Source organism: Lathyrus oleraceus, chromosome 3 (assembly GCF_024323335.1).
Source record: "Lathyrus oleraceus cultivar Zhongwan6 chromosome 3, CAAS_Psat_ZW6_1.0, whole genome shotgun sequence".
In the NCBI taxonomy this organism is placed as follows: Eukaryota; Viridiplantae; Streptophyta; class Magnoliopsida; order Fabales; family Fabaceae; genus Lathyrus; species Lathyrus oleraceus.
Genome location: NC_066581.1, coordinates 74,916,392 through 74,988,480, shown reverse-complemented (window position 1 = coordinate 74,988,480; position 72,089 = coordinate 74,916,392). Strand labels below are relative to the sequence as shown.

The 72,089-nt window shown below is 36.8% G+C and overlaps 1 protein-coding gene and 1 non-coding gene across 2 annotated transcripts; both read right to left on the bottom strand.

The window, feature by feature from the left end:
- Positions 1–50,899: 50,899 nt before the first annotated feature.
- On the bottom strand, positions 50,900–57,348 carry LOC127132665 (uncharacterized protein C57A7.06). The gene is made up of 11 exons (XM_051061624.1): positions 56,958–57,348; positions 56,673–56,763; positions 56,095–56,591; positions 54,535–54,756; positions 54,124–54,450; positions 53,436–53,792; positions 53,263–53,343; positions 53,062–53,139; positions 52,556–52,942; positions 51,610–51,741; positions 50,900–51,392 (listed from the first exon to the last, which is right to left on the bottom strand). Exons 1-11 carry the CDS (start codon positions 57,246–57,248, stop codon positions 51,246–51,248), a joined length of 2,610 nt encoding a protein of 869 aa, XP_050917581.1. The 5' UTR covers positions 57,249–57,348; the 3' UTR covers positions 50,900–51,245.
- A 2,200-nt stretch (positions 57,349–59,548) lies between these two features.
- LOC127133457 (small nucleolar RNA R71) lies at positions 59,549–59,655 on the bottom strand. Its single transcript, XR_007807429.1, has one exon. It is a non-coding gene; the product is annotated as a small nucleolar RNA R71 (small nucleolar RNA).
- Positions 59,656–72,089: the final 12,434 nt, after the last annotated feature.

The window sequence follows — 72,089 nt, the reverse complement described above, 5'->3', positions numbered from 1 at the left end:
ATCTCAGATCTACCTGATCACAACCTCCTCAAGTCCTGAATCAAGAGTAGGCATGGCAATAAAACCTTTACCCGTGGGTACTGTATACCTTAATTTTGTCCTGGCATTTAAAAAAAATCATTAAATGCATCCGACTTTAATTTACTTTACATCATTTGCATATCATAACATGCATTTCATCACGCATAATGCCGAAAATATAGACCATAATAAATTTTCGGATATACAAACATATCGGTTGAATCGAATCTCAAATGTACGTAAAATTAGCGGGCGAAAAGTTTTGAAATCGAGCATGGAGACGTAAGTAATATTAATATATGGTTCACGTAGCTTAACCTGGCGTGCTCGTTTTATTTTTCCGAAAAAAAAATCGGTTGCATTTTGATTAGACTGAGCCTCTCAATCGAACATTTTTTTATTTCAAAATTTTGTCAAAACATGTATGTTTCTGAGAAGTTTATTTCACGCTGATCATTTTAGTGCATTCCTTTTAATTCTTCTGATACTTTTGCATCCAAATTTTATTCATTTTAATCCCTTTTATTTTTATCTTTTTGTCAAAAGAATAGAAAAATTAAATAGAATTAATCATATTTTCATTTTAATATTATTGTGGTTATTTTAAAAAATGTGAATTCTATGTGTTTTAATTGATTTAAATTAATTTAGATCTTTTAAAACATCTAAAAGGGGAATTATAGGCATTTTGAAATTGGTTAGCAATGTGTGTTTCTTTGATCTGATCATGGCCATCGAACCCAAATGATTAAGGACACGTGTTTGTTATCCATGTATTTCTATTCCCCAATCAAATAAAAGAAAAATAAATAAAATAAAATAAAGAGAGATAAAATTGACAATCTCCATATTTCACGTGACTTGAGCAGGGATCCTTTTTTATCATTTCAAAAATGCAATCTCCTCCAATAGGGAGAATGCACGTGGTCCACCCAAGGAAAATTAGAAAAAATAAATTGCATTTGTGAAAAAACACACGTGCTATTGAGAAAGAAAGCAGGTACCAAATTATTTACTAGACCAGAATTTTATAGCATTTTGAATTAATGAAACATTTCATATCAACGGAATCTTGAATTTAATGGCATTAAACCAAAATCTTGTTATTGTTGTGGGCCGACCAAATTCCGAAATAGCTAAGACTGTATTCATCTCAAATTCACTCAACGTGGCCCAAGGTATAAATAAGTTGACACGAGAAAGCAACATACAATTTCTGACATCTACTTTTGACCCTATTCTCATCTTGAATCTTGAACTGACTCAAGTGTTGGAGTGATAACCATGCAGGTCCATCTCGCGCCGCCGCATCGGAGATCAGCACCACTAGTTCAAGAAGTTTAGTTCACTTCATTCATTTATGGTTTTTGAACAGAACAGTGAGGCCGTCTGTGGGAATCAACTTTTTATTCTTACAATTTTCATGATGTCAAATCCAATCTCAGATCTACCTGATCACAACCTCCTCAAGTCACCAAATCAAGAGTAGGCATGGCAATAAAACTCGTACCCGTGGATACTGTCATACCTCAATTTTTTCTTGGCATTTAAAAAAAATTACATGCATCAGCTTTACTTTACTTTACATCATTTGTATATCATAACATGCATTTTATCATGCATAATGCCTAAAATATCGACTAAAATAAATTTTCAGATATACAAACATATTGGTTGAATCGATTCTCAAATGTACGTAAAATTAGCGTGCGAAATTTTTGAAATCGAGCTTACAGACATCAATAATATTAATCTACGATTCACGTAGTTTAACCTGTCGTGCTCGTTTTATTTTTTCGACTATTTTTTCGAATGCATTTTGATCAGATTAAGCCTCTTCAACCGATTATTTTTTTATTTCAAAATTTTATCAAAATCTATATGTTTCCGAGAAGTTTATTTTGCGCTTATCATTTTAGTGCATTCTTTTTAATTCTCCTGATACTTTTGCATCCGATTTTTATTCATTTTAATCCCTTTTATTTTTATCCTTTTGTCAAAAGATTTAGAAAAATTAAATAGAATTAATCGTATTTTCATTTTAATTTTATTGTGGTTATTTTAAAAAATGTAAGTTCTATTTGTTTTAATTGATTTAAAGTAAATTAGATCTTTTAAGACATCTAGAAGTGGCATTCTAGACATTTTGAAATTGGTTAGCAATGTGTGTTTCTTTGCTCTGACTCTAACTATTAAATCCAAATGATTAAGGGTCCGTGTTTGTTATCCATGTGTATTTCTATTCACCAATCAAATAAAAGAGAAATAATTAAAATAAAATAAAATAAAGAGAGCGAAAATTGATAATCTCCATATTTCACGTGACTGGAGCAGGGATCCTTTTTTATCATTTCAAAAATCCAATCTCGTTCAATGGGGAGAGGACATGTAGCCCACCCAAGGAAAATTAGAAAAACATATTGCATTTGTTAAAAAAACTCGTGTGCTATTGAGAAAGAAAGCTACCACCACATTATTTTTTAGACCAGGATTTTATAACATTTTGAATTAATGAAATATTTCATATCAACAGAATCTTGAACTTAATGGCATTAAGCCATAATCTTGTTACTGTTGTGGGACGACCAAATTCCCAAATAGCTAAGACTCAATTCATCTCAAACTCACTCAATATGGCCCAAGGTATAAATAAGTTCACACGAGAAAGCAACATACACTTTCTGACATCCACTTTTCACTATACTCATCTCTAATCTTGAAATGACTCGGGTTTTGGAGTGATAACCATGCAGGTTCATCCAGTTCCATCACATCGGAGATCAACACCACCAATTCAAGAAGTTTAATTCACCAATTGCATTTATTTTTGGTTTTTGAACGAAACAATGATGGTGTATGTGGGAATCAACTTTCAATTCTTACAATTTTCATGATGTCAATTCCAATCTCAGATCTACCTTATCACATCCTCCCCAAGTCACCGATCAAGAGTAGACATGGAAATAAAACATGTACCCGTGGGTACTGTCATATCTTAATTTTGTCCTGGCATTTTAAAAAAATTATTACATGCATCCGACTTTACTTTATTTTACATCATTTGCATATTATAACATGCATTTCATCATTCATAATGCCTAAAATATAGACCAGAATAAATTTTCAGGTATACAGACATATGAGTTGAATCAATTCTCAAATGTACGTAAAATTAGCGGGCGAAAAGTTTTGAAATCGAGCTTGGAAACGTAAGTAATATTAATATACGATTCACGTAGTTTAACCTGGCATGCTCGTTTTATTTTTTTGACTATTTTTTCGGTCGCATTTTGATTAGACTGAGCCTCTCAACCGAACATTTTTTTATTTCAAAATTTTGTCAAAACATGTATGTTTCTGAGAAGTTTATTTCACGCTGATCATTTTAGTGCATTCATTTTAATTCTCCCGATACTTTTGCATCCGATTTTTATTCATTTTAATCCCTTTTATTTTTATCCTTTTGTCAAAAGAATAGAAAAATTAAATAGAATTAATCATATTTTGATTTTAATATTATTGTGGTTATTTTAAAAAAAAATATGAATTCTATTTGTTTTAATTGATTTTTAAATTAATTTAGATCTTTTAAAACATCTAAAAGGGGAATTCTAGGCATTTTGAAATTGGTTAGCAATGTGTGTTTCTCTGATCTGATCCTGGCCATCGAACCCAAATGATTAAGGACACGTGTTTCTCATCCATGTATTTCTATTCACCAATCAAATAAAAGAGAAATAAATAAAATAAAATAAAATAAAATAAAATAAAGAGAGAGAAAATTAACAATCTCCATATTTCACGTGACTTGAGCAGGGATCCTTTTCTATCATTTCAAAAATGCAATCTCCTCCAATGGGGAGAAGACACATGGTCCACCCAAGGAAAATTAGAAAAAACAAATTGCATTTGTGAAAAAACCCACGTGCTATTGAGAAAGAAAGCTAACACTAAATTATTGACTGGACCAGAATTTTATAGCATTTTGAAGTAATGAAACATTTCATATCAACAGAACCTTGAATTTAATGGCATTAAACCAGAATCTTGTTATTGTTGTAGGCCGACCAAATTCCGAAATAGCTAAGACTTTATTCATCTCAAATTCACTCAACATGGACCATGGTATAAATAAGTTCACACGAGAAAGCAACATACAATTTATGACATCCACTTAAAACCCTATTATCATCTTGAATCTTGAACTCACTCAGGTGTTGGAGTGATAACCATGCAGGTCCATCCAGCGCCGCCGCATTGGAGATCAGCATCACTAGTTCAAGAAGTTTAGTTCACTTCATTCAGTTTTGGATTTTGAACAGAACAATGAGGCCGTCTGTGGGAATCAATTTTTGATTCTTACAATTTTCATGATGTCAAATCCAATCTCAGATGTACCTGATCACAACCTCCTCAAGTCACCGAATCAAGAGTAGGCATGGCAATAAAACCCGTACCCGTGGGTACTGTCATACCTTAATTTTGTCCTGACATTTAAAAAGAATATTACATGCATCCGCTTTACTTTACTTTACATCATATGTATAGCATAACATGCATTTTATCATGCATAATGCCTAAAATGTCGACTAAAATAAATTTTCGGATATACAGAGATATCGGTTGAATCGATTCTCAAATGTACGTAAAATTAGCATGCGAAAAATTTTAAATCGAACTTACAGACGTCAGTAATATTAATCTATGATTCACGTAGTTTAACCTGGCGTGTTCAATTTATTTTTTTGACTATTTTTTCGATCGCATTTTGATCAGATTAAGCCTCTTCAACCGAACGTTTTTTTTTCAAAATTTTATCAAAACTTGTATGTTTCCGAGAAGTTTATTTTGTGCTTATCATTTTAGTGAATTCTTTTTAATTCTCCCGATACTTTTGGATCCGATTTTTATTCATTTTAATCCCTTTCATTTTTATCCTTTTGTCAAAAGATTCGGAAAAATTAAATAGAATTAATCGTATTTTCATTTTAATTTTATTGTGGTTATTTTAAAAAATGTAAATTCTATTTGTTTTAATTGATTTAAATTAATTTAGATCTTTTAAAACATCTAGAGGTGGCATTCTAGACATTTTGAAATTGGTTAGCAATGTGTGTTTCTTTGCTCTGACTCTGACTATCGAATCCAAATGATTAAGGGCATGTGTTTGTTATCCATGTGTATTTTTATTCACCAATTAAATAAAAGAGAAATAATTAAAATAAAATAAAATAAAGAGAGGGAAAATTGATAATCTCCATATTTCACGTGACAAGAGCAAGGATCTTTTTTTATCATTTCAATAATCCAATCTCGTCCAATGGGGAGAAGAAACGTGGCCCACCCAAGGAAAATTAGAAAAAAACATATTGCATTTGTGAAAAAACTCACGTGCTATTGAGAAAGAAAGTTGCCACCACATTATTCACTAGACCAGGATTTTATAGCATTTTGAATTAATGAAATATTTCATATCAACATAATCTTGAAATTAATGGCATTAAGCCATAATCTTGTTACTGTTGTGGGCTGACCAAATTCCCAAATAGCTAAGACTCAATTCATCTCAAATTCACTCAATGTGGCCCAATGTATAAATAAGTTCACACGAGAAAGCCACATACACTTTCTGACATCCATTTTTCACTATACTCATATTTAATCTTGAACTGACTCGGGTTTTGGAGTGATAACCATGCAAGTTCATTCAATGTCATCGCATCGGAGACCGGCACCACCAACTCAAGAAGTTTAATTCATCAATTGCATTTTTTTGGTTTTTGAACGGAACAATGATGGCGTATGTGGGAATCAACTTCCGATTCTTACGATTTTCATTATGTCAATTCCAATCTCAGATCTACCTTATCACAACCTCTTCAAGTCACCGAATCAAGAGTAGACATGGCAATAAAACATGTACCCGTGGGTACTGTCATACCTTAATTTTGTCCTGGCATTTAAAAAAATATTACATGCATCCGACTTTACTTTACTTTACATCATTTGCATATCATAACGTGCATTTCGTCATTCATAATGCCTAAAATATAGATCAGAATAAATTTTCAGATATACAGACATATCGGTTGAATCAATTCTCAAATGTACGTAAAATTAGCGAGCGAAAAGTTTTGAAATCGAGCTTTGAGACGTAAGTAATTTTAATATACGGTTCATGTAGTTTAACCTGGCATGCTCGTTTTATTTTTTCGACTATTTTTTCGGTGGCATTTTGATTAGACTGAGCCTCTTCAACCGAGCATTTTTTTATTTTAAAATTTTGTCAAAACAAGTATGTTTTCGATAAGTTTATTTCACGCTGATAATTTTAGTGCATTCATTTTAATTCTCCTAATACTTCTGCATTCGATTTTTATTCATTTTAATCCCTTTTTTTATCCTTTTGTCAAAAAATCGGAAAAATTAAATAGAATTAATCGTATTTTCATTTTTAATTTTATTGTCATATTTTAAAAAATGTGACATCTGTTTATTTTAATTGATTTAAATTAATTTAGATCTTTTAAAATATCTAGAAGGGGCACTCTGAGCATTTTGAAATTGGTTAACAATGTGTGTTTCTTTGCTCTGATCCTAGGCATCGAATCCAAATGATTAAGGGCTCGTGTTTTGTTATCCATGTGTATTTCTATTCACCGATCAAATAAAAGAGAAATAAATAAAATAAAATAAAATAAAGAGAGGGAAAATTGATAATCTCCATATTTCACGTGACTGGAGGAGAGAGCTTTTTTATCATTTCAAAAATCTAATCTCATCCAATGGGGAGAAGACATGTGGCCCACCCAAGGAAAATTAGAAAAAACAGTTTGTATTTGTGAAAAAACCCACGTGTTATTGAGAAAGAAAGCTGGTACCACATTATTTTTTCTACTTGGTATTCATGAGCGAATGAAATTGGATCGTCTCCAATTTTTTCTCTCATGCGCTCTCTCATGTGCAGTTTTAAATCATTTGATTAATCCAACTCTTAAAATGCAAGAAAGAGAAAAAAAAACTATTTAAAGAAGAGAGAGAAATATATCAATTTTTTTTATTTTTTTATTTTTTCATCTATTAAATAACTTAATTTAAGATAACAAAAGACCACATCACCCCATATAATTTGTTGCTTAAAGCATGTTGTTCTTTTTATTTTAATATTTTTTATCAAATAAATATTTTATAAATAATAATTAAATTATTTAAACCAGCTGCACCAATTAAATATTTTATATATTTGTATTTGATGATAATTAAATTATTTTAAATTATTTGTACAAAATAAATATTTTATACATTTTTATTTTATGATAATTAAATTATTTAAATATTTTTTACCAAATAAATATTTTATACATTTTTATTTGATAAATTATTTTTTAAGAATTGGATCCTTCTCAACTTTTTCACTCATTTCTTCTCTCATGTGCAATTATGAATTGTTGGGTTAATCCAACCGTTGACAACAAGGAAAAACATCATTTAAAGAAGAGATAGAAATATTTATTATTTTTATTTTTATTTTATTAATCTAATATTTAAGAGAGAGAGAAATAATTACAAATGAGAATACTTCACATGTCTGTTGTTATTTTCTTTAATTTTTGTGATAGTTACTCATTGTCTGTTTTATTGCTAGAACAATCAACTCATATTGATTATGGCTAAATGAAAAATATTTCAAGATTAATTAAAAAGATTAAAATAATCATTTTCAATATTAAAAAGATTAAAAATTTCATTAAAAAATCTATTTCCAATACAATAAAAAAATTATTGTGTCTCATTTATGTTAAGTTATTTAAAAACAACTATTTTAATTAATTCTTTAGTCAGAATATTTATTTTGTGTATATTTTTATAATACATTATAATAAATATATTATAATTATTCTCATTTTTTAATTAGAAAATATATAATAATAAGTTCACTAAATAATTATGATTTTTGAAAAATAAAAAAACATTCAACGTAAAAGTTATATACTTCAACAATTTATATAATGACTTATTTTCAAATAAAACAGTTTTAAAAATTTTATGTTTAAAAATTAATAGTTGATATATTAATATTTTATTCATTTTTATGTTGACAATATAAAAATAGACATTAATTTTATTCTTTAATCACAAATATGCATTTCAAATATATTTTTTATAATATATTAAAATAAAAAATAGTTAAAATTGACTAATTAAATCAATTACAAATAGTTTAAATAATTTAATTATTATCAAATAAAAATGTATAAAATATTTATTTGGTAAAGAATATTAAAATAAAAAAATAACGTGTTTTTAATAGTCTTTTTTTATCTTTTGTTTTGTTAAATTAAGTTATTTAGTAGATAAAAAATAAAAGAAAATTAAAACTGATATATTTCTCCTTTTTTTAAATGATATTTTTTTTTCGAATTTTTTACCCAAATACCCCTATTTTTCAAAAAAAAATCCCAAAATAATCCTGATTTCAAAAAAAAAATCCCAAACTACCCACTTTTAAGAGGAGGCGCCAGACCAATTGGCGTCAGCTCTTAAAGTTAAAGACGAGGCGTCAATTGGATTGGCTAGGGCTCATGGTGCAGCCAATCCAATTGGCACCCATGTGTTACTTTTGAGAGGAGACGCCAATTGGTTTGGCGCCTCAATGAAAAGTGCATTTTTTTTGTTATAAATAGAGGTGTTGTGTGAATCAATTTTCCACATTTCATTTCATCATTTTGCAAGCATGTTTGGTGTTCGTCGCCACTATGGAAAGGTGATTTATTCGAGAGACAAACCTCAGATGTTGATGCTCTTCTGGAACATCACTACTTTCGATCAACTGAAGAGTGAGTTGTTTCGTTGGTTAGATGGAAAAATACCAGAAGGGAAAAAAATTAGAAGTATTGAGAGACTCGACAGTATATTTGATTGGGTGTGAATGAAAACTGATAAGGATGCTAGCGAAATGATGTTTGGACGAGATGACATCACTTTGATTGTTGTAATCAGTTAGAAATATTATGTTTTATGTTTGCTTATGTTGTAGTGATGTTTGTTGTGAACCTTGTTGTAACAAAAACTTAATGATATATAATAATTGAAGGTTACAAAAATCCAATGTTACAAAAAGATTATGACTCAGATGTTGCTCCTCGATTGAGACAGTTGTTCTTATTGTGTCCTGGTTGACGATATATACCACATAGTCTTATCATTTTATCTGTCATATCCATTTCTGTTCTAATATGTGTGTTGTTTGGCCGTCCTTTTTCTTTCTATACATCTCGTCGTTGTGTCAAACTATGTCACCTTCATATGGAGATCAGTATTCCTTTATTGGTAGCACTGAGAAGCTTTTGTTATACACATTCATGACGGTAATGGCCTTATAAACATTGGATAGATGGTTGTAAGTGTCCTGGCGAGTATGTGCGCATGCTGCAATGACATGGGAGGAAGGGATGCGGAAGGCCTGGAATTTTCCATAGTCGCACCAACTTCTGTTTAGTTTGACAGCATAGGATAAATTTGGTATCCCCTCATTGTGGTCCATTGTTTCCTATACGCTGAAATTTTGCCTATAATAATCAAAGACCGTTACCGCGTGTGGGCTAGCTTTGATGCTCTCCTCTTTCATCACTTTCATGCAACACTCACTGAATATTATCCCAGACATTAACACCGCACTCCATCTTTCACTTCTGGTTGCGAAGGTAGAATCTAACCTATAATAGGTTGATCTGACCAAGGCGATTATTGGCAGATTTCTAATGCCTTTGAATACACCGTTCATGCATTCCACAAGGTTTGTTGTCATGTGGCCCCATCGACAACCTCCGTCAAATGCCTTTGTCCACTGCTCTACTGGTATGTTATCCAGCCACCTTCTTGCATCTTCATTAGACAGTCTAAATTCATCACGGTAATATTGAAATTACAGCTGAGTTAGAGCATACCCAGCATTCACCACTTTCTTGCTAAGGTTCTTATCTTTGATTGCATGCATGAAGTTTTGGGCGATATTGTTGGTGTAAGCCCTAGAGGCCAATACTTTTGGTACTTGTATCGAATAATAAAAGGCTTTTCTTTATTACGTTTGTTTAATAAAGTCCCTAGAATAGCTAGTCCGTTTAATGTATTAAGTGTGACTTAATCATGAGAACACATTAAACATAAGAACACTATTCTTAAAGCATCCGTAGTCGAGCTTTAGTGTGAAGTGGGATAACATTAAAGCATTAAGACTATTATGTTTGTAGACTGATGATCACATCTCATGGATCATGGATAAAGAGTTATCAAGTCTTAAACATAGGTATGAATATTAGGAGTAATATTTATACCGGATTGACCCGCTATGAGAATACTATATAGAAAGTTATGCAAAGTGTCATAAGTTATTCTCATGGTGATAATAGTGTATTCCACTCTTCGACCTGAAACCACTATGGATCCTAGATGTAGAGTCGAGTGCTTTATTGCTGATCCAACGTTGTCCGTAACTGGATAACCATAAAGACAGTTGATGGGTACTCCACAAAGCATGCTGAGGGACATGAGTGACCTAGATGGAATTTGCCCATCCTGCATAACAGGATAAATGTTTATGGGCCCAATATTGAACTGGACAAGGATGACACGGTCTATGCCTTGTGTTCAATATAGACATAAGGGCAAAAGGGTAATTATACACATAAGTATTATCACAGAAGGTTTTGTCAGATCACATGACATTTTCGTGTCTTGGGTAGCAGTGATGTGTTGCTAGATACCGCTCACTGTTTATTATGTTAAATGCGTGATTTAATATAATTGCCAACGTCACGAAAACCTACAGGGTCACACACAAAGGACGGATTGATGAGAGATAGAGTAACTAAGGAATACCGTAAGGTACGGTGCCCTTAAGTGAATTATAGAACATCGTAAGGTACGGTGTACTTGAGTAGAATACGAAATATGGTAAGGTACCATGGGCTTAAGTGATTTTGGGCATATTATAAGATATGGGCCAAAATACACTTAAGTGGGCTTTTTAGCTTGAAGCCCACACAAGTGGTTCTATAAATAGAACCCTTGTGCAGAAGCATTCATTGCGGTTGCATTATTTTTGTTTTCTCTCTCTCTCTCTCTCTCACTCAAAGCCTTCATTCGTACCAGCTAGCACTGAGATTGAAGGAATCCGTTCGTGTGGACTGAGTAGAGACGTTGTCATCGTTCAATGTTCGTGATCGCTTAGTGGATTTGCATCAAAGGTTTTGATCGTCACAAGAGATCTGCACCAAAGGTTTCAATCATCACAAGAGGTAAATATTCTATCACTGATCATGACCATTCGTAAGGATCTCTAAAGGAGAAAATTTTAATTTCCGCTGCGTTTTGGACCGCAATTCTCCTTCAGTGGTATCAGAGCCACTTACGAAACCATGAATCGGATAGGTGTTTAATTTCTGTATTAATATGATTAAAAGACAGAATGAATCAATTAATTAAACGGGTAATTAAATTTGGCATCATGAGTGTACGAGTTGGATGATTGATGTTGACTATGCTTCGGTACCGACATTAGTATGGTGAAGCAGCGATACATCGATCGTCCATATGTTACCCAATTGAGACCGATCAACTTATATATGATATAAGTAATCTTAATGCAAAGTACGGTATATGTGATATACTGTTTCTGTTTCGTTCATTCAAACACTAAATGGTTGTTTTCCTTTGAGCGATCAATGGTCATTTGCTTCGGAATCCGACATTAGTATGGTGAAGCAATGACCTGTTGATCAATCATACTGAATCAACAATCGAGGTGTGTTTGACGGTCTGAAATTGGCGCATTAGGGTTGGTGATAGCGCAAGGGTTGTGCCGTCAAGCAGTTGTGAATTTAGGGTTTTGGAACAGGTCTGTAGACTGTTTCAAAGTTCTGTTATTTTGGATGCGTAACGGTCGTAACAAGATGTGTGACGTTCGTAACAGACCCATGATGGTCGTAACAAGGACGTGACGGTCGTCACGTGCTTTGTGACGGTCGTCACACTCACAGATCCAAAATTGTAGGCGTTTCTGTTTTTGCCCCGTGATGGTCGTAACATATGCCTGTGACGGTCGTAACATGCTTGTGACCTGTGACGGTCGTAACATGCTTGTGACGATCGTCACACTCACAAGGTCAGAATTTTGGGGTTTTTGTTTTGTGACTACGCAAGGGTTGTGTTGATGCAAAACAATGATCGGGCAGCGGAACCCCCGGCTAACTCTGCGTAGTGTGATCGGTCGCCGAAATTTAATTTGGTTTTAATTAATTAAAGGAATTAAAAATTAATAATAATAATGTGTTTGTTACTATTGCCTTGTTGTGATCAGTTATGGCCTTAGTCTTCCTTCATTTTGTTTTGGGTTTTTAAATACGACCTGCGTGTCGTGCCTCTCCTTTTGATCTCTTAATGTAACTTCTTTTCTCATCTCAAACCCTCGTATGTAAAACGAGTTTCTTCTGTAATGTAATGTTATGAAGAAAGAAAAGAAGACAATGTTATGAAGAAAGAGAAGAATTCAATATCAAAGGAGGACAACCTTGAAGATCTTGCTTGGAGAAGCTTAGAGAAGAATTCAATATTAAAGGAAGACAACCTTGAAGATCTTGCTTGGAGAAGCTTAGATCGTTATTAGGTTAGCTTAGTGTTGATTGTAATTTTAAGTGTCGGGTTTTTGTTATCGTATCCACAGGGATTGTGAGATATCACCGCCATTCGACAGTTGTATTAATTCTTAGCTTAAGGTAACAATGGGGTTTTGGTATTTGCCACAGTATCTTGCATAAAAGTATAATAAAATGCGGTAAAAGTTTTGGTTTGAATATTTGAGAAATATTGCCAAAGTTAGGGTTCGACGATCACTTTGCATGTATATGTCCGATCAACAAAACTTATAAACTCCTTTAGATGATAAACTATTTCACAAAGTCCTCCCAATGTGTTTATCTCTAACAAGCATTGTGAGTTTTCCCATTTTGATCCATTGTTTATCTCTAACACAATCTATCAAAATGACAACTTTTTGGTTCAACCTTATGGTGAACAAAATCATTCATTACTATCTCTAGCTAACAAACAAGATTGGATGAAAACCTAGGTTAAGAGTTGGTAAACATCTCTCGATCATAAACCAACACAAAGAGTTTTCAATAAGAACAAAGTTTTCACCATATATTCACCATTAAAGAGTTTACAAATGAAGATCCTTACATTTACACACAAAGCTAATGATCATCTACATCTAACCTTGACAAAATGAAGGACTTAGCTACTCATTTTCATGGTAGCTTGGTCATCAAGTTTCGGAAGAAGGTTGATCAACATCCGGGTCGAATAATCGAGATTGGATGGGAATCCACCTTCTTTTTTGTGAAAAATGGTTAAGAGATGAAGAGAAATGGTTTTTAGGTCACAAAAGATCCTTGGAACAATGCTGTAAAATATCTAGAAAAAGTACAAAAGTATGGAAAAATAAGGTATGGCTCCAAAAAGTGGCACTTGCTACTTATAGAGATGTTACTGGGTTGTCATGCTCGCTAGGCGAGCAGAATGGCTCGCCTAGCGAGCCCCTAAATGAGGCACCTGAGGCACCTGCGCCCAGAGAAACAGCCTTTCCCAGACTGTCATGTTCGCTTAGCGAACAAAACCTTCGCCTAGCGAAGGACACGCTTCAACCTTCGCTCCAACGAGGTTGAGAGGTTTTGTTACTGGAATGCTCGCTGGGAGCTCGCTAATGGCTCGCCTAGCGAGTGAGTGCTGGCTGCGCTTTTCACCAAGTCTGGACGTGTTCGCCACACTCCTCGCTGGAAGCTCGCCTAGCGAGTGTGGTGATGTTTGCCTCTGTTAAATACTGGAGCTTTTCGCTGGACGCTCGCTGGACGCTCGCCTAGCGAGTCCTTCGCCACAGCCCTTGCCTAGCGAGGAAGCTGATGAATGCTTGTTTTATTTGATTCCTTTGCCATATTTCTTGTGTCTTCATTTTCTATTATTTCATGCCTACTTCCTGCATAATAACACATAAATCAAAGGTACCAAGATAGATTATCATTGTATTGCATTTCATCTGAAACGAAGGTGGTTTCAACATTTTAGCAAGGAAATGGAGTGAAAGATGTCCACATATGATAGCTCAAATAAGCACTTTTGGGCATCTAACAACTCTCTCCAACTAGATTCTTGCTTGTCCTCAAGCAAAGTATGCCCCTTGAAGGACAAGAGGATTTGCTTTAAGAAAAAGGTTTCTTCGAAGTCGGATAAAACGGCTCAAACACAAGCGAATCAGCAGGTACAAATTTCCAACGGTTCGAATAAAATAATACACAAGAACTAAAACTTAATAGTAATGCGAAATATGTATCTATCTACAACAATATTATTTTGAATGAATCACCCTATCTCTCCTCTTCGAATAAGGATTGAAGAATTTACGCGTTTGCAACCGCGGGAATAATCTCACTCTCTAACAAATAATGAAGAAATCAATTTGATTCATACAATGTCTAACAATTATAAATGGTAATGTGGAAGCACGAAGATCACTAAGGGCTTTTCGGTTGAAGCTTGGTTAGGTTAACAAACAAGGGTCATTTCTTAGGTCATTGAAAACGAGATTGCCGATGCAAAAGAGACATTCACTGTACATTATTTACACATCTCAACTTCGTTCCATTTATTTCTCATTTGAAACCTTCACAACTCTTATTTCACAACTCAATTTTTGTTTTTCACTATTTTTCTTCCAAGCAAGCATTAATTTTCATTCTTTCTATTTTTGTTCTTTTCTTTCACATCATATTTACAAAACAGATGTTTCTTTTATATATTTTTTATATATATTTTTTTTTATTGCTTGCTCGGTTTTTCAAGAGTTGTGGTACTTACCAATTCTCATTTTCGTTCTCCCCAACTGATTTCTTACTCACCCTAAGTGAATGCTCTTAACTTTTTACGGCAAAAGAACAATAATCAAGATTTTCCGGGTTGTAAAAAAAGATTTTTGAAATCTCGCTTTATTTCAAACTGAGATTCAACTGTTTAAGCTCAAAGGGGTTAACGAATACTCTCTCTGCTCACAGGTAAGTTATATTTGGAACTGGTTGTGCTCGATAGAAAACAAGTGCCTTGATCATTTCTAATTGCTTCCACATATTCACAATAATAAAAGACAAAGCATGAATCAAATGAATCAACAAAACTTATTCGAATCCAGCATTTAAGTGTACAATGGAGGTTTACTCACAATTTGTGGTTTTAAGTCCTAGATGAAACATTCATTCAATTATGTTGCAAAAAGACAATACTCAATTACAAAAAAGAGTAAAGTTCTAAGTGCATTCTAAAATTCTAGCCGGAGGTAACCATGTACCTTAGCCTTATTCACTTGTTTATTCTTATCATTGCCATCCAAGCTCGGATGCACCTTCATTGGATACTTCTTTGAGGAGCAACCAATCTAGAAGGTTTGCCACTCAACCAACCAAAAATTTATTAAAACAAACAAAATTTAAAACAGAAATAATAATATAAACTTCAAAATCTAAATTTGTTCGTGGGGGACAAAACACCCCAAAAATACAAAGCCAAAAATCAAAATACAGAATTCTGGAAATACAATCAAAATAAAACATAATATGAAAAAAAATAAAAACTTAGCCCTCTAAGGACTCAGAACCCTCCTCACTACCGGCTTCAGAACCGGTAGCCTCATCATCATCATCGTCATCAGCAGCACCACCAGAAGACGCACCAGCACCCGCCCCCTCACCAAACACGGGCATGTCCACAGGCCAGTTAGCGTTAAGCACAAACTGCTCACGCGTTATCAATGAGTGATCACCGGTGGGGTCACTTCCATGCAACTGTAACCGCTGCATAGAATCGTGCATGTCGAGCATGGCACGCTGAGTAGCCGCCATCCAGTCCCAATTGTAATTGCAGACAGCCTGCAGGTAAGGATCGGGTCCGGGAGTAGAAGTACCAGGACCATCAGAAGCCCGGGTACTCTCTGCAGCTGCACTACCTCTAACATTCTTTGCCCTGCAATACTTGGCCACATAACGGTCATCGATGGGTGGCGGGATCCTTACTTGACCCCTAGAAGGTAGCCGCGCCCTCGCTTGTATGCACAAACTCATGATTAGGCAGGGGAAAGCCAGGGGACAATTCACACGAGCCCCCGACTTTAGCCCGCTTTCAATCACGGACTTAAGCTCATAAGCAATAATCCTCGCCACATCGATCTGGACGTTAGTGAGGATAGAGTGTACCAAGTGTGCCACTGGGATCGGCACTGTAGAAGTGTGGGACTTGGGTTGGATGTTTGTCAGAACCAATAGCAGGATCAGTTGAGCCAAGGGAGTCATGTCCTCCCTGTGATATCTCATAGGAACCCCAGATGGGTTCAGCTCAACTGATTTCCCTCTTAACAGCAGGGCAGCAGAGATCGCATCAATATCCCGGTGAAGCCGCAAGTCTGTGTAGTAGGTGTCTCGCTCCTCGGCTCCCAGTTGGAGCGGTTCACCAAGGACGCGGTTAATAGCATCCCGATCAAAAGCAACTGGACGAGCGGCCACTCTAGATGTCCAAGTAAATGGCTCGTCATCATCAGGAAGTGCGTTCGCATAGAACTCACGCACCGTTGCTATATCATAATGCTCCAGGGGATTAATTAACCGATCCCACTTCTTCGTGTCAATCAACCCGGTGAATTTTCTGTTCGTGCCTTCAGGGTTGATGACGAATCTCTTCTCCGGTAGAATTTTCCACTTCTCCAAAGCAATGTACCTTGCGGCTTGCTTCGGCCCGACAAATTTGTCGGTATCAAACTGGATTCGCGCGGGACGGGAAATGCTCCCGCCCTTTCTCTTCTTTGAAGCGCCGGATCTAGATTCCATCTGCAAAATAAAAGAGGAAGCAACACACACAAACAGGTTAGACAGCAAAACCAGAATTCACAGTACTGTCATGCTCGTTGCTGCTTCGCCTAGCGAAGTGGCAGCGAATGCTCGCCTCTGGTTCGCCTAGCGAGCTGCTAGCGAACCTTACGGGTTTTTGGGTTCTGCAGGTTTTTCAGTAAAGTTTTCCCAAAACCCACATTCTAATGGTTTCAATTTCAGAACCTAATGATATATCAAGAAAAGAAACGTTCTATGCTATTGGTAATTACAAACTCTCATGCAAAACCTAAAATTCTCAATTGAAAACCCTAAAATCCCCACATGCAAACCTAAAGTTTCCCATACCAACAACTTCATCCTAAATGCCATTCAAATCAGAAATAAACAAAGCTTAAACATAAAGAAATGGTATAGGGCAAACCTTAGCAAATTAGAGCGATGGATATGAAATGCAGTGAGGTTCACAATCCTCCAATTTAGGGTTTGAGTGTTTGTGAGAGAGATGAAAATGAGAGAGTGAGGTGAGTGTTCGTGCAAATGCCTCAGCAGAGTTGTCAAACAGAAAATTGTTTTTGGGCCCCAAATGAGGGGCCTGGTGAGATTTTAAATAAGTGTTGTCACGCAGCGCTCGCTGCTGCCTCGCCTAGCGAGCAGCTAGCGAATCAGCTCGCTACTGCTTCGCCTAGCGAGCATCAAGCGAGCATGACAGCATTTGCCTTTTCAAAGGCAGCATTCCAGGTACATTCAGCATGGTTTTAACAATTGGAAACCCAATACAATCAGAACAGGAAAACAGTAAATACTTACAATGTTGGGGTGCCTCCCAACAAGCGTTTGTTTAACGTCGGCTAAGCTCGACGGTGTGATGCTCACAGAGGAGCATCCAACGGAATAGCACGGCTCTCGCGATCCACATGACCGCCAAGATAAACCTTCAAACGTTGGCCATTGACGGTCCAACTGTCCTTCTTTTCCAGGTCCTCAATGACAATAGCTCCGTACTCCTTAACTTCTTTGACCCTAAATGGCCCGGACCATTTTGATTTCAACTTTCCGGGGAATAACTTCAACCTGGAATTGAACAAGAGGACCAATTGTCCGGGCACAAATTCTTTCTTTCGGAGCTTTTTGTCATGGTATTTCTTTACCTTCTCTTTGTACAACCAGCTTGAGTGGTATGCGGCATTGCGCATCTCTTCCAACTCAAGTAGTTGCACCTTCCTTTTCTCTCCGGCCAAATCATTTTCAAAATTTAAGAATTTTAGAGCCCACAAGGCTTTGTGCTCCAATTCAACCGGCAAATGGTAAGTTTTACCAAACACCAATTGAAATGGAGTTACGCCAATTGGAGCTTTGAAGGCGGTACGGTATGCCCATAACGCTTCATCCAATTTTTGGGACCACTCTTTTTTCGAATTTGACACAGTTTTTTCGAGGATTCTCTTAATCTCACGATTAGAGACCTCAGCTTGCCCATTTGCCTGTGGGTGATACGGAGTTGCCACTCTGTGTGATACACCGTAATGTTTTAAAATGCTTTCCAACGGTGCATTACAAAAGTGTGACCCTCCGTCACTTATCAACACTCGGGGGGTTCCGAAACGGGAAAATATGTTTTTCTTCAAAAAATTTATCACCGTTTTCGCATCCGCCTGAGGTGAGGCAATCGCCTCAACCCACTTAGAAACGTAATCAACTGCGACAAGCATATACTCGTTCCCATAAGAGGGTGGGAATGGTCCTACAAAATCAATGCCCCAACAATCAAATACTTCGACCTCTTGGATGTTTTGGAGAGGCATCTCGTCTCTCTTACCAATCCCACCGCTTCTTTGGCAACTATCACAACTTTGCGCATGGGTATGTGCGTCTTTGAAAATAATGGGCCAATAAAATCCCGATTGAAGGATTTTAGTGGCCGTTCTCACCCCATTATAGTGTCCGCCGTAAGGCGAGTTGTGACAATGCCAAAGGATGCTCTGCGCTTCATCGCCAGTAACGCATCTCCTTAAAAGGTTATCACTACCCAACTTAAACAAGTACGGGTCATCCCATACGTAATACTTGGCATCCGAAAGAAACTTCCTTTTTTGGTTCGAAGTTAGGTCGGGAGGCACAAAACCACTAGCCTTGTGGTTCACAAAGTCTGCAAACCACGGCCTAACTTGAACTTTGAACAGTTTTTCATCAGGAAATTCTTCTCGGATTTCCTTCTCCGACGCGGTAACCTCCACATTCACCAAGCGGGATAAATGATCCGCCACCAAATTTTCCGATCCTTTCTTGTCTTTGATTTCAACATCAAATTCTTGCAACAAGAGGATCCAACGGATGAGCCTTTGCTTCGAATCCGGTTTGGTGAGCAAATATTTAATCGCCGCATGGTCGGTATACACAATGACTTTAGACCCTATAAGATAAGATCTAAACTTTTCAAGCGTGTACACTATTGCAAGTAGTTCTTTCTCCGTGGTGGCATAGTTTATTTGAGCCTCGTTAAGAACTTTACTTGCATAATGTATCGCATGAAAATTTTTATCTTTTCTTTGGCCAAGTACCGCTCCAATTGCATAGTCGCTAGCATCACACATTAGTTCAAAATTTGAATTCCAATTTGGAGCGACTATAATCGGAGCGGTAACCAATTTTTCTTTTAAAGTTTCAAAAGCTTGCAAACATTCATCGGTTAAGAGAAATACCTGGTCCTTAGCTAGCAAATTGCTCAAAGGCTTAGCCACCTTTGAGAAGTCCTTGATAAAGCGCCGATAGAACCCGGCGTGCCCCAAAAAGCTTCGGATTCCCTTCACATTCACCGGAGGAGGTAACTTTTCAATCACTTCAACCTTAGCTCGATCAACTTCAAGCCCCCTTGAAGAGACCTTATGGCCAAGCACGATCCCCTCGATCACCATGAAGTGACACTTCTCCCAATTAAGTACCAGATTGGTCTTCACACATCTTTCAAGCACCGTTTTCAAGTTTGCCAAGCATAGACTAAAGGACCCACCAAATACCGAGAAGTCATCCATGAAGACTTCCATTGTTTTCTCAATAAGGTCGGCAAAAACGGCTTGCACACATCGTTGGAAAGTCGCCGGTGCATTGCACAACCCAAAGGGCATTTTTCGGTATGCGAACACTCCAAACGGACAAGTGAAAGCCGTCTTTTCATGATCGGCCGGGTCAACCGCAATTTGGTTATACCCGGAGTAGCCATCCAAGAAACAATAGTATTGTTGGCCCGAGAGTCTTTCGAGCATTTGATCCATGAACGGGAGTGGAAAATGGTCCTTTCGAGTTGCGGTATTCAACCGCCTATAATCAATACACATTCTCCACCCCGTTGCAACTTTAGTAGGGATCAATTCATCCTTGTCATTCCGGATCACGGTAATTCCACCTTTCTTCGGAACCACATGCACGGGACTAACCCATGGACTATCCGAGATCGGGTAAATCATTCCCGCATCCAACAGCTTTACAACTTCTTTTCTTACAACCTCCTTCATGGTAGGATTTAAGCGGCGTTGAGGTTGAGCTACCGGCTTAAAATCCTCTTCCATCAAGATCTTGTGCATGCAATAGGAAGGGCTAATTCCTTTTAGATCGGAAAGAGTCCAACCCATGGCTTCTTGATTTTTTTTTAGCACATGGATCAAGCGGGCTTCTTCATCATTTGTCAAAAGGTTGCTTATGATGACCGGCTTTGCTTCGGTCTCATCTAGGAATACATACTTCAAAGTAGAAGGTAGTATTTTCAATTCAATAGGCGCTTTTTCGTCAATAACCTCCTTCTTCAAGTCTTCTTCCTTAACTTCCCACGGTTGTAGTTCGTCTAAACTATCAAGTTCCTTTAAGCATTCCTCAAGAGCTTGCTCTTCTTCAACGGTGAAAACCTCCAATGAGTCGTCAAGAGCTAACTCCATAGGAGATATCTCGTGAATATGCTTAGAAACCTCCAAAACTGCTTCTTCGATCACATCGATGCGAAAGCTATCATTTCTATCTTTTGAACGCTTCATTGCTTCGAATAGATCGAATGTTACTTCCTCATTTTGAACTCTCGCCTTCATTAAACCGTCATCAACGTCAATCATCATTCGCGCGGTTTTCATGAACGGTCGGCCCAAGATGAGCGGAGCATCATCATCTTCTTCCATATCAATAACAATAAAATCGACCGGGAAAAAGAATTTGTCGACTTTAACCAAAACATCTTGGGCTACGCCATGAGGATGGGTTGTCGACTTATCCGCCAATTGCAACGTCATTCGGATGGACTTAATTTCAATGTTGCCAAGCCTCTTAATAATTGACAAAGGTATAAGATTAATGCTTGACCCCAAGTCAATTAGTCCCTTCCCGACATAGATATCTCCAATTTTAACTGGCAAAGTAACTCTTCCCGAATCAACCTCTTTTTTTGGAAGCGTCCTTTGAATAATGGCACTACAGCTCGCGTCAAGGACGATGGTCTCCGGTTCCGTATACCTCCGCTTTTTTGTAAGTATGTCCTTCATGAACTTGGCATACTTGGGCATTTGCTCCAAGGCTTCGGCAAACGGAATGTTTATTTGTAATTGTTTAAAAATATCCATGAACCGGGCGTAATGCCGTTCATTCTCCCTTTTGGACGGGGCATGAGGATAAGGGAGGTTTTGGATTGGAGTAGTGCTCACTACCTCCTTTCCCTTTGCAACTCTAGAACTCCTCCATCTAGGCTTTTTCACTTCCTCCCCCATTACCTCATCACTTTTATTTTTCTCAATCTCCACACTTTTTTTCTTTTCAACTTCACCATTCTTTTCGTTATTTTCAACTTCTTCCTCCTCACTCCACTCCCCCACTTCACCATCAATATTTTCCTCCACTATTTCCTCCTCATTTTCTTTCTTTTTCTCTCTTTGTTCACTCTCAACTCTTTTGTTATTCTCACTCATCAACTCCTTCCCACTTCTCGTTGTGATCGCCTTACAATGCTCCTTAGGATTTGTTTGCGTGTTTGCCGAAAAGGAAGGACCGGTTTGTTGTTCCGCGAGTTGCTTCGCAATTTGCCCAACTTGAGTCTCGAGATTTTTTATAGCCGCGTCGTTGCTTTTTTGATTTGCCATTGACATTTGCATGAATTGCGTCAATGTCTCTTCCAACTTAGAAGTTACGACCGGCGGTTGTTGAGATTGATAAGGATTTTGGGGAGGGTTTTGACGGCTAGAAGAACCACCTCCATAACCTTGGTTATGGTAATAGTTACTCCTAGGTTGGAACCCTTGGTTCCCTTGGAAATGTGGTTGTTGATTTTGAGGGTTTGGTTGATAAGGTTGTTGTTGTTGTTGTTGTCTCGGTTGGTAGTCCCTTTGGTTTGCCATGTAGTTTACATCTTCGAACCCCGGAGGCGGACAGAATCCGGTGTCATGCTCACCTTTGCAAAGCTCACAACAAGCTATTTGTTTAGCTTTAGAAGGTTCTCTCAACTCTTTTATTTGTTGCATTAAGAGTTCCACTTGTTGTGAGATGAGCTTGTTTTGGGCAAGGATGGCATCGTTCGTCCCTAGTTCAAGCACTCCCAGCTTTTTCAAAGAGTTGCCTCGACTTTGACTCTGAAGATCATTTAGAGCCATTCGATTTATGATATTTGTAGCTTCTTCGGCACTTTTAGACAATAAAGAGCCACCCGAGGTAGCATCCAACAACGTCTTGCAATTTGGTTGAAGTCCATTTTTGAAAATATGGATTTGAGTCATCTCATCAAATCCATGCCCTTTACATTTCCGAAGCATGGATTTGAATCTTTCCCACGCTTCATTTAAGGATTCATTGATTCCTTGTGCAAACACAGAGATGGCCGTCTTGGATTCCATGAACCGGTTATGGGAGAAGAATCTTTCGATGAACTTCTCTTCTAACACGTTCCAGTCTATCATGACGGCTGGTGTTTGATCTAGGTACCAATCTTTTGCTTTGCCGAGCAAAGCGTGGGGAAATAATCTTCTGAATAACGGTAGCTCCTGAGCCTGATCCACTCCGGCCGCCAATGCTATCTCATAAAATTTTGTGAGGAAAGCAAAGGGATCTTCATGGTCCATTCCGGTGAATGGACTTCCATATAATAAATTGAGAGTTCCCGTTTTCATCTCAGCTTGCCTTCCCGTGTGGTTGGCAAACTGAGCAGTGTTTCTTGGACTGTTTATGCATGGAGTAGAAATAGGCGGTGGTGGTGGCTCCATGTTAGGTATGAATGGTGGTGGATTTATGGTAGAAGAACTTTCTCCTTGCTCTTGACGTTGTCTAGCCTGTTGCCTCCTACGTCTCGTTTTGCTATTGAGCCTCCTTGCGGTTCTCTCGATCTCAGGATCAAAAAGAAGTTCGTCCACAGGGATTTGCCCTCGCATAAAACGTAAGCTGCACACTAAACCAAACAAATTACAAGCACAAGTCAAAAATCCGAAAGCTAAAATTTAAACAACTATTGCGATGCTCGCAATATCAATTCACAATCCCCGGCAACGGCGCCATTTTGTTGATTATAATTTTAAGTGTCGGGTTTTTGTTATCGTATCCACAGGGATTGTGAGATATCACCGCCTTTCGACAGTTGTATTAATTCTTAGCTTAAGGTAACAATGGGGTTTTGGTATTTGCCACGGTATCTTGCATAAAAGTATAATAAAATGCGGTAAAAGTTTTGGTTTGAATATTTGAGAAATATTGCCAAAGTTAGGGTTCGACGATCACTTTGCATGTATATGTCCGATCAACAAAACTTATAAACTCCTTTAGATGATAAACTATTTCACAAAGTCCTCCCAATGTGTTTATCTCTAACACACATTGTGAGTTTTCCCATTTTGATCCATTGTTTATCTCTAACACAATCTATCAAAATGACAACTTTTTGGTTCAACCTTATGGTGAACAAAATCATTCATTACTATCTCTAGCTAACAAACAAGATTAGATGAAAACCTAGGTTAAGAGTTGGTAAACATCTCTCGATCATCAACCAACACAAAGAGTTTTCAATAAGAACAAAGTTTTCACCATATATTCACCATTAAAGAGTTTACAAATGAAGATCCTTACATTTACACACAAAGCTAATGATCATCTACATCTAACCTTGACAAAATGAAGGACTTAGCTACTTATTTTCATGGTAGCTTGGTCAACAAGTTTCGGAAGAAGGTTGATCAACATCCGGGTCGAATAATCGAGATTGGATGGGAATCCACCTTCTTTTTTGTGAAAAATGGTTAAGAGATGAAGAGAAATGGTTTTTAGGTCACAAAAGATCCTTGGAACAATGCTGTAAAATATCTAGAAAAAGTACAAAAGTATGGAAAAATAAGGTATGGCTCCAAAAAGTGGCACTTGCTACTTATAGAGCTGTTACTGGGCTGTCATGCTCGCTAGGCGAGCAGAATGGCTCGCCTAGCGAGCCCCTAAATGAGGCACCTGAGGCACCTGCGCCCAGAGAAACAGCCTTTCCCAGACTGTCATGTTCGCTTAGCGAACAAAACCTTCGCCTAGCGAAGGACACGCTTCAACCTTCGCTCCAGCGAGGTTGAGAGGTTTTGTTACTGGAATGCTCGCTGGGAGCTCGCTAATGGCTCGCCTAGCGAGTGAGTGCTAGTTGCGCTTTTCACCAAGTCTGGACGTGTTCGCCACACTCCTCGCTGGAGGCTCGCCTAGCGAGTGTGGTGATGTTTGCCTCTGTTAAATACTGGAGCTTTTCGCTGGACGCTCGCCTAGCGAGTCCTTCGCCACAGCCCTCGCCTAGCGAGGAAGCTGATGAATGCTTGTTTTATTTGATTCCTTTGCCACATTTCTTGTGTCTTCATTTTCTATTATTTCATGCCTACTTCTTGCATAATAACACACAAATCAAAGGTACCAAGATAGATTATCATTGTATTGCATTTCATCTGAAACAAAGGTGGTTTCGACATTTTAGCAAGGAAATGGAGTGAAAGATGCCCACATATGATAGCTCAAATAAGCACTTTTGGGCATCTAACACTTAGGTTCTCTCATTGGCTTGGGAGAACAATTGCGCTAGGGGCCATAACTGTTTCATTGTGTATGTATGTTGATGCATGTGTATGTATGTTGATGCATGTGAATATATATGTTGATGCATATGAAAGACGATTTATATGATAAATAAGCCGGTGAGATCAGAACAATTGCAATTCCCTCAAACTAAAATATTAAGTTTATGCTTTCCAAGTCTTAGCACTCATCAAGACTAGTATCGGATAATGTAGGTTTCGCCTACGCGAGGTGCATGTTCTATATTAGTAAGGTGCGATGGGATAATTGTAATATCCAACTGCTAAGACAATGGGTAAAACTTAACTAAACAAATTATAATAATATATATGTTTGCTTTCCAAGTTTTAGCACTCATCAAGACTGGTATCGAATAATGTAGGTTTCGCCTACGCGGGGTGCATGTTTTGTATTAGTTAAGGTGCGATGGGATAATTGTAATATCCAACTGCTAAAACGATGAGTCAAACTTAATTATAATTTTATTATATATGTTTAGAAGCAAGAGTTGGGAATAATCCATATGATGGATTGGAATAAGGAGTTATTCACCCAACTGAAATTTCGAGAGTTGTATGAGATACAACTGGAAGGAGTTCCTACCTAAATAACCTAGTTTTGTGTAATCCGCCTACGCGGACTTAGAACGAAGTGAAATATGGATCTCGACCCACTAGAAAATCTTCCAACGGGATTTTCCGAATCAAATGATGAGGGTCATTTGTTTTGAGTAAAATAGTGGGAGCATATTTGATTAAAGGCCTAATTAAATATGTCAATGATACTTATATTTTCTTAATCCTTATGTAGATAACCATGACAGCAAACACCTCTAACAACATCTTGCGATCAATCCTTGACAAGGAAAAATTGTCTGGGACAAATTTTCTGGATTGGCACCGAAACCTGAGGATTGTCCTCAAACATGATAAAAAGCTGTATGTCTTTGAGACACCTGTTCCTGAAGAGGAACCTCCTAGTTCTGCACCTAAGGCAGAAAGATATGCTTATAAGAAGCATGTCGATGATGCCAATGAAACTGCTTGTCTCATGCTGGCTACCATGAACTCAGAATTGCAAAAGCAACATGAGAACATGTCAGCGTTCGATATGATCGAACACCTGAAGATGCTCTATCAAGAGCAAGCAAGGCATGAGAGGTTTGAAGTTTCAAAAGCCCTTTTTCAAAGCAAGTTAGCTGAGGGAGCCCCTGTAGGTCCCCATGTACTCAAGATGATTGGGTATGTGGAAAACCTTGAGAGATTGGGTTTTCCCCTCGAAAAGGAACTTGCGACTGATTTGATCTTGCAATCGTTGCCAGATAGTTTCAGTCAATTTGTCCTAAATTTCAATATGATTGATATGGACAAATCTCTTCCTGAACTGCTCGCCATGTTAAGAACTGCCGAGTAGAACCTGAAGTCAAAAGGGAAGTCCATTCTGATGATCGGAAATGGAAAGAGACAGAACAAAAGGCCCACTAAGCAGGGTGATAAAGGGAAAGGCAAGGAAGTTGCCAAACCCAAACCCACCGTTACTGCTTTAAAGCCTAGTGGAGGCATAGCAAAAGAAGGAACCTGCTTCCATTGCGGTAAGACCGGACACTGGAAGAGGAACTGCCCAAAGTACCTGGAAGATACGAAGAATGGAGTAGAGACTTCAACTTCAGGTATTTTTGTTATTATATAAATTTATCTACTTCTGCATCATGGGTATTAGATACTGGATGCGGTTCTCACATTTGTACAAATGTGCAGGGGCTGAAAAGGAGTAGAGATTTGGCAAAAGGTGAAGTTGACCTACGAGTTGGCAATGGAGCAAAGGCTGCTACTTTAGCCGTAGGATCTTATGTATTGACTTTACCTAGTGGTTTTATAATTCAGTTAGAGAACTGTTATTATGTACCTGCAATTAGCAGGAATATTATTTCCATTTCTTGTTTGGACAAGTTTGGTTTTTCATTTATAATAAAGAACAATTGTTGCTCAATTTATTTGAATGATATATTCTATGCTACTGCACAAATGAGCAATGGACTATATGTCCTTGATCTCGAAATGCCTATTAATAACATTAATACTAAAAGGGTAAAACCTAACGAGTTAAAACCAACTAGGTAAGAATATTAAAACTCTTCGATCAGATCGAGGTGGTGAGTATTTAAGCCTAGAGTTTGATGACCATCTGAAAGAGTGTGGGATCCTATCCCAACTTACTCCTCCTGGAACACCCCAATGGAATGGTGTATCTGAGAGAAGAAATCGAACCCTGTTAGACATGGTCCGATCCATGATGAGTCACGCCGATCTTCCAAACTCCTTTTAAGGACATGCGCTATTGACAGCAGCTTACACACTTAACCGTGTTCCATCCAAAAGGGTTGATAAGACACCATATGAGATATGAAGTGGTAAGAGACCACATATGTCTTACATAAAGATTTGGGGTTGTGAAGTTTAGGTGAAACGACAAATTTCAACTAAGCTTGAGCCCAAATCTGACAAATGCTTATTTGTGGGGTATCCTAAAGAAACAAGAGGGTATTACTTCTACAATCCTTCTGAGGGCAAAGTGTTTGTCGCTCGAACTGGAGTTTTCCTAGAAAAGGATTTTATTTCCAAAGGAATCAGTGGGAGGAAAGTAGAGTTTGAATAAATTCAAGAATCACAAAGCATTGATACACCTATGGAGGAATTAGAGCAGGAAACACAAGTAGTTGTGTAAAAGCAACCTGCTCAAGTAGAACAAGGTCAGCGTAGGTCAGGCAGGATACGTCACCTACCTGAGATATATGGATCAAGGTGATGTATTACTCATGGATCAAGATGAGCCTGTGACCTACTCATGGAATCTTTGTTTTGATGAAACAGTAAAACAATATGGATTCATCAAGAACGAAGATGAGCCTTGTGTCTACAAGAAGGTTAGTGGGAGCATGATCGTATTCCTGGTATTATATGTAGATGACATATTACTTATTGGAAACGATATCCCTACCCTGCAATAAGTAAAGTCTTGGGTAGGGAAATGCTTTTCTACGAAGGACCTAGGTGAAGCAGCCTATATATTAGGAATCAGAATCTATAGAGATAGATCATAAAATGCTTGGCCTAAGTCAGAGTACATAGACAAGGTGCTGAGACGCTTTAATATGAATGATTCCAATGGTTATATGTTTTGTTGAAATGGTGGCGCTGTGAGCTTGAAAAGTTCAAAGCAAGATACAATTGCTGATTCTACAACCGAGGCCGAGTATATTGCTGCCTCAAATGCAGAAAAGGGAGTTGTTTGGATCAAAAAGTTCATTAGTGAACTTGGCATAGTCCCTAGCATTGTGGATCCCATTGGTCTCTATTATGATAACAATGGTGCTATCGCACAAGCTAAGGAGCCTAGATCTCACCGACGATCCAAACACATACTCAGGCGTTATCATCTCATTCGAGAGATAATAGATAGAGGAGATGTGAAAATATGTAAAGTACCTACACTTGACAATATAGCTGACCCACTGACAAAGCCTCTTGCGCAGCAGAAGCATGATGGCCATACTAGATCAATGGGCATATGGGGTGTGCCTGATTGGCTCTAGTGCTAGTGGGAGATTGTTGGTGTAAGCCCTAGAGGCCAATACTTTTGGTACTTGTATCGAATAATAAAAGGCTTTTCTTTATTACGTTTGTTTAATAAAGTCCCTAGAATAGCTAGTCCGTTTAATGTATTAAGTGTGACTTAATCATGAGAACACATTAAACATAAGGACACTATTCTTAAAGTATCCGTAGTCGAGCTTTAGTGTGAAGTGGGATAACATTAAAGCATTAAGACTATTATGTTTGTAGACTGATGATCACATCTCATGGATCATGGATAAAGAGTTATCAAGTCTTAAACATAGGTATGAATATTAGGAGTAATATTTATACCGGATTGACCCGCTATGAGAATACTATATAGAAAGTTATGCAAAGTGTCATAAGTTATTCTCATGGTGATAATAGTGTATTCCACTCTTCGACCTAAAACCACTATGGATCCTAGATGTAGAGTCGAGTGCTTTATTGCTGATCCAACGTTGTCCGTAACTGGATAACCATAAAGACAGTTGATGGGTACTCCACAAAGCATGCTGAGGGACATGAGTGACCTAGATGGAATTTGCCCATCCTGCATAACAGGATAAATGTCTATGGGGCCCAATATTGAACTGGACAAGGATGACACGGTCTATGCCTTGTGTTCAATATAGACATAAGGGCAGAAGGGTAATTATACACATAAGTATTATCACAGAAGGTTTTGTCAGATCACATGACATTTTCGTGTCTTGGGTAGCAGTGATGTGTTGCTAGATACCGCTCACTGTTTATTATGTTAAATGCGTGATTTAATATAATTGTCAACGTCACGAAAACCTACAGGGTCACACACAAAGGACGGATTGATGAGAGATAGAGTAACTAAGGAATACCGTAAGGTACGGTGCCCTTAAGTGAATTATAGAACATCGTAAGGTACGGTGTACTTGAGTAGAATACGAAATATGGTAAGGTACCATGGGCTTAAGTGATTTTGGGCATATTATAAGATATGGGACAAAATACACTTAAGTGGGCTTTTTAGCTTGAAGCCCACACAAGTGGTTCTATAAATAGAACCCTTGTGCAGAAGCATTCATTGCGGTTGCATTATTTTCGTTTTCTCTCTCTCTCTCTCTCTCTCTCAAAGCCTTCATTCGTACCAGCTAGCACTGAGATTGAAGGAATCTGTTCGTGTGGACTGAGTAGAGACGTTGTCATCGTTCAACGTTCGTGATCGCTTCGTGGATTTGCATCAAAGGTTTTGATCGTCACAAGAGATCTGCACCAAAGGTTTCAATCGTCACAAGAGGTAAATATTCTATCACTGATCATGACCATTCGTAAGGATCTCTAAAGGAGAAAATTTTAATTTCCGCTGCGTTTTGGACCGCAATTCTCCTTCAGATATGTCTAATGCAATAGACATGGGTAAAAGGAGAATCATGTCATTTGTTGTCATGGTTATTGTAAGCACTCTCAATGGCAGCGTGTCTATCAGAAATCAAACAGAGATTAGCTTGTGGAGCCACATGTGTTCTGAGATGTCGAAGAAAGAAACCCCAACCACAAGCATTTTCACCTTCAACCAAAGCAAAGGCAATGGGAAAGACATTGTTGTTGTCGTCTTGTAAAACCTCCATAAGCAAAGTACCCTTGTATTTTCCGTATAACCATGTTCCATCAATTTGAATAATAGGTTTGTAGAATGCAAAACCTTTGATGCATGGGTCAAACGCCCAAAAGAGACGGTGAAAGATTTTATTTCCAGCAACACAGGTTCCGTCTGGCGTCATTGCTGGCAATGTCTCCATAATTGCACCAGTTCCTGGTACGTATGTTTTAAGTGCCCATAAAAACTGTGGCAATTCTTTATATGAATCCTCTCAGTTGTTGAATACATGTTCAACAGCCTTTGTCCTCGCAATCCACGCATTCTTGTAAGATGGAGTATAATTATATCTTGTTCTGATATGAGATATAATCATACTCACCTTCACTGATGGATCTTTGTTAACGAGCGGCAAAATGTCTTGACATATCAATGCAGTGCTTAATTTACGGTGATCTTGTTCAGCGTTAGTTGCAATGCAACTGTGAGGTGGGTCTATTGAGTCTATCTCCCAAGAGTCGTTTTTCTTTTTGGAAGATGCAGCCAACCGAAACTTACAAAGGATGTTACGACATTCAATGACATACCTTCTCGAATCAGTGTGTTTCACTGTCAAATCAACAGAGTTGTCCATGTGAAATTTTTTGATAGCTCGCACACATTCTTCTTTAGTACGGAACATGTCTCTCACCTTTAACTCTCCTTTTGGCCGTGGATACGGGTTATAAAAACTATTGTTGGATGTTTCATCATCATGCAGATCCATGTTTGTCATATGTTGAGGCGGATTGTAGACATGACTTGGAGGTAATGGCGTTGGTTGATCATCGTCTTCAATGTTGTTGTTCAACATATGATCGACCTGTGTCTCGGTCTCTTCTTCTTCATCATCAACGACATTGACTTCTGCTTTTGCTTCTGGGTCGACGTCATATGAGTACTGTGAATCAAATTCATCAGATTCATCCTGATTAGTTATTTGAGATTGCTGAGATGGTATCATTGGTTGAAGAGTAATATACAACTCAATATAATTGCAACCAGAATGTTCGTGACTAACAAACATATATTCAACATCTTCATCATCCCGTACCTTTAGCGGGAAAAACTTGCATTGATTGTTCTAAAAAAATTGGATTTTGATACGTGATCTTTGACACAATACCAGATCCTATGCAGGATTGAATTCGTTTTTTCAGATGCAAGAAATTTGAATTTCTCTTGATCGTAAGTCGGATAGTATCGGTGTTTCGAAAACAAAACCCGTATAACTCAGACTTATATGTCTCACCATTGTAGTGAACATTGATACAATATTTTGGTGAAGATGACATTGTAATATTTCTTATGTAGATGAAAATTAATTTCCTGCTGCAAATGAATGTGTGTTGATTGTTGGATGTAGATATTAAGACACTTAAATAGGTAATATATGTGTCTAACATGCAAGCAAGTCTGAAGTGATGTGTCAAACATGCAAGCAACTCAGACTCATGTGTCAAACATGCAAGCTAGACGGAAGTGATGTGTCCAACATGCAAGATGAGGAAAGCCACGTGTCACACATGCAAGCCCTAGCTCCAAATGAATTGGCGCTTGCTTGCAATTCTTGCACATGGGCGTCAATCCATTTGGCGACGCCATGTCTTGCATGCATGCATACCTCGTAACCAAGCATGCAGGCTAGATGTGTCATGCATGAGCCTAGGGAGACGAGAATTTGATTGGTGCTAGCATGTAGAAAATGTACATGGGGGCCAATTCATTTGGCTAGCACATGCAATCCCACTTTTCCAAGCTTCCACACTTTTGCATGTCACACCTTATAAATAGGCCAGAGATTCTCACATTTCTCCCACACCAACATTCACTACTTCCTCAACAACATCCAATATTTCATTTGTAACAACCTCTTTCATCTGCACCAACCTCTTTCATCTCCGACAAGATGTTTATCCTTACAATGGGCGAATCGCACAGAGGAACAGTTGCAAACATAGCAACTTATGTAAGCGTTTAATTCTTTTTTCATTTGTCTAGAATACCTTTTAATAACATATCAACTTAGTAACATGTTTTGTTGTTTCTTTTATAGGATGTTTCAAGGTTCCGTACTCGGGTCCACGAATATGTACACATGGACCCGATGATTCAACCATGTGTCGAAGTCGCCGGTTTTGGACATATAAGCAAATTCATGTCTTGGTCAGTGGATAATAAATTCATTCTTGCGTTATATGAAAGAAGGCATTCCCGAGACACACACACACGTTCTGGTTTCCAACTGGTGAGTGTACCGTGACGTTAGAAGACGTCTACATGCTATTGGGACTACCTATCGAAGGTAAAGCTCTAAATGGTAAAACCAACTATGCGAATTCAATTTGCATGGACCTCTTGGATGCTGATTTGTTAGATGATAACTCAAGAGGTCAAGGTATACTCCTTTCATGCCTTAAGGCATACTATAACAACTTACATTTAGATGAGCATTCTACCAAAGAGACTCGAATAATAAAAACTAGGTGTTACATTATGCTTTTAATTGGTTCTTTTTTATTTCCCGAAGGTAGTGGTTCTAGTATGCATGTTATGTATTTACCTTTAATAAGACATGTAGATATAATAGAAAGTTACAGTTGGAGATCCGCTTGTCTGGCCTACCTTTATAGCTCTTTGTGTAAAAATTCACACAAAGACACATCTACCTTTTCTGGATGTGTTGTTTTGCTCCAAGCATGGGGTTGGTCAAGACTACCATCCCTAGCGCCCATCAACAACAACCCTTTCACATTCCCGTATGCACAAAAGTAAGTTGTTTAAAATGCTATATATTTAATTACTTTACCGATTATTATCTCTAACTAATATTTTTACATTTATGGTGCAGATGGCCGGCACGTGGTATGAGTTATAACAGATGTCCTAGACACTGTATTATCCAGTATCGCAATCTCTTGGATCACCTTCGACCGACAAATGTATGGATAATAATCTAATTATTTCGTAATAATTTGTTAATTTCTTCTACCAAGTTTATAATCTAATATACATTCACATTTCAGTTCATTTGGCGTCCATACCTAAATTTGGATCATAACCATGAAATCAACGAAAAAGACACAATCGTATGGACTGCATGCACACCAATCATAAGATTCACCATTGTGAAGGTGCACAACAATGATCGTGTGAAATTGCAGTTCGGTATGCTTCAACACATTCCAGATCCCCCAGCAAACCTAGGAGAATGGCATATACGCAAAGTTAACGACCAATGGAACTTTAACCCATGGCAAAGCTTCGCTAGATCTGAGTGTCGCAAATGGAAGCACCGTCATGACCATGTCTTAACTGACGTTGTGATGCCAACTGAAGAAAAACCAAGTAGTACTTATATGGTTTGGTATAGATCAGCTGGTTTTGAGTTTATCGCAGAGGATATGTACCTATATGACCCACGCCAGGCAACCTACACACCAGACGCCTCAACATCTAACCCCTAACAACATTATGCAACCGGCTACACACAACCCCCTACCAGTCAAACTTTCCGTTCAACAAACACACAAACATACAACCCTAACATGTCATACACCCAACCACAATACCAAGATCATACCTCATACCACCACCAACAACTAGATCATCAACCAGAGGCCCAACATCACTTCGCACCCCATACATCACCCTACCAAAGCCTCCTTAGCCAAAACACTCAACGATCATTTAACATCAACCGTCCCTCCTCCTACCATATCCAAGAAGCCCAAACAACTTAAAACTGAAACCTTCAACAACCATATATCTACCAAAGACCACAACAGTCTTTCCAACCTTTCCTCGATGCATCATTCATACCAATGTCTCCCTTCAACCGTCCTGGTCGCCCACGAACAAGTCAAACACAACCCAACTACTATGGCATGGGTCATGAACTAAGCCATGGCGGTACACCTTCGATGCATACTCAAGACTATACTGATTTGTCTGACTATCTTAACAACCATCTCCTGTAGTTGGTAGTGATGTTCTTGGGTCCTCAGATGCTCAAACACCAGTGGTGAATCATCAACGTGGGTTAGGGTCACGGGTTCGGGTAGCTAGGGGATGTGGGACGGGAGGTCGGGTAGGTGATCTCAGTCGTCAACATTAGTCTTTTTTGTGTAAACGGGAATTTATATTCATATGAATTGGTCCGATTTTGAAATTATGTATCATGTAGACTATTTTTGAAAAAAAAATTACAAAACACACTGAGGTGTCAATCCTATTAGCGCCTCCCTTTGACCTATACACTTGGGCACCAATTGAATTAGCTGCACCATGTGCCCTAGCAAACCCAATTGGCGCCTCCTCTCTAAGTTTAAGAGGAGGCGCCAATTGGATTGGTGTCTCCTCCTAAAAGTGGAGTAGATTGAGATTTTTTTTGAAATCAGGGTTATTTGGGGATTTTTTTTCAAAAACTGGGTTATTTTAGTAAAAAAAAATTCTCTTTCTTGCATTTTAACCGTTGGATTAATTAAATGATTTAGAATTGCATGTGAGAGATGTTGAATTGTAATTCCTTGTGTCGAAGCAAGTTGCTCGACAGAGCAAGGAAGTGTCGAACCACCTAGAGTGTTAAGTTGTGTTAAGTTGTGTTAGTGTGTCGAAGCATGTTGCTTCACACAGGATTGTGACTTAGGCCTATTTTAGTAGTGTTAGTTATTTTGGGCTTTTATAGTTTTGGGTTTTAGCTTGAGGTACAAGTTAACCTAAATCTATAAATAGATGGAGTAACCCTTATTCTTGTAATGAAGTGAATAGAGTATTCATAATATTGTATTCATAGTATTTTGCAGTTACAAAGTGAATCAGAAGTTTTCCACAGTTTGTGGACAAAGAGAAACTCTGCAGAATTTTAGTTCTTTTTCTCCTTCATCATTCTTTACACTTTTTATTTCTCCATTGTTCTTTCTTTTCATTGCTATTGTGTGGGTAATAACAATCTTGTTCATAAATTTGGGGAGATTTCCAACAAGAGAGATTATAAGAGAAAAAATTCAGATTGTTTGAAAGAGACCACTCCAAACTTGCCACCTTACTCTTCTCTCTCCCCAATAACCAAGGTCTCTCTCATCCTCTAACTGACATCACACTAGTCACACATTAAAAAAGAATTTCCAACGTCACCATTTCAGCCACAATTTCATGAGCTCACAAATCCACCATCTTCACATTTTTCCACGACCTTCTCCAACGAATTAAGAAAAACCCACACCACCGTGTATCATCGGCCACAAAATTGTGTTCTTCTCCCTCCATATATCTTCGTTGTCACCTTCATATGACCACCTTCTATCACCATCACCATCAGCGCTTTCAATCCTCCCTTTCGATTCTTCCTCCAATACGTATTGATTGTTTCGTACAGGAATGTTTCTCTCAAATTAATCTTCACTGTGTTTCCTGTGATAAAATCATTTGGATGGAGATTCTATACAGTGAGTTTGTCTTGCAAAACATTCTTCCTGCTAGTTTGTCACTTGTTGTGGATTGTTGAACTAAGTTTTGTTCGATGAAATCATATTTTTTAAATCAAATTAGATATGTGAATATTCAACAAAATTGTATTGATGTAAGTATATGTAAATGTAATGTGTGGAACGTCTCCCCCGCCTAAGATTGTGGTTCTCTCATTTTTCTTTAATGTTTTAACGTGTACTATGCTTGTTAATTATGTTGTGTTAATTGAATGGAGGAAGAGGATACTATAAACTTGAAAATAGAGGAAAAAAATTATGTTATTTAAAAAGAAAAGTATATTTACCGTTGATATTAAGAGATAGGGTGGAACGATGCAATGCTCGCTCCATGGAAATTTGGGTTTGACAATGTGAAAATCGGTGTTGCTTTATGCTTTTTCTATTATCTTGATGATATATTGGTTTCTTTTCCCTTCACTTCATTGTTATTTTTGGCAATATATTTGAATTAAAAGAAATTTGTTATTTTGTGCACTCTTATTTTACTATTTGTACCTCTCTTGTGTGGTATTAGCTTGGTGAATATGTAAATGTAATATGCATGGTTGCCGTTATTTGGTTGTTTTTACTTGTATTGCTTGATCGGATTTCTATCTGTGGATTCGACAATTTTATGTCATTATGCTGTCGAAATTTCAATACATTAGTTTGGTATTTTTATCACGTTATAATCCTTACGTGCGGCACTTCGATTTCGTTGTCACTATGTCCAAATTGGCTTTGAACACGTTGTGGTTAACTCACTTCAATCATTTTGCACTCGATCTTGTTGCTTATCTTTTTTTTAATTAAATTAATTCATTCATTCATTCATTAAAATTTTGTTTCAATTAGATAATTTTATTAATCGATTTTAATTAACTTGATTATTTGATAATATTCATTTTTAATTAAACAATTTTGATAATTAACTTTAGTTAGCTTAATTAAGTGATTTTATTATATTTTAATCAATTGATTTTGTTAATTAAATATTGATCGACTTATTCCACTATCCCTATTTCACAATCATTTTCAAACCTCTTTCTCAACTAACCACAATTCCAAACCAAACCATTTTTCACTATCGACTTCGATACACTTAAAACCATTTTTCATAATCCATTCAAACGCAAATCAAACACTTGATCCAACATCAAGCTATTTTTTAAATCAAATTCAAAATGACTAATGCATGCTTTGACAGTTCTCAATAATCGAAAGAAAAAAGGCTATCTGAGTGAAAGATCCAGTCAGAGCCCCGATGTATTAGACCCAAGTAGTAATTGCTTGCAAGCCATAAATACTCTATCTTTTCCTAAAAATATAAACATGACACGATTTCATAATAAAATTGAAAGAAAAAGGCTACTTGAACGAAAGATCCAGTCAGTGCCCCGATGTATTAGGCCCAAGTAGTAATTGCTTGCAAGCCATAAATACTCTGTTTTTCCTAAAAATACAAACATGTCATAATTTCATAATAAAATTGAAAAAAAAAGACTACCTGGGTGGAAGATTCAGTCATAGTCATGAACACTAAGCCCAAGTAGTAATTGCTTGCAAGCTCAAGTATTTGTCTTTCATTCAAAACACTTATAACTATTTAAACCTTTTCGCAAACAAATTGAAAGAAAAAGACTACCTACGTGAAAGGTCAAGTCATAGTCCCGAAACATTAGACTCAAGTAGTAATTGCTTGCAAGTCATTAATGTTTGTCTTTCAAGCTTAAAAACACTCAAATAAATACATCAACCTAATTAATCGCCCCCGTGCGATCAAACACTTTTTTGTTGCAAAAAGAACATTGTTTATTCCATTCTAATGTGAATACAAACTAGCGCTTAAGTCTCCACGCGAGCAAATAAGTCAATATTTAACTGTTAGAATACGATCTAAACATTTGTTCAATAAAACAAACCAATAAATTGTAGTCTTCCCCCCGAACTACGAAGCTTTGAGTTCCTCATTGTACCAGAGGATATGTAGGAGTGAGACTCACAATCTCGTCAAGCACCCTAACAAAAACATTTTTGCGACCTCTTTTCTTTTCTTTTACACTTTCAATAACTCAAAGAAAATAGTTAACATAAGCTAACATTCAATCGCAAATATAACCAAAAGGTTCTCATTGAGTACAACAGACGTGAGGGATGGTGATATCTTCCCATTTACGTAATCAACTTCTGAACCTGAATTTGATTGTGATGACCATTTTCTTTTTTAAAGATTTTATCTATATTTTCCATTTCTTTCATTGGAATAAATAAAGTTCGGTGGCGACTCTGTTCAAATTATTTTTCCGCGACCATCGTGAAGGTATTTTTCGAGATGCGACAAGTACCCACCTGAATTTGATGTAGAAACCCATTTTGATTGGGTTTGTATTCGGGTTTGGGTTTACCACGATTACAAATTACGGGGGTGGGTCGGGTAATAAGGACATTAGTACTCATCCCGAACCGCCCCATTATGTATTTATTATTTAATTATAATAATTTATAATATTAAAATATGGTTAATATTTTAATATTTTGATTTGTATTTATTACTAAAAATAATTGAAATGTATCCATGGAATTTTTTGAGATTATTTTATTTTATTATTTATAATATAATTTGATTTTGAAAAAAAAATATTTTTATTTAAAAAAATTGTTTCACTAAATGGATGATGGTGGTGCGGGGATACCCGAACCCGTTTGAAACGGTTTTGAGTATTAATTTTCTATCACCGATGGGTTTTGGGCAGAGAACGAGGATTGCTTAGGGATTCGGGTTTGGGTTTGGGGGAGATAAAAATCGTCCCCGACTCGCCTCGTTGACATGCCTTAATAAGAGCATTTAAAATTGAACACAGGGATCTGTCGTATTCGATCTAGCCAATTATTATTTCGACTACAGTTTACCAGATCTTTAATTTTCCTCAAGAACTCCGCGAATGAGAAGAAGAAAGGATCCTAGATCCCGATCCAAATCTACACTGGAAATGCTAGAAAATTACTTTAAAAAATTAATTTGATGTCATTCTTTGCACGGGACTATTCGTGCATTAAGGGTAAAAAAAGTCAAGATAGAGAGAGAAAAAGAAAGGCTGAGAGTTATGAGGAAAGATATAAGATCAATGATATGCAGATACTCTCAAAAGATACATCAAATATGAATACAAGACAACTACAAGCTTATGAATTCTTGTGCGACACGATTAGAAAAAATATGGACTTAATTGATATAATTATGTATTTTGGACTTAATTAGTATCATGATGTATTTTGGACTTAACTAGTATGATTATGGATTATCAAACTTTGATTATGTATTCTTATAACTAGCCATTATTCAAACTAGTTGTTACAAACTAGTCTTATAAATAGTATTAACATGCACAATAAGCTTCATAGTCGTTCTCAACCTCTTTTATTCTCAACAATTTGTTATCATTTTCTACTCATCATTAAACTTCTTTTCAGATGGATCCTTCCCATTGTTCCCACATTGCAAAAATATTTATAGATTATATGAATGATGATATGGATGAAGAACTCGTGAGGTTGTTTATGGAAGAATAGACTTTTAGCTCTAAAAGTCCTAGACGTCAAAGAAGGAATATAGAGAGGAATCGTGAAGAAGGACTTAATCGATTGTTCAATGATTTTTTTATAAACTTCAGTATACACAAATGAGTAGTTTTTAAGATATCGAATGCATAAACATGTGTTCCTTCATATTGTTGAAGTTCTGGGTCAACACAATGAGTATTTTCGGACGAGGGTTGGTGCAACTGGTAAATGAAGTATTTCACCTCTACATAAATGCATTATTGTTATCACTATGTTGGCATATGGAACATCTACTGAAAGTGTAGATGACTATTTGAGAATTGATGAAACCATGACACTAAAATATGGTAATAAGTTTACAAGAGGAATGATCAGCATCGTTGGGGCATAATATTTGCGAAGGCTAAACACTGAAGACACCGAAAGCCTAATGCAAATTAGGGAGGCACTAGGATTTCCAAGTATGATATGGAGCATTGATTATATGGATTGGGTATGGAAAATTTATCTAGTTGCACCGAAGGGCGGTACGTTAGAGCCGATCATAACCAATTGTTATGCTTGAAGCAGTTGCTTCACAATACTTATGGATTTGGCATGCATTCTTTATGGTAACATGTCCAAACAAAAATATTAATGTGTTAAACCAATCCAATATCTTCAATGATGTTCTGCAAGGGAGAGCTTCCAAGGTTCATTATACAATCAAACATACTGAATTCAACAAGAACCATTATCTATCAGATGAAATTTATCATGAATGGGTTGTGTGTGTGTGTGTGTGTCAATTATCTTAGTTTCGCGAGAGTTACTCTAATACCTTTGCATTTTAAACTAATCACTCAGACCCAGGACCAGGCGAGCATTCACATTTCCTCTCTTTCACGACCTTTAAGTTTCAAGATCCCTTATTTGATTTATCATTGATTTAACACTTCATTTGAGACTTGACTTTTTTAAATAATGATACTTGATATAACTTTTTTTATAGACGCCACTATAAGAGGTTATTAGACTGAAGATGATCAAGGACTTCATCATATTCTGTTTGACATTAGATATTGTTATCATCAAAACTACGAAAATTATCTGACGGTTGCTGAAAGTTATACCTGTAAACACATAGATCCATATATTTTTTTATGAATTTTTCTTTTTAACGTATATTTTAAATATATTCTTAGGTAGATAAAGGTAACATGGAAAGGAAATAAAATTATAATAATGATTTATCTAGATCCTATTTAGAAATCTCTAGTGGAGGAGTTAAGGTTGAGTTGATGGGGAATTAGGTACCTTGGATTAGGGCTGGACAACGGGTCGGGTTGGACGGTTTCGGGCCCAAAAGCCTCACCCATCCCAACCCGCGGTTAAGCCATATAAACCCATTTTCGCCCATTTTTGTAATCGGTTTGGACGGGTTGGGTTAGGACGGGTTGCGGGTTATGCAATCGGTTTAATCGGTTTTATTGGGTTGATATTATTTTGAGCCCAATAATACATTTTGATAATATTTTGAGCTACAAATTACTACAATTTAGATTCAAAATAAATTCAAAGTATTAAAAACTTCAATCCAAAATAACAACTGTTATGCTACTTCCACACAGACCTTAAAAAGAAATTAATAAATTACAACCACTGTATCATATACAAAAACTCAAAATACATGAGAAACAAGAGAACTTTTGAAAGTATATCAAACAGTTGACTGTCCATATTACATCTGCACATGGTTGGTTCATTCAGATGTCTCGTTGAAAAAGTAAAAGAGGACGAAGCATCCATTGACACTTGACGAAAGAGTTCTTCAATAACTCGAGGAATACTCCCTAACTGCTCATTTGTACCATCCTAAAATTAATCATATACAATCAGAAACCACAACATACATTGGATAACATTAATTAGCAGATGAACACAATTTTGACATCACTGACCATGGTGAATGTCTTGCCTGTGCCGGTTTGACCATAAGCGAAAATGCACACATTGTGCCCGTCCATTGCAGATCTTAGAATTGGCTCCATTTCAACAAAAACACTTTCTGCAGATGTTCATACAATGGTAAACACAGTAAAATTATCAATAATCTTTGAAACAACCTGCTTAAATTTATCAATAATTGCAGTTGTGCATAGGGTAATAACTAACAAATTAATTCCAAAGAAGACTAGTGTTAGCAGCACTGCATGGTACATCTACATATCTTTCGACATTGTAATATTGTATGAGCTGGTTTCTTATTCAATATGTTCACAGGCACAGGCAAATATACACGAGGTCTCATACCATGCAAATATTGTCCCGAAATCAATTGATAAATATTGATGTTCCTTTTCAATTTTATATGCGCATATGGTTTGAATAAAAAAGACAAACAGTTGAAACAAGTAATAGTTTTCTGAAGTTCTTATCCTTTGATCTTACAGTTAGTTTGCAGCTAGAATATTATAAAAATAAATTACAATGGGTGAACATTTCTGGTTTACTATTTAGGACCACAAAGTTACTACTTACTACTATTGGGCTAAAAAGAAATGGCTTTCTTAGAAGCAAAAATCTGGCAAGTAATATGCAAAGGATATTTAAAGGAAGACTTCAAAGTTCAACCTGATTGTGACAGCTCAGCCAGAGCATTCAGTGCTGCTTTCCGTGTACGGTCGTCTTTAGCCGTGCTTGACATATTTATGAGCTCTTTGTCTCCACCCAACTCAACTATCTTCATCCTGCTTTCATCTTTGAGATAAAGGAAATTGAACAATTTTAATATACCCTGATGCAAGCATGGAAGGTAGCTTTACCTTACATTAAAAAACTATGGCCGTATAATTACAAATTTGTGAGCATAGAAAATATAACTGAATGCTCAAACTAGCTAAGACCAAAAAGAGGTTATTTGCTGGTTATAAAACACAATGTTCGATAACTGCTACATCAGCGATTAGTCATACAAAAAAGGTCATAACTGCATACAGGGCACCTCTTTTAGCAGACGATTCAATAAACTCAATTTGCAGGTCAATAAAAATCTCAGTAACTGTGTGCATTCATGCATTAGGAGTTTAACACATAAGATGCATCAGAACAGATGTGTGCATTCATGCATTAGGAGTTCAACACATAAGATGCATCAAAAGACAGATGTGCATTCATGAATTAGGAGTTTAACACATAAGATGCAATAACTAAGATGTGCATCTGCCAGAGACAGTGTGCACATTATCAACTAAGTTGCTTGCAGAATGAACTCATAACAGAAACAACACCTTCTGAGAAAACAAATGTGCAGCAACCAAAAGAGAATTAAGCACCCTTCAACAGCATTAAGAACCAAAAAAAATAGATTTGGCGTGAATGACTAAGCGAACCTGTAATGTGAATGGTTTTATTAAGTTTTGTTTCCTTAGCTTTCTGAACTGCAATTTCTTCCCTTAGCTTAGCCATTCTTTCTCTTTTTCTCACGGGACAAAATATATATTATTTGACCATTGAGTAGTCACAAAATATAAGTCACATATGACTTCAAAAAACATAGTTGAACTGAAAAATTAAGCAAGAAAAATATTAAGCTTTAAAAAGGAATAAAGTAATAAATAAATCAAATTAATAAAGTAAATATACCTCCATATTTTTCAAGCACAACCAGAAGGTTGTGGCTGAGACGGTAAAGATCCTCTTCTTGCTGTAGAAGAAACATAATTTACTTTTAATTATAAGTTCAACAAGATAATTTGTAAAAACAATTTGAAAGGTCCTAAGAAAAGCACTTAAAGTATGAAAAAAAACAATAAATGGTGCAAGCTCTTACTTGTTTTCTGCTTTAGACAAGTCATAATCAGAAACAACACCAACCTGCCGAGAATAAAGAACAATTCAGAATAATGCGTATAAAACTCCAAAAATCCAATCAAAACTGTTGAAGACTAAATCCAATCAAAATAATGCGTATAAAACTCCAAAAATCATCAACCACATGAAATTCATAGGTACGTTACGGTGCGTTTCCGAGCATCATCCGAAAAACCTCATACTCCACCGTATATAAAAACCTAGGCTGGTTAAGGTGCTTTAAATTCGGTGTGCCATTAAAGTTTTGGAAAATTTCACCACTAAGCCGATTCTCCGACAAATCAAGATAAACTAAATGATACCAATTGTAGTAGTTTACCTGAGAAATGTGACCTTGAAATTGGTTTCTGCTAAGGTCCAAATCCTCCAACTTTAACACAAAAACATCTGTAACAGAACCCTGAAATAAATTTCCTATGTTAAGACTCACAATAGATTTCAACCCTGAAAAATCTGAGACACCACCAAAGATATCATTCTCTGCAAGGTTCAATGTCCTAAGATTAGGAAAAGCATCACCAAAACCATGTGGAAGTGTTCCATTCAACTGATTTGCCGAAAGATCAATTGAAACTAAAGCGGAACGGTGATTGAATACATAAATATTGAATACATACTCCACCGTATATAAAAACCTAGGCTGGTGAACGGTGATTGAATACATACCGGAACGGAATTAGCGGTGAATGTGTTGGCGGAAAAGAGCGGCGAGCCACGAAGCGTTGGAAGATGAGCTGAGGTGTGGAAGCAGCGGAAACCGAAAGCGCGCGGATTGAAAATTGGACGGTGAGTGGTGAGAGTTGAAGGTGGTGGGTGGTGAATGACGGTGAGTGAGAGAACAGGTGAGTGAGAGGTGAGTGCTGAGAGTTGAAGGTGGTGGGTGGTGAATGACGGTGAGTGAGAGAACAGGTGAGTGAGAGAACAGAATGAACTTTGGCTGCTGGAAAACCCCAGGAGGGTATCTCAATTGGGTGGGTTTGGGTATCCGCGGTTCAGAATTTTGAACCCGACCCGCCCATATAAACCCAATTGAAACTGCTATATTTTAATCACTGACCCGTAGACCGTTTGAACCCACCCATTTCGGTTTTCTTTTTCGGTTACCCGCGGATTTGGCCGGGTGAACGGTTCTTGTCCACCCCTACCTTGGATGTGTTTCGGCCCTGGAACTTGAACCAGTCTTGTAAAATGTCGGCGATATATCACCTTTTGTTGAATTAAGAAATGTATGACACCAAAGATTTAATAAATTTTAGTTGATCACAAATAATGGAAGGGTTGGGAAAATTGGGTAACTTTATAGAATATCTTAGTCTGGTCTTAGTTGCTTTAGGACCTACATTAACCAACTTCTCCTTTGATTTTTTTATGGGAGGTTTTTACCCTTTGAGGAAGAAAATACAAACAAATGCAAAAGATTATAATAAAGAAAAAAAGAACAAAAGTCAAGGGTCCGGGAAATCTTGAAGCATAAGGTCACCTTAAATCTTGTAGCCCACAAAGATAGTGAAGGTGTTAGATTTTGTCAAAAGTTAAGTAGAATTTAACAATTTGATATTTTACTATATTATTTTTTTTATTGGTACCGAGACATATTTTAAAAGGATAGTGTATATATGGATCATAGCAAGTAAAATGTGAGGCGTTACGAATCCTTAATTGTGAGAAAAGGTATCAATTACTCATGTAATTGACCAAACAGGGTTGTGTTTGCTTTTTATTAGGAAAAACTTGTAAAAAAAAATTATATATAATAATCAAACAAGATTTTTATGCATTTGTATCCCTTCATTGTTTTGCTTTACTCCACTTCTGCATTTTATAGTCTTGTAGTTTAAAACATCCAAAAATCTATACATAAACACTGTATGAAAAAGTTAAGGAATCCAGGATTGAATAAAAGAGTTCGTTCTTTAGGAAGAAAAAAAAGGAAATCAACGTTAAAAGCTACTAAAGTGAACATATTAGACTAAACATGTTAGACTAAACATGCAGCGAAATTGAACATAAAAGGAAAAAAGAAATGGATGCAGTGTAGCACATGAAAGCAAATGAACCAAGAAGGAAAAAATAATGTTAGTGATATTGATGTTGTTGTCGATTTCAGAGTTAGGGGAAGCTAGGGAAAAAACCAATCCAACTTCTAGAATTGGCTAAACCACCTATATTTCTGATTTTAGTTCTGATTTTTCGATTTATACTACAATTTGACAAGAGAATTTTTAGGTCAAGCGATCAGACACAAGTTTATTTTCTATTAGGGATGACAATTTGATTCATCCCCAATGGACACCCACAAATTTATCCACAAGGGATAAGGTAAAAACCCGCAAAAAGGATAGGGCGTGAGTTCAGATAATTAACCATAAAAAAAAATGGGTATGGGTGCGGGTATGGGCACCTTGGTACCCAACCCGCCCCATACTCGCACACTATATATTATATGTAATTTTATTTTTATTTATATATTTTAGTTTATATTATTATATAAAAATGTATGTCTATCAATTATAAAACATATATCAATGTTAAGCCATTACATATTTAATATAAGTGTTTGTTTATTTCAACAATAAATTGTTTGAAAAATTTTTAATGTTTTTAAAAACTTAAAATTATATGATATTTTATAATTGATCTCTTTATTTTTAATAGGAATGTGGGTCACGGGTACGAGTATGGGTATTTACATACCCATAGAACACGGGTACGGGTGCTAACTTTGGTACCTAAGCGGGTATGCGCTTGGACACGGGGATTTTTTCAAATTACGGGTATGAGGATGGGTATTATAGTACCTTACTCAAACTCTGTCCATTGTCATCCCTATTCTCGATCAAACTAATTAGTCTTATTATATTTAGGATAATATTAATATTAATAATTAATTATACATCATTTTTATTAATAATTTATAAATAACTTTTTATTATTATTTTCAACACAAACTTTTTATCTATAGACTTCTTAACAATTAAGCAATAATATAAATTGATTCATAATTTTATTTCATTTCAAAACATTCATTAAAATGTCAGTAAAATAATAATTAAAAATTGCCAAGTTCTTTAGTTTAAATAAAATGTAAAAAATTATCTCAACATGAGCACCTTTTTAAAATCTACATAACATAAAATAACATAAAAGCCCATTTTTATAAATAAGAATTTCTTATGGCATCCTATATGTTTCTACCGTACTATATAAATTTTCATAAACATCTTATGTTTATGGAGATACATCTCCGGACACACTCAATTGTAATTTAACGTTAAAATATTTGAGAGATTTATTTCCTGAATATTTTGGAGTATAAGTTGTGCTAGACTCTTTTTCTTCCTCATTTCACACTTTACTTCAAACTCAACTCAACTCAACCTCTTAATATATTTCAACTTCACCAAATCAAATTTCATCAAGCAAGGCTCAAAGGAACTCAAGGAAACATGTATCATCTATAACATCATTCAACTTCATCAAAAGCATAAAATTTCAAGTAAGTTTTTCGAGTTTTCGATAAATTTTGAGTTTTAGTGTAAATGTGTAGAAATCTATGATTAGGGTTAGAAATGTGTAGGAATCGCATGTAACATTGTTTAGACTTAGTGTATAACTTATTTGTTGGCTGAAATTCATGATCATATCGTATTTTTCTCAAGTTGCACGTGGTACATTCGCCACTGACGCGACTTCCGAGTTGCAGATCATTTCGGAGATACATATCCAGAATTGTTTATCATTTCATATACTTTAGAAAATTCCGGAGATGCATCTCTGAAATTGTTCAACGTTTTAGTTTAATGGTACTTCCGGAGATGCATCTATAGAATTTCCTTCAGTATGTTTTTTTCAAAATTTTCTTGCTTGTGTGTGTTGTTTTTGTGCACTAATGATATGCCTTACTTTACCTTACAGGCATAACGGCTGACAAATTCAACAGACTGAAACATGGCAGGGTTGCTCAGCACGCACCCGTTCGGCGGGAACGGAGCCAGCAGCTTCTGGTGACTCCAGGTACATTTAGTCAGATAGAGTCATCGACTTCTGGGACTCGTGCTTCACCTCAGGCCACTCCACCTTCTTCTTCTCGTAGGAGACGGGATTCAGCATCTGACGTGTCACTTCCCCCATCCTCTCGCAGACGTCAGGATTCACTAGTGTCATCTCATATAGATGATGATATTGTTCCAGTCTCACCTCCCACTGATGATGCTACTGATCTAGTTCCACCTCCAGAGGGTGATACTGTTGCGGATGTCGAGACATATGCTTTTGGAGGAGCTCTAGTTGATTTGTCCTTACTTCCTCTCTATCAAAACCATATTGTCAGACATATCTTGGAGATAGAGGTAACATTAGTTGGATTCTTTTTTCTTACCTAAATTTTAATTGCTGACAATGATAATTTCTGACATTGATTATTTTTTACAAATTTCAGGAGCGTGATCCCCAGAAGTTTGTTATCCACTGGAGTAAGATTGTTGCATTGCCTTAGACGAATGAGGATTGGTTTTAGGTGGTTCTGTCCTTATCTGGCCTAAAGGACCTATGCATGACCGATTACACTCTGGTCAATCACGGGATGCTTAATGCATTCTTGGAGAGATGGCACTCTGAGACCTCGTCTTTTCATCTCTAGCATGATGAGATGTCTATCACACTAGACGGTGTCTCGTGTTTGTTACGTCTTTCGATCAGGGGGGAGATTCCTCGACCATGGGAGGATTACCAAAGACGAGGCAATCGAGATTATGGTGGAGTTTCTGGGGGTTGATCTAGAGAATGCGATAGAGGAGGTGGATAGGACCACGGGTGCTCATGCTAGATTTGAGTTCCTAAGGAACATCTATGCGACTGAGATCCAGATAGCAGAGCAGGATGATGGTGATGTTGAGCAGGTGACGGTCCACAAATTGCATGCATTGAAAGCATACTTGTTGTTTTTGGTTGGCACTTTTATTTTTATGGATAAGAGTGCCACTTATACTGACACCGCCTACCTACGGTACTTCATGGATCTCACTCGGATCCATGAGTACAACTGGGGGGCGGCTTGCTTGGTTTACCTGTATTCGAAATTGAGAGAGGGATGTTTGTGGAAGACGAAGCAGGTCACAGGCAGCGCGACACTACTGGTGGAAATAATTGTTGATCTTTGAATTTTTTTTGTCATTTTCATTTCATATTTTGCAACACCATTGTCGATGATTCATGTGTTCCAAACTTTTTTATTTCAGGCTCGGATCCTCCAACACTTCTTGTGCATCGATGGTTGGGTGAGTGTTCCTGAGTAGACTAAGGTTATGCAGCGTGTCTATGCATTTATCCCGCTTAGAGGGAACTAGGCAGTCGATCCTTTCAGAGTCTATCTTGAGCATTTGGTTGTTGAGGACTTGCACTTCAATAACTATATGGATCACCGTCAAATGCGGTCGTTTGACGAGAGAGTGTTATACTCCTGATGGTTGTACTGCGGATCGCGTCTCACTGCTCCTTATCTGCCCAAGCGCGTCATGCAGCAGTTTGGGTACACCGAAACATCCTCGGACACCTTGTTGTCTCTGCTCCTCCTCCTTGACTCGTAGACAGATATAGGATATGTTTGATGATTATGAGAGTCATCTGGTACCAAAGGAAGCATGTGTTACCATAGCCTCGAGCGATTGGAGCTACATCAAGGGGTACATCATATGGTTCTTCAGGGTGTCACATTCGTACATGGTGCATGCTACTCTAGGAGATCTGTCGAGACCAACTCATCATGAAATACTAGAGGAGGAGCAGGTTCAGCTAGATCATACTGATGATGTCTTGCCTAGGTATCGTCGCATAATGAAGATTGTGCGGGAAAGCATTCACAAGGGTATCTTCCATGATGAGTCTGGTGTCAGACAAGTCCTAGATGCCATCATGGCGGAGGCACATAGGGCATTGTTGTACCGGAGACATCGTCGGAGGACAGGGAGAATTGATGCCCGATGAGGTAGAACAGACAGAGGAGGTAGAGGAGAGGTTGTCAGACACGCGCAATAGTAGTCTGTTATTATTTTGTTGTAGTACTATAGTTTGTACTTTATTTCTAACATTGTTACTACATTTTGGATCTCGATTGTACGATATTTTCGACATATATTTGCTATTTTATTTTCGACACACCCAGTATTAGTCTCTTATTATTTTGTACATCTATTTTTTATTTTTGATTGTGCGTTATATTTCATCCGAACACAAATACACAACTTATAATAAAAAAACAATTATTCTGATACCCTTTAGAGATGTACCTCCAGCATACTCACGGAGATGCATCTTCGGAACAATTCAAATCTAAGTGACTTTTGAGTGACATGTTTTGAATTTTTAAAATGGTTCTGGAGACGCATCTCTGAAATATTTCAACATTATTCAGAAATAGATGCGTCGGGAGATGAATCTCTAAAATCTATCGGCATTTAAGTAATTTCGCATGGTGGCTAAGGACTATCTAGGGTGCATTAAGAAATTCTCAAGATAAATGGTATGAGATTTCTTAATGCATCCTATGTATTACCGGCGCATTTCATGGAAATATAATTATACCCCTAGATTCTGTAGATACATCTCTGAACATACCCCAACTCAATATATTTTTGAATCAGGTCCTAAGTCAATGTGAAAAAAGTTACAAAAATGTATCTTTGTGTATAATTATTCTGAATATGCATCAATGGGAAGACACACCCCAACTCAAAAAGTTATGAATAAATCATGTTGTTGATGTGTTGTCTAGATGTCTGTGTATCGTGGAGATTGATCAGGCGTGTATTGATAGAGGACTCTTTCTGAATGGCTCTGAAGTCAATGACGTTGTAGATGTCATGATGGTGGAAGCATGACAGTACAAGAGGCAGCGTAGGAACAGGAGTTTCAAGTTCGAGTCTGTCATACTCAGTAGTTTAAAGTATTTGTACTTTAGATTTATTTTGATTTATTTCGACTTCATTGTGTACTTTGAATTTATTATTCCCTTTGTCCCAAATTATAAGATACTTTGCACCTTTTACGCAAATTAAAAAACATAACGATTGTCGTATGGGAAAGACAAATTATGCATGACTTTATAATATTAAAAAAAAAAGTCATTAATGTTGCATTTGAATTATAAAGTGCCTTACTTATAGTTTAGAACAAATAATTTCTGTAAAATGACTTATAATTTAGGACCGAGAGAATATATATATATATATATATATATATATATATATATATATATATATATATATATATATATATATATATATATATATATATATTATCATTTTCTGCATGTAAATTATATGGTCTAATTCATCATAATATATTTCATCAATTTCATATCACTAAACAAATTTAAAATTTATTGTTGAATCTAATTAGATAGATGCATCTCTGTATACTATAAAAAAAGGATGTTTCAAATAGGGATGAATCTCTAAAATAATCTGGAAGACAATTTTGAATTTTCATAGGATAGCGAGGTTAGTATTTCCCTAAATTGTAAGTGACAATATAAACTACCCTAAATGAAGTTAGTGTAAGTTGATTAAAACTGACAATCTAAACCTTTTTTTTACGGACTCAGAATGTTACTCTCTTAATCTATTTATTTGTATGGATTTAATTGAAATACATTGACGGTATAAAAAGATTTTACACCATCAATTAATCCTGGGATATTAAAATAAATTTAACTTTTATTTTAAAAATCTATAAAGTAATTCAAACGGATGATGATGATGAATCGACAGTGTAAATCTTTTTACACGTAAAATAAAATAGTGAAAAATAAGTTTGTCTCACTCCACAGCAGTCAACATACAATCCTTACAAAAACATTAAGGGCTGTAAACAAACATATGAGATCCTACAGCTTCATACATATAATATAACAAAACAAGAAACAAAATTACAAGATAAAAAAATTTGTGACAGATACAGATTCTTTCGCACTCCCTTAATAACTTAAATATAACAAACTGGAAATAAAATAACATTTTTTGTCAAAAATAAATTAATAAAAATTTTAACCTGTGAATAATACACAGAAAGCTATCCTCCCTCGTTCTATTATTTCTATAACTGGATCCGAATCAAAACTCACTGTCTCACCAATTTTTTCTCCCTAATCCTTCGACTTTTTCCTGGCTTTGCTAGAATTGCCTTTGGTTCTCTTCAGCTTGTTCTCAACGAACCCTTGTCCTGATTTATCATGAGGATTCACTTCTTCGAATTCTATAGGTTTTATAATAACACCGGACTTCTTCACCACCTGCATATACAATAATATATTAACAAAAATACAAGTACATATCATACTGTTACAAGAACCCTCTAAAACCCGACTTGTATTATCCAATTAATGGCTTCACTACTCCTTCAAGAAGAAGGACGGTACAAATATTATTATTCTTTATTACAGCATGACGATAATAAACACGCACAATAAAAGGAGACAATTTGCCAAGGAACCGTTCTGAAAAACTTACTGCAGGCCGATTAAGAAGTCCAATAGTAGTTGCTGGGTTAAATTCAGGTCCAATGGGCATACGCATACTCTGATTATAGACCTCTTTGGAAGTGAACGGATAGGGCAACGTTTTTGCATGGAGTTTCTCAGCCTGTCATCCAAAAAAATAAAATCAAAACTTGCACATTTACTAGAAGAGAAGAAAAATAACCTGTACACAAGACGATGGTGGTTGGGAAGATGATTCAAGCCACTAAATTATATAATTATGCAGTTTCAATTCCTCTTCCCCGACCAAATGGTGTGGACCAACACCTAACCTCTCCCCACTGCAATCTTGGATTCAGGTTTTCACATATTATAACCCTATTTGAAATCGGGTTTGGAATAGATGCGTCTAAAAATCCCTAAATGTTGGAACGATAATACTACCTACCACCATACACAACATTTATACACACGCGTGCACCTACATTAACTTAAAGGTATTCTAAACAACATTGTCATGTGCCAACATTAGCATCATGTATATACTTTTAAAATACATGATAAAGAGAACCATTTGACTATATTACTATTTTAAAATTTGTACTTAGTTTGGCAAAAGATAATCGGTTCAATCACCAAAAACCATATATTTGAAATAATAATGGTGTAAGATGTTGAAGTCTTAAGCCGACATAAATAGACCGCTCTTCAAAACAATGTGATATAAGTTGAACCTTCTCTAAAACAATATACAATATTAGTTTGTTTTTTTTGAAAAGGCCAAAATATATAATATTAGTTTAATATTAACAATACCACAAACCTTAGTAATGTGAATAGAATTTGCAAACCCCTATATAAAAAAGCATTAATCACGAATAAATGATTTAATTACTTACTATTGCATGCAAGAATGCTAAAGTCTATAATTAGGAAGCACGTGAAAGGCACTAAACCTTGTATTTAATGCCACTAACCTTCTTGCTTAATTTCTCGGAGATTATCACATTTTTTAGCTGAGCATCCTTTCTCCTCTTGATAGCTTCTTCCTTTTTTCTCCGGGCATCTTCCTGTTTTTTTATCACCCAGGATGGTAAACCTTTCTTTTCTTGTACATAAGACCATTGGCCCCAGCCAGGAAGCATTAGAGGCTTTTCTGGCTCAGGATTTTCTTCATTGAGGACCTCCTGTTTATCCTTTTCAAAAGCATCTTCTACATCATCCCCAGCAAAAGCTTGTCGAATGAGCTCCTCTTGAGATGGAAGCTCATAAGATAGTTTAGATGCAGAAGTCAAAATTCCATCCACCATTTGTCCTTCATTATCCGTATCGCTATCCTCTGCCAATTGATCGTTTTCAGTGTTCTAGGACATAAAACAAGCATAGTCAGGCTACACCAACAATGCTATCTATATTCTTGACAAATACAAAGATTTTACCAACAACGCAGTCTATATTCTTGACAAATACAAAGACTTCATACCTTTACATTGGGCCTAACAGGTTCTTTCAACTTTGGAGACTTCTTGATGTTTGTGCCTATCTCATTTCTGTTTTTTGCCTGCTCATTATCAGTACATCAGTCCAACAAATCGCCACATATATATATGGAAGATATGAAGAAGAAAAATCTTTGATAAAAGAAAGAGATCACAGATCTAAAAGACAAACCATTATATAATACCTTATTCCATTTATCTGAGGCATATATCGAAACTTCATATGTGGTTTTTGGCCCAGGATTTTTTACAATCTCGTCAAAGTTCTGTGATCAAGATTCAAGAAATGCATAATATGTGTTATACTCAACAAGCAAAACAGGGCTGAAAAAGTCCAAGAAAATAGAAATTCCATCACCTTGAAAACAGATTCTTTGCGAGTATCAAAACCTTCTTGATTAAAGATTAAATCATCAATGATATCCTTCTGCGGAAGATCACTTCCCTGAGTCTCAATGTCGCCACTTTTATTGACATCCAAGTCATCATCACTATCACTGTTATCATAAAATTGATCTGATTTCACTTTATTACCAGCATCAACTATCTGGGCTTTTTTAGCCATTCCAAATACTCTTCTGCCACTGGTAGATGCTACTTTTGGATCTTCTGAGCCATCAGAATCCTCCAGCTTCTTTATGGAATCTTCATATTCTTGTACAGTAAGGTTGACTTCTTCAATAGTTTCTTCTTTTCTTTTCTCCAATCCACGCCTCTGTACCAGAATAAGTTATACGGAGACCATAAACTCATTGCAGAAAACCCCTAAAGGATAAATCTCAAACTCCAAACTGGATACCAAAAAAATATTGAAGAACCAAAATATGCAAAAGATATATTGTCTTCCTCATAGTTGGAGATCCCCTTTCCGGCCTCGATATAACAAATCATTTAAAAAATATATATAATAGTTCATAGAAAAGATGCAAGTGTTTAACCTATAGTCTTTGTGGGCATTAGAAACAGATACATGCCATCAGAGGTTGGGTAACCTATACTTATTATATCAGGAAAATAAAAATAACAGAGGAAGAATAAATCATTACCATAAAAGGTAAAGATAGCAATCCCGACTTGGGAATTTCATCATCTTCCTCCAACACTTCTAGTGTCTTTTGTTTAGCTTTTTGCAAAATCTTGTTAGCCTTATCTGAATCAGAATCAGCAGCATCCTCGTCATCATCTTCATTACTGGAATCATCACTGCTGCTACTGCTACTGTCCATAGTCTTCATTTTTCTAGTCAGTTCTTCGTGTCTTTGAAAATGTTCAGTCACGGCAGCACGAGTTCCTTCATCCTGCTTATCTAAACCACGTTGCATATTACGTTGAAGCCACTGACTTTTATGTTTGTGTCTCAAAGTCATGCGTTCCTAAAACAAGTTGGAAAGTGAGAAAAGAATTAATAAGAAAATTTTCTTCTTTTATTCAACAAGACAATATATGCAGATGTATACCTCAGCCCTCTGGCGTTCTTGTTTCATGGCATATTCCTTAGCAGCTTCAGGATCCATTTGAGGTTGAGAAGACTCTGCCTTCAATCTATCTTTCTTTAACAAACGATGATATGTCTTGGACTTTATCTTTTTAACATGTTTTGCCTTCAGTTCATTACGAAAAAGAAGGCTCCGCATTTTAGCATTCCGGTTTTGTCTATCCTTCTCATCTTCAATAGAAACCTATCAAGCATCATAATCAACAAAAACCGGAAATTCAGTCATAATAATGAAGCTTTGTAAAAAGAAACTTAAATAATGCAGTTAGAGCAATTACTTTTTGGCATAAATAATTGAGTATGGAATTTTCCTAAAGGTCTTCTTTGCGAGTTGGTTTTCGGAGGGTTTTGGAAGAAAGGGTTTCGGAGGGCTACGTCTATGTTTTGATGTATATTTGAAATTTAATTAAAAAAAACATGATACATTAGCATATAAAATCATTTTTAAATCAAATAAATACCAAAATATATATGTGGTCCTCCCCTACCAAACCCTTGAAAAAACAACTACCGATCCTAAGAGTATGTTTGGATTGGTGGTATGTGATGGAGTGGAGTGGTAAATATTCACATTACATTGTTTGTATTAGCAAATAATTATTGAAGTGGAATGAAACATAATGGAATCCATTTTATTCTACTCCATCCGATCCTTCAACTTTCATTCCACCCAATTTGGGGTGGATGCAATGGAATGAACTAACTTGTTCTATTCCGCTAAATCATAAAAAAATAAAAAATACTCAAACAATAGAATGGAATCTCTGATCAATTCCGCTTTGTGCCACTCCATTTCATTAAATTCTATTCTGATCTGCTCCGTTCATCAATCCAAATAGAACCTAAGAGAATTTTATTCTATTATTCTACTCATAAATGATAGTTGTATTAATGAGGGAAACCTAATAATAGGCCATTTTAAACACAATGTCCTCTGTAAAATGCAATTGCGGTTGTAAAAAAACCCGCCCCTGCAATTCCCCATGGCTGATATTCGGCAACACCAATGAATGTGAATATATCTTTCCACATGGTTGGATATAAGGAAGAACAATAAAAAAAATGCTGAGAGGTTGGATTGAAAAGACAGGAGATTTCAATTCAATAATTTGTAAAGACATTTGTGAAACCCAAAAAAAAAATCATTTTAAAATCTATATCATCTTATCTTATCCTCGATAATGTCAGTCAAGTTTATTCCAATCAAAAGGGAAGATCAACAATCTTATTCAAAGCTAATCTATCGTAAAATAGTATATCCAACAACCATTAACTTAACAACCAAATACAAGTTTGAGTTTGAAAATTTAGAAAGCTCCATAAAACATAAATGCTAAACGCAGAGTAGTTCAACTTTATAAATGAAAATTCAAGACATTATGATTAATGGATTATACATCAAGCATAGACTTGGAAAGCATGGGAGCTAAAAAAGAGACAATCAAATCTCACATTCAATGATCCGCTAAAGTCATTAATGTAAAAATCGAATACCAACTATAACTAATATAAACATTCATACCTTGTTTAATTCAAGAATCCGAAAACCATCATTTTTATGAGCTTCCAAAATTTTGTCATTCTGAACTAGTGCAGCCATTTTCCTCTCAAGTTCAGTTCTGGGTTCAAACTCAGAAGCTATTGCTCCTATAGTTGAAAACCCTAGATCTGTTTTTTCATCAAAAAATATAGTAGGAGCCTCTCTATTTCTCTTAATAATGGGCTGCCACTTTGTGACTTCTTTCTTTGATATTTCATATGCTACCTTCCTATCTACCTGTGCTTGTTCCGCCTTTGGAAGTGGTGCATAAACAGTTCTAGCATGCTTCTCGATAATTTGATTTCTCTTCCGAAGTTTTGCATATTCATTTGCTAATTCAGGCTTTTCACGAAGAGGCTCAAGGAGATCGTTAATACTAATGCGTCCATCACCATCCACAACATCACGACTGCGATCATCATTATCTTCAGACTCTGGATATAGCTCAGGAATACCAGTATCCTTGATCATAGTCTTCCCTACATTTCAATATAAATCAAACTTGTGTCACTATTGAAACCAACCAATGACATGAAAAAGTTTAACACCCTTGTTCTTACCAGTAATTCCTTGTAACATCCTAGCATGTCTCGCGCCATCTTCGTCTCCGGAATCATCATCATCTTCATCATCAGATTGCACATTTTCATCCTATAAATACAAATGGACAGAACCATAACAAATAAACCAGTTGAGCTGAAACATGAATTTATCATTCAAGCAATCAATCACTAAAGCATGAAAATGAAATACCGAATACATTTGAATACTGGCATTAAAATTATAAGATTAAAAACAAATATAGGTAATTTTATTGAAGACAAACAAATTAGGGTTCATCAAACCTCGAAATCAGAAGAAAGGTCATTATCTTTGACGGAGACAGGGTCGTAACGCTTGTTCTTCCTTGATTCTTCTTCAGGTAATTCTTCTTCGTATTCGTATACGTCATTATCAACTTCATCGATATCAACAGTGGTAGGGTTTAAACTTTCGATTTGTTTTTTCAAAGATGAAGGCAAATGGGGACCGGTTCTTTTCCGGCGAACGTCGGAAGTCTTCTTCGACTTCTTAGAAACGGTGTTGCGGCTGCTGCGTTTGGCGTCGCCCCTCTCCTTCCGCTTCTTGTCTGCCATGTTTGATGAAGCTGAAGCAACAACAGCACTCAACTCACGGAGGCGGACTTGAGCCGCTAGGGTTTAACAAGGCAGAAGAGAAATTAAATTTATTTATTTTTTGGCGTCTAACTCATATTAAAAAAAAGAGTTAATTAATCATTTTGATTTTAAATATGTAAAAAAAAAGGTTAATTTATAAAAATACTTAATCTAATTTATATACTCTTTCCATTTTAAAATAACAGAGGTTTAAAATTTTTGTAGATTAAAAAATATAATAATATTGTAATAAAATGTTACATTTTAGAATAAATTAAGTATTTTTTAAAATATTTATGACTTTTTATGATGTTATTTTTATAAATTTTTAAAATTCAATTTTTTAAATGTTAAATTATATATAGAATTGATAACTGGAAAATACATCGTATATTTGCTTTGATTTACACTCAAAAATCATACTACTTTCTCTGCATTTATTTTCCACAGCAATTTTGTTTTTATTTTATTTTTCTTCAACAACTTTGTTTTCTTTTACCGCAATTTAGTTACCGTTCCGTTCGGAGTTTTTGTTTTTCGTTTTCCGTTTCCATTTTTCATTTAGCCAAAGTAGTAGTTTCCTACACTGGGGAACTAGTGCAATTTATTTAATTTAGTTTTCCCTTTTCCTTTCCATTTTTCATTTAGCCAAAGTAGTAGTTTCCTACACTGGAGAACTAGTGCAATTTATTTAATTTAGTTTAAGCAATTATTTTGAAGAAGCAGAATCCTACCGACCTGTGGAGGATTGCTCAAGTACTTCAAGATTCGACATATTCTATTAATCCAATCTCCAGGTTTTTATTCAATTACTATTGTTATTGCTTTATTATTATTATAATCATGTTTGCTTTGTTGTTGATCTGTTTATGTTCGTCTATTTTTGCGTTATTTAACATGTCCGGCTAAACTACCGGTATCGGTATGTAAACAACTTAATTAGACGGGATTTAATAATAATCGGTGTAAAACTTCTTTTCTCAAACAATCTTTTTGACTATGGTTTTTAATTTAAATTTAATTAACTTGGTCACAAGAGTGAGAAGTTATTTAATACGATTTGGCCACGAGAGTGGGAAATTAACTAAGGTGAGAACCGACAATCGCGAGAGCGTGAGGGTCGAACTGGATAGTAAAAAATAGGTATTGATTTTAAAAACAGCGAGAGCACTTTAAAAGCAATTAGAACTTATTTATTTTCAAAAAGTATTTTTAACTTCAAATGGGACAGCGAGAGCGTACATTCTGACTTACAAGTATAGTCCGAGTCAACAATCACGAGAGTGTGAGATAAAGCCTTTTAAATGAGTATTTTCTACTAAAAGATATTTGGTAATTAAAATATACACTGGTGACTTATCGAATCCCTGACGATTAATGTGTTGCATACTGATATCCCCCTATTAATATTTTCTTAAAACTTAACTTCCCTTAGATTTAATTTTTGTTCAACCAAACCTCTAAAAATCATTTCCTTAGTTAAACATAGTAACGTCAATAACATTAGTTTGACCATCGGTCCCTATGGGTTCAATATCTTTTAAAACTAAAACGACTAGACTGTGCACTTGCAGTCAAGTACCCGATAGACTATATTCTATATACAGTCACAAGACGTATCAAGTTTTTGGCGCCGTTGTCGGGGACCTGATTTAGTCAAATAGTGTGATTCTTTCGTTGCATAGTATAGACTAAGGTAAAAAACTAATCTCCTTTCCCTTATTTCCCCCGATTGTATGTTAAGTACTCGCTCACAAAGCGACAACTTAGCACCATCAATCGCAGAATTAGAGCGTTTCTTATATTTAAGACGCAGAATACTAGAGTACCAACGAAGGTACAATATTCCCGATATCTTCTTTCCTACTGCTGAACCAGTTGAAAAACCAACAATGGCTACAGTGGAACCACATAATCGTCCTCTTAAGTTCTACGTTACCCCGTCCCAACAAGAACCTCACAGTAGCATTGTTGCCCCTGCTATCAATCGAAATAATTTCGAGTTAAAACCCTCATTATTATCAGTCGTCCAACAACATCAATTTGCTGGAAATCCTACGGACGTCCCTAATGAACATTTGACCAAGTTTGTGTAGTACACAGACACTGTGAAGGTGAATGGTGTATCTCAAGATGCGATAAGACTACGCCTCTTTCCTTTCTCTTTAAGAGACAGATCTTGGGCTTGGTTGCAATCCTTGTCATCCAACTCAGTTACAACATGGGAAGAACTGAAGAACGTTTTCTTATCCCGATATTTTCCGCCAAGCAAAACTACTATGCTGAGAGCTCAAATCAACGAATTTCGACAAAAAGATGTAGAATCTCTCTACGATGCGTGGGAGAGATACAAAGACATGATGAGGATATGTCCACATCACGGTCTCGAAGACTGGGTGATCATTCACACATTTTACAATGGGCTTCTATATAACACAAGACTGACAATAGACGTTGCCGCGGGTGGTGCACTTATGGACAAGCCATACAATGAAGCCTATCAACTCATTAAAAACATGGCCCAAACCATTGCCAATGGGGAGGTGAAAGAACGCCGGTAGAAAAGTCCCAAACAAAAGGTGGAATGTACGAAATCAATAGCCTTGACCACGTCCATGCAAAGGTAGATGCCCTTGTTCAAAAGTTAGACAACTTGACCATACCACCCGCAGCCAGCGTGGCTGTCGTGACTCCAAACTGTGAGTTATGTGAAACTCCTAGACACACTACACCAGAATGTTAGATATTGGCAGGAGTCCCCACTAATCAAGTAAATTACGCACAAGGAAATCCTTATTCGAATACCTACAACCCAGGTTGGAAAAACCATCCTAACTTTTCGTATAAGAACAACAACGCCTTGTATGCACCTGGCCAAGCACCCGCTGTTCCGCCTGGATATCAAAAGCCAGCTAATAATGCTCATAACATGCCTAGGAAGTCCAACCTTGAACTAATGATGGAAAGCTTCATAACTACCCAAGCTCAAACAAACAAAGACTTCTTGAACCAAAACATACATACTAGTGAGCAACTTAAACAATTAGCGAGCAAAGTAGACGCCTTAGCCACCCACAACAAAATGTTTGAAACACAGATTTCACAAGTGGCACATTTCCTAGACAGCCGCAACCTAATGCAAAAGGACATGCAAATGTCGTTATATTGAGGAGTGGAAAAGAACTAGACGGACCCGTAGATCCAAGACTCCAAAATCCTGTCATGTACCAAAAACCAAACAAAACAACAACTGAGAAGGTAAGTGAACCGAAGGAGAAGGAAGATAATACCTAAGAGGCTGAAGAGAAAGAAAAACCTTATGTGCCTCCACCGCCTTATAAACCACCCATTTTGTATCCTCAAAGACTCGCAAATTCTAAAACTGCAGGGCAATTTAGGAAATTTGTTGAACTTCTGAAGCAATTGAATATTACAATTCCCTTTACAGAAGCCATCACACAAATGCCCTCATATGCCAAATTTCTTAAAGAGATCTTATCCAATAAGAAAAAGATCGAGGATAATGAAACAGTTACACTTACTGTTGAGTGCCGCGCAATAATCCAAAACAGCATGCCTCCCAAACTAAAAGACCCAGGTAGTTTCTCCATACCCTATGTCATTGGAAAGTTCGTCATAGATAAAGCTCTATGCGACTTAGGAGCCAACATTAGTGTAATGCCCTTAACCATCTGTAAAAGGCTCAACATGGGAGAACTAAGACCAACCAAGATGTTTGTTCAACTAGCTGGCCGCTCAATCAAATATCTTGTCGGTATACCAGAGAATGTCCCAGTACGTGTAGGACAATTCTACATTCTTACAGACTTCATAATCATGGACATCAAATAAGATGCCAGTACACCTATTATATTAGGAAGGTCATTCTTAGCTACTGTCGGAGCCATAATAGACGTGAAAAGAGGTAAGCTAACATTCGAAGTTGGAGAAGAAAATGTTGAATTCATCTTGACACAATTCTTACAAGCGCCAGCTATAGACGATACCTGTTATCTACTTGATGTCATAGACGAGTGCGTAAGAGAGATGGAGATGCAAGAAACCACATATTCTGATATAATGAAAATCCAAATCCATCCAATCTTTGAAGATGATAATTGGCGTGAACCATACCAAAATGACAGTCTAAGTGAATGCTTAGCACTTACACCCAACCACATGCCATGCCCGAAGAAACTAGACTTAGAATTAAAAACACTACCAAAGAACCTAGGATACGAATTCCTAGACATTGAACTCAAAAGACCAGTAATAGTCAAAGCTGACTTAGGACAGATGGAAACTGAAAAGTTACTAGATGTCTTAAGAAAATATCCAACTGCATTAGGCTACAGCATCGCTGACCTAAAAGGAATAAGTCCTTTTATATGTATGCATTGCATTATGCTAGAGGAAGATTGTAAAACCTCTAAAGAACACCAGAGGAGGATCAACCCAATCTTAAGTATTGTAGTCAAGGATGAAGTAAAGAAGTTATTAGATGCAGGAATCATATACCCGATCTCCGATCATCAATGGGTTAACCCCGTTCATGTAGTACCCAAGAAAGGGGATGTTACAGTTGTTAAGAACGAGAATGGTGAATCTATAGCATAAAGAGTTGTGACCGGAAGTAGAATGTGCATCGATTATAGAAAACTAAACAAAGCCACTCGAAAGGATCATTTTCCTCTGCCTTTCATTGATCAAATGCTTGAACGATTGGCTAAGCATTCCCACTTCTGCTATCTATACGGTTATTCAGGATTCTTTCAAATTCCTATCCATCCTTACGACCAAGAGAAAACAAGCTTCACATGCCCTTATGGTACATTCGCTTATCGACGAATGCCATTTGGACTATGCAACGCTCCCGCAACATTCCAAAGATGCATGATGTCAATCTTCGTTGACTTTATAGATGATATTATGGAAGTCTTTATGGACGATTTTTCTGTTTGTGGGCAGAGCTTTGAAGGATGTCTATCAAACCTTGAAATGGTACTTGAAAGATGCGTAAAGGTGAATCTCGTCTTGAATTGGGAGAAATGTCATTTCATGGTCCAACAAGGAATCGTGTTAGGACACGTAGTATCTGATAAAGGAATTGATGTAGACAAAGCTAAGATCAAAATTATAGAGAATCTTCAACCTCCGAAAACCGTACGAGAAATACGAAGCTTTTTAGGACACGCCGGTTTCTACCGACGCTTTATCAAGGATTTCTCGAAAATTACCAAACCACTTACTGGTTTATAAATGAAAGACGTTGACTTTATCTTTGATGAGAAATGTCTAACAACATTTGAACAATTAAAAACATCTTTAATCACCGTACTTATCATGCAACTACCTTACTAGAGATTACCATTTGAAATCATGTGTGATGCGAGTGACTATGCCGTAGGCGCAGTGCTAGGACAAAGAAAGGATAAAAAAAACTTCATGATATCTACTATGCAAGTAGAACCTTAGATCCTGCAGAATTGAACTACGCCACCACTGAAAAGGAACTGTTATCCATTGTGTTCGCTTTAGACAAATTCCGTTCCTACCTAGTGGGAGCGAAAATCATCATCTATACTAATCACGCTGCTATTAGATATTTGCTAAGTAAGAAGGATGCCAGACCAAGACTCTTAAGATGGATCCTACTCTTACAAGAATTTGACTTAGAGATAAAAGATAAGAAGGGTACTGAAAACGTAGTAGCAGACCACTTATCACGAATCGAAGGGAATAAGCCTGAACAAATTCCAATCAATGATGATTTCCCTTACGAACGACTTATAGCCCAAATGGAAAGCAACATGTCTGAACTAACCTTAAATGACACCGAAATAGAAGAATCCGTGGAAGAAATTCATGCGAATGCAACTCTGCCATGGTATGCTGATTTTGTTAACTACTTAGCTATTGGAGTACTTCCACCGGACCTATCATACCAACAAAAGAAGAAATTCTTTCATGATCTAAAACAATACTACTGGGATGAACCTCTGTTTTTCAAAAGAGGTACCAACGGTATTTTTTGTCGATGTGCTCCTGAGGATCAAATAGACGACATAATCTCTCATTGCCATTCCGCTCCCTATGGTGGGCACGCAAGCACTTCAAAAACTTGTGCTAAGATCTTACAATCAGGCCTCTTTTGGCCTACTCGATGGAAAGATGTCCATAATGCGGTTATAAATTGCGACTGGTGCCAACACACTAGTAGCGTTTCAAGACGCGATGAAATGCCACAAACAGACATCTTATAAGTGGAAGTGTTTGATGTGTGGGGGATTGACTTCATGGGACCATTCCCGTCTTCTTTTGGTAATAAGTACATACTCGTAGCTGTCGATTACGTTTCAAAATGGATTGAGGTTGTAGCTTCTCCGACAAATGACACACGAGTAGTGATTAAGTTGTTCAAGAACATAATCTTTCCTAAATTTGGTGTGCCAAAACTAGTCGTTAGTGACAGTGGCTCCCATTTTATATCAAATATCTTTGGAAAACTTCTTCTGAAGTATGGAGTCTGACACCGTGTAGCAACACCTTATCACCCACAAACCAGTGGGCAAGTCAAAGTTTTGAATAGAGAGATCAAACAAATTCTAGAAAGACTATCGGAATATCTAGAAAAGAATGGTCATCTAAACTAAATGAAGCTCTGTGGGCCTATAGGACATCCTACAAGACCCCAATAGGGACCACACCCTTTAAATTAGTCTATGGTAAATCATGTCATCTCCCTGTGGAATTAGAACACAAAGCTTACTGGGCAATTAAGACCCTAAATCTAAATTATACTTCCGCAGGCGAGAAGCGAATTTTAGACATTCACGAATTGGAAGAACTTCGACTAGACGCCTATGAGAATGCCAAGATATACAAAGAACGAACCAAAAAATGGCACGATAAATGTATATCTAGGAAAGAGTTTAATGTCGGCGACATAGTGCTACTATTTAATTCGAGACTTAAGCTTTTTCTGGGAAAACTTAAATCTAGGTGGTCAGGCCCTTTCGAAATTACAAAAGTCTTTAAAAGCGGTGCGATAGAAATCAAAGGTAGAAATAGTGAATCGTTTATGGTAAACGGGCAGCGATTAAAACATTATCATAATATTGACAATAGAGACTATTCAAATAGTCTAAGACTTATAGAGCTGCCTGCTCAACCCCAAAACTAGTATATCACAACGTTACTGTAGAACTTACGACATTAAACAAAGTGCTTAGTGGGAGACAACCCGCCTTCTTTTTAATTTGTTATCTTTGTTTTTAAACGTTTCCCTTTTTGGACTATTACTTGTATTTTGCTCCCTTTCCTTGATTATATGCAGTAATGTACTTGTTGCTTCCCGTTACTAACTTAGAAATATTGGATACTGATTAACAGACGAATTTATAACTAGTTAGTAACTAACTTTCATCATGCAACCAGTAGATACAGTTTTCAGAGGCAGAGCTCAGAGAAGGCGCTATGATTATTTAGCTCAGAAGGATATGGCTTTATCCATATATTATGATGGACCTACCATGGATAGGTTAGGTATCCGAAATATCATCTTGTTTATGTTTAACCAGCTAGGATGGGAGAATGCTGCTATTAAGAGAAGGTTTGTCACATACCATGAGATTACCCTAGAATTCCTTAGCTCCCTAGTTTACAACCCCGAGCATGGTTACGGACTCAACAAAGGGTTGATTTCCTTTAGGCTGTTTAGTATGGACTTTACTTATAACCGTAGAGACCTTGCTGACTTCCTAGGATTTCCTAGTGGCCCATTTGTTTTCACTACCCGCTAGGAGGAATTAATCGATGACATCGACCTAGATTACTTTTGGGATAGTTTAACTGGAGACTACCACCCTGACCCACACGATATGCACTCCTAAATGATACACAACCCTGTTATCCGCTACTTCCACAAAATACTAGCCCACACCCTATTTGGAAAAGAAACGAACAACACCTTAGTGTCACAAGATGAGCTTTTCATCTTACTATGTGTCGACCAAGGTCGACATGTCAATGTTGTGACATTTATGATGGAAAGATTTGTTCACCTTGCAAAGAACAATCGCACCTCAATCATAATAGGCGGCCTAGTAACCATGATAGCTGATGCCATTGGGCTTAAACGCCCACTTTACGAGCATATACCTTTTGGATACATCTGACCCATGTATATTGAATTTTGCTTCGACCGAAGAATCATAGGAAACCTTGGGTTGGATACTTTTGACTACCTAATTAATAATGAAGTTGTCCAACTATTTACCTTACCAAACCATGAGAGAACAAGTGTTCATAACCGAAATAACTGGCTATATGATTTAGATGAACACCGTATTGCTCCACCATCACCTCCTGAGACACCGCCTATATATGAGTATTTAGATTACCCTATCTCTGTTGATGAATCTGACCCTGAAACCCCTCCAAACTACTATAACCTAGATGAACCAGAACTTCCATCCTATGCCGAAAATCTGACCATAATCCTTACCCGTTTGGATGGTTTCCACACTGACATTACTAATGTGAAAGATGAAATAAAGAGTATGCGCCTTGATGTCTTAGGCTTAATGGATGTCGTCGTCGAACAGTTTGATCACTTGAACCAGGCTGTAGCTGCTTTGGGACAGAACCGTGGCTATTTACATTGACCGCTGAATTCTCTTACTCACATTAAAGCAATGAGGACACTATTATGTTTTAGTGTGGGGAGGGAGCACTTTTATTGCTATTATTTCTTTTAATATTACATTTAACTTTAGTCTTTTAATTTAATTTAAATAACATTGTTATTTCTTTTTGCTTCTATAATAAATTTAATTTACCTCCATCAGTTTATTTTTTATTGTTGTTAATTCCATATTGCTTTTATTTTTTACTGTTGTTGTACTGTGTTTCTACTATCGTTACTACTGTGTTACTGTTGTGAAATTTTTTATATTTTCTGGCCTTTTTCCAAAAATTGTGACTGTTGCATGTGACGACCGTCACATGCAGTGTCACGCCCGTCACAGAGGCGTGACGCCTGTCACACATTAAGTACATGACCGTTACACACGACCATTGCATATGACCGTTACGCAAGACCGTTACGTGTGACGACCGTAACAACGCTGTGACGATCGTCACTGATCCAGAAGGTGCGCCTATAAAAACAGGAGCACTTCTCTTTTTCTTCCTCATCTAATCCTTCTATTTTCCTAACCATCCCACTCACACCATTTTTTTTCTCCATTAACCCTTCCACCACATCCTATTTTAAGCGAGAAACGAGTGAGTGCCTTATAACTCACGAAACCCATCTCTTCCACCAAAACCTATATTTTCAAATTTGCGCACTAAATGACCCGTCAAGAGAGAGAGCTGCTCCCGACCTTTCAAATATCGTATTTAGAGAGGGAGAAGCTGGCGAGCGACAAAGAGACAACTACCTCAGGTTTTATCAACATTCAGTCCAAGCTACGAAGTACGTCGATAAAGATTGTCTGACGGAGTTGGGGCTTTCAGAGGGTGTGGAATGGATGCTGAACAACTCTAGTTTGACGCAGCTTTGCACCAACCCGCAACCAACTTATGAGGCGCTGACCCTGGAATTCCTAAGTTCATTCTCCTATATTACCCCTCCTGGTGCAACTTAGTTTCTCACTGGAGCCGCCACATTTAGAATGTTCGGTACCGAGTATTCCCTAAACCAAACTCAAATAGAAAGAATACTTGGTTTCCATCATGGAGAGGGAGTTCACTGCTGTATCCTAGACGGATGGTCGGAAATAGCATTTGGAGTGTGGCACAACCTCACCAACGTGAACCTCACAAGCTGGGATGCGCTCAACGCAACGTACATGCACAACCTGGCTATAAGATATTTCCACCGAGTCTTAAGGCACATGGTTTTCGGAAGAGTCAACAATCACAAGGTAAACTCTAAGGAGCTCTTCTTTCTTCACTGCGTGTTCACTCCGGTGGCGTTCAATGTCACCCCATTCCTATTGGCCAACATACAGGTTGCTTGCATGAGAGGCAACACAACATTCTGTTTTGGAGGAATCATCACCTCCATAACATTATGCCTGAATCTGGGGGATAGGCTCGCCAACTTACCTGTCTTGCCGGCCGAGTTCCTCAACATTGACTATTGTCGTTCCTCGCACCTCATCAAGGTCAGAGACGACGGAAAGTACCACCCTGTGGTTCGGAACAAGATAGTTCGATGCATCATTATGCCCAACAGGAATCGTACGGATCCGCAGAATATGGAGAATTGGATTTTTAATCTGTATGCCCCTGAGCCCAATGAAGGAGATCCTAATAATGGAGCGGATGAAGTTGAAGAGGAACTTGACCGACAAATGCCACAACCACCTCTTGAGTATGCTGCAGAGACATCTTCCCGAGGCCAGCGAAGATGATGCAAACAATCCAGCAGATACAGAGGGATCAACATGAATATGCGAACTGGCATGACAAGGGGATGGCGAAACTTTCTGAAGAGATGAATGCCCTGATACATCGCGTTGATGCCATCCAGGAGTACACTTAGCATGTGGGGTTGGATCCTACCCAGCGTGGTAGAAGTGAGCATGCACGAGCAAGAGTTAGAGCACGCAGAGCCCAACATCGTGACTAGGAGTAGTGATCTTCATGTTTCTTCCCTTTTCACGCTTTATATTGTCGCATTGAGGATAATGCTTTGTTTAATTGTGGGAGGGAATCCTTGTCTTTCCTTTATTTGTTTCTATTTTTAGCCATAACAAAATTTTTGTTTTTCGTATCTAATCGTTCATTTATTTCTATCTAATTTGCCATAACAAAACTTTTTGTTTTTAAGTTAAATGCATACCCTATGAGTATATAGGTTGTCTTATAGAGGTTCTGTTAGGAAACTGAGAAAAATCTAACAAGATTGATACCGTCCTGACACCTTAGATCTCTCACTTTTGCGAGATCAGTTTGAATACCCATTATACCGATACCTTAAGTCTCCGTTCTATATTAACCCCTAGTAGTTTATACTAGCAGTCAACACCGTCTTAAACACAAACCATGTGAAGAACCGATGAATATAAGTGATTGATGCCTACGAATTAAGAAGATCCTTCATACTTTTGCTATCGAGAAACTGAAAAATGCACCATACAAACGGTTGCAAGATGTACAAAAGGAAGGAACAAAAAGACACGTTGCTGGTTGGTTCAGAGGTACCTGGTACTGGACTTGGTAGGGCGAACTAAGGTTCGATCCCCCACAACCTTCAAATGGGATATATAAAGGGTTACCACACTAGTGTACCAGACCCCGTGCTAAAAAGGATCAAAGCCACTAACCGGCTACTTCACTAAGTGCGTGTAAAGGCAAAGGGCTTAATGTGATTGCGCTAGAATGAAACCGGGTGAAATAGGAACGAGAAGCATTAGGTTGAGCTATAATAGCATCATTCGAACTGAATTGTACAAAGGAGAGATCTATGTTAATGCTTTTTGCTTATGTCGTCACTGTATCTTTAGTGTTTTACTTGAGTATCTGTCATCTTAACGAAGTACCTAACAACCACGTACGAATGGGAAATGTGTTATGTATTCGCGCTTAACCAGTGTTTTCAAATTTTATACTGATTATTTGCTTGAGGACAAGCAAAGATTCAAGTTTAGGGGAGTTTGGTAACGTGAAAATACATCGGATATTTGCCTTGATTTACACTCAAAAACCGTACCACTTTCATTTATATTCCGATTATTCCGCAAGTGTTCGAGTTATTTTTGCAGATATTTCAATTCCCATGTTTAAATAAGCAAAGTATAGAAAAGGAAGAAAAAGAAGAAGAAACAGAAGAGAAAACAGCAGAAAAAGCAGAAAATACAAATCATGTGCATGTGACGACCGTCACAAACCCTGTCACGACCGTCACGCCCTGGGTGTCACGACCGTTACAAGCCCACCACGACTGTCACAAGGCCAAAAAGCAGCGTATTGAATTTGTCAACAAAAGTGATCCACACACCCTTATTTCTCGTTACTCAGCCCATTTTTTCGTGGATTTCTCACTCAATCAAGTCACCCTTATTTCTCTCAACTACCAAGACCAAATGGAGAATATAAAAGGATGGAAGTTGGAAACCTACGGGCACGCTGAATTTTCCTCCCTGAAGCCAACTTTCAAGACCTTTCTCTTCATTTTATTTTCCACAGCAATTATGTTTTTCTTTTATTTTTCTTCAGCAACATTATTTTCTTTTACCGCAATTTAGTTACCGTTCCGTTCAGAGTTTCCGTTTTCCGTTTTCCTTTCCGTTTTTCATTTAGCCAAAGTAGTAGTTTCCTACACTAGGGAACTACTACAATTTATTTAATTTAGTTTAAGCAATTATTTCGAAGAAGCAGAATCCTACCGACCTTTGGAGGACTGCTCAAGTACTTCAAGATTCGACATATTATATTAATCCAATCTCCAAGTTTTTATTCAATTACTATTGTTATTGCTTTATCATTATTATAATCATGTTTGCTTTATTGTTGATGTGTTTATGTTCATCTGTGTTTGCATTATTTAACATGTCCGACTAAACTACCGGTATCGGTATGTAAACAACTTAATTAGACGAGATTTAATAATAATCGGTGTAAAACTTCTTTTCTCAAACAATCTTTTTGGCTGTGGTTTTTAATTTAACTTTAATTAACTTGGTCACAAGAGTGGGAAGCTATTTAATACGATTTTGCCACGAGAGTGGGAAATTAACTAAGGTGAGAACCGACAATCGCGAGAGTGTGAGGGTCGAATTGGATAGTAAAAACTAGGCATTGATTTTAAAAACAGCGTGAGCACTTTAAAAGCAATTATAACTTATTTATTTTCAAAAAGTATTTTTAACTTCAAATGGGACAGCGAAAGCATACATTCTGACTTAAAAGTATAATCCGAGTCAACAATCACGAGAGTGTGAGATAAAACCTTTTAAATGAGTATTTTCTACTAAAAGATATTTGGTAATTAAAATATACACCGGTGACTTATCGAATCCTTGACGATTAATGCGTTGCATACTGTTATCCCCCTATTAATATTTTCTTAAAACTTAACTTCCCTTAGATTTAATTTTTGTTCAACCAAACCTCTAAAAATCATTTCCTTAGCTAAACATAGTAACGTCGATAGCATTAGTTTGACCATCGGTCCCTGTGGATTCGATATTTTTTAAAACTAAAACGACTAGACTGTGCACTTGCAGTCAAGTACCCAATAGACTATATTCTATATACAGTCACGAGACGTATCAAGAATTATCTCTCCAAAAGTATATATCATATATATTGAACGATCTAGACTTTAAAATTTTAAAAAAATAAGAGTTGTGGAGGTTGTTTTTTACACCCATTGTGTTATTTTAAAATCTATAAAATTTTAAAATTATTATTTTGAAGTTGCTCGAGTTAGTAAAATCTAAATGTGTTGCAATGGAATGTTTCATATTGGTGAGAAGAAACAAAATGTCTCACATTGGTTAGAAGAAACAAAATGTAATAAAGATTCTAACTGTAAATCACAACTTATTTTTTAATTACAACAATAAATTAAGTCTCACATCGAGTAGTCAAGCAAATAACATAATAAGTGTGAAATTTAAAAGTTATTTTTGTATTACAACAGCAAAATAAGCCTCATATTGAGTGGTCAAACAAATAATAGAGTAAGTGTAAAATATAAAAGTTGAAACAAGACACACATTTTTATAGGGCATTTTCCATCCAGATATCACTTTCCGGATGATGTGTCTTGATATTAAAATTTGAACACATTCATTTAGTTTTATTTTTAATTGAATCAATATAAATACCATTGCATTAGAGTGCGTTCAGAGTTTGTCATTGCTTGAGTTAATATAAACATCATTGCATTAGAATGCATCTAAATTTTTTTATTAAGATAAAGCGTAAAAGGTAATTTTGAAATCACATAGTTCATAGAGTTTAGAGTTTAGGAGAAACATTAAGGGTGAAATGAGTAATCTCCATAAATTGATTATCTCTCTAATATACTTTGAAGTTTATGTGATTCATATATATTTTTTATTAGATTAATACTTCCTAATAGAATTTGTTTGGAAGAGCATATCCAATCCAATAACGTATTATGTATAAGTTTCATCGAAACTATAAAATTTAAATAAAAATTTAATATTTTTAAATTAAAACTACTTTATAAGATGACTATTTTCACAAGCTATCTAACCTCAATGAGAACCATATGTTGAGGATTCTATTAATGGAGCATGTTGATAAAGAGAACCACACTTAAACTAAAAACAAGTTGAAAGCGAAGTTCACACGCTACCAAGGGGGTCTTGCCAAAGGTCATGCAATAATAAAGGTATTGCAGAAGGAGAGGGAGGCCTTGATAACCAAGGTCTGGGAAGCAGAAACTAAGACTCAGAAGTATGTTGAAAAAATGCAGATATCCTTTTATAGTGCCCTTAACTCTAAGAATAAGCTAGAAGATAAGTTGTATGTGCTCAAGGATGATGTGGTGGAGACCTTTGATAGTTGCTTTGAGTGGGCGAAGTAGCAGATGGTCTTCTTTCACCCTAAGCTAGATTTGAGCCCTATGGACATATTCAAAGTCGTCTGGGACGTCCAGTTTATGGATAACGAGATGGGTTTTTCCTTTGACCAATTAGTCGATTCCCCTGTCAAAGACGCCCAGGCTGAGCCCAAAGGCGATAAGGTGGCGGGGGAAGTCAATTCATATGTGACCCACCAAGAGCGAGCTTCTGAGGAAAGGCTGGTTCCCAAAGAGGGTGTGTGAGCTGA

What these genes read in the sequence shown, in the direction of transcription:
- LOC127132665 (XM_051061624.1), bottom strand. Translation starts at nt 57,248, where the DNA reads ATGGCAGACAAGAAGCGGAAGGAGAGGGGCGACGCCAAACGCAGCAGC. An exon ending in TGCTATCTTTACCTTTTATG is followed by an intron (nt 53,793 to 54,123) that starts GTAATGATTTAT and finishes ATTCTGGTACAG; the next exon opens with AGGCGTGGATTGGAGAAAAG. An exon ending in CCTCAGATAAATGGAATAAG is followed by an intron (nt 53,140 to 53,262) that starts GTATTATATAAT and finishes GATAATGAGCAG; the next exon opens with GCAAAAAACAGAAATGAGAT.